The sequence below is a fragment of the Phaenicophaeus curvirostris genome, chromosome Z (assembly GCF_032191515.1).
Source record: "Phaenicophaeus curvirostris isolate KB17595 chromosome Z, BPBGC_Pcur_1.0, whole genome shotgun sequence".
Taxonomy (NCBI): domain Eukaryota; kingdom Metazoa; phylum Chordata; class Aves; order Cuculiformes; family Cuculidae; genus Phaenicophaeus; species Phaenicophaeus curvirostris.
In genome coordinates, this window is record NC_091431.1 from 11,053,021 (window position 1) to 11,124,406 (window position 71,386).

A 71,386-nucleotide genomic window follows, 5' to 3' on the forward strand; every position below is an offset into this window, starting at 1 on the left:
AGGATGAGGAAAAAGCTGAGGTAGTTAGTGCCTTGTTCACCTCAGTCTTTAATAAGGGGATCAATTGTTCTTGGGGTACCCTGCCCTCTGAGCTGAAAGACAGGGATAGGGAGCAGAATGAAAGCCCCATAATCCAGGGGGAAATGCTTAGCAACTTGCTACTTCACCTAGACACACACAAGTCTAAGGGGCCAGATGAGATCCACCCAAGAGTACTGAAGGAACCAGTGGAAGTGCTCACCAAGCCACTTCCTATCATTTACCAGCAGTCCTGGCTAACCAGGGAGGTCCCAGTTGACTGGACGTTGGTAAATATGGTGCTGATCTACAAGAAGGGCTGAGAGGAGGATCCAGAGAACTACAGGGCTGTCAGCCTGAGCTCAGTGCAAGGGAATGTTATGGAACTGATCATCTTGAGTGCCATCATGCAGCACGTACAGGATAACCAGATGATCAGGCCCAGTTAGCATGGGTTTAGGTCCTGCTTGACCTGATCTTCTTCTGTAACAAGTTGACCCACTTAGTTGATAAGGGAAAGCCTATTGATGTTGTCTACCTAGACTTCAGTAAAGTGTTTGACACCATTTCCCACAGCATTCTCCTGGAGGAACTGGCTGCTTAGGAATTGGAGGGGTTTTTTGGCAAAACAAATGACTGAGTGGTTGGGCTCAAAAAAATTGAGGTGAATGTACTTAGATCCGTTTGGTGGCTGGTCACAAGCAGTGTTCCCCAGGGCTCAGTTCTGGGGCTGGTTCTGTTTAATATATTGAACCATGACCTGGAGAGGGGATCAAGAGCTCCCTCAAGTCATTTTGCAGACAACACTACGTTGTGTAGGGGTGTTGGGCTGCTTGAGGGAAGAAAGGCTCCACAGAGGGATCTGGACAGGCTGGATCAGTGGGCTAAAGCATACTGTATGGTTTTCAACAAAGCCAAGTGCTGAGTCCTGCACCTGGGCCACAACAACCCTGTGCAGCACTACGGACTAGCAGAAGAGTGGCTGGAAAGTTGCCCAGTGGAAAAGGACGTGGAGGTGTTGGTTGACGGGCGGCTAAACATGAGCCAGCAGTGTGCCCAGGTGGCCAAGAAGGCCAATGGCATCTTGGCCTGTGACAGAAACAGTGTGGCCAGCAGGACCAGGGAAGGGATAGTCCCCTTGTACTTAGCACTGGCGAGGCCAAACCTCAAATCCTGTGTACCGTTCTGGGCCCCTCACCACAAGAAGGATGTTGAGGCTCTGGAGTGAATCCAGAGAAGAGCAACGGAGCTGGTGGAGGGTCTGTAGAACAAGTCTTACAAGGAGCAGCTGAGAGAGCTGGGGCTGTTTAGCCTGAAGCAGAGGAGGCTGAGGGGAGACCTCATTGCTCTCTACAACTACCTGAAAGGAGGTTGTAGCAAGGTGAGTGCTGGCCTCTTCTCTTAGGTATTGAATGATATGGATCAGAGGAAATGGCCTCAAGTTGTGCCAGGCAAGGTACTGGAATAGGAAACATTTCTTCACTGAAAGAGTTATCAAGCACTGGAACAGTCTGCCTGTGGAAGTGGTTAACTTGCTATCCCTGGAAGTATTTAAAAGATGTGCAGACATGGTGATTAGGGAAATGGTTCAATAGTGGGCTTGGCAATATTAGGTTTACAGTGGGACTTGATCTTAAAGTTCTTTTCCATCTTGAATGATTCTGTTATTCTGTGATTACTGCTCTTGCAGTTACCACTGAACTCATAACCTGCTTTCAGAAAGCTTAGACAGCTGTGCATGACACTATGAATGTTCTGACTAGTTTTTCTACTCAGGGCAGACCAACATGAATGGCTATCATCTTAGCAAAAATAGCAGAAAACAAAATCATTTAAATTCATGTGGAATAGGTCTGAGTAGAATCAAGAAGTTTTTCCATTTTAAATTAACATAATCTGTTTTTTTTCCATGGCTGTATAGGCTGGGATATTGCAGAAATTACTGCTGACTGACATGAAATGCAAAAGTAACTTCTGCATGTAATTTTTGTGATTGAGCTTGCTGGGCTTGCATTAAGTTCTTTCTGGACGCATACACCTCTTGGTATTTTCAAGTGTCCTGCATTAGGGCAAGCATTCCTCGTTGGAAAAGATTTCTTCTGCACATTATTTAGCATTAAGTTATTTAGCTTGACATTTGGTGAAACAGTTTGTGTTGCTACTAGTGAACGGAAGTGCGTGAAACTTTGTTGAAAACAACCACAGAAGGAGCATATATGCAAATGAGGTACATTCATAAATCCTAGTAGCTTGTATGCTTCTATACACTTGTAGTTAAGAAATGCATTACGCAAATCTGTAGAATGTCTTGATGACCACAGTGTTGCATAGCATTGGTTAAGGGAACAATATCAGTTAAAAAAAAAAAAAAGTGCTCTCTATGTACACCTTGAAAAAGGAGAAAAAATATTAAATTCAGGCACAATGTTCAGTCCTCAGATTTAGCGATATACAAAACCAAGTGTGATGTCTGTAGTAAGTGAAGTGTATCCTAGTGGACATGTGAAGTCTGTCCAGTTGTTTGGTTTCCTACAGCATGGTTCTTCTGGCACAAGAAGAAAGATATTTGATCTCATGGAAATCTTTTAATTTGACCTTAATCTATGTTTTGCTTAGTGCATTGTAGGAAGCAGCTTTTGTATGGGCTTGTACCCATGGTGTAAGAACATTCTGAAACACATTTTTTTTATTTTCATACCACGGTCAAACATTTAAAATCATTCTTTCAAGTCTGCCTGAAAATAAGGCAGCAAAATGAGCCAGTAGAACAAAGGTGACTGTATGAGTTTCTTTCCCCTAAAGTGCATGTGAGGGCTATGGTGGAATTAGCTCTGTACTTGGACCTTGGATGCAAGTTCTCCACTCTGTGGTGTTATGAGTACCTTCGCTTGACTCTCAATTCCTCCTTTGGACCTTGAGCTGCTCTAGGCCTGGGGCAAAAACAGGTGTAAAGAAGCCTATGGAACACTAGCAGTGTTCTAATGCTTGATCTCCAGAGGCAAGGAATGCCCTCTCTCCTGTGATTTCCACCAGACAGAGTCCATTGTCTCATTTGAAGAGCCACTGCTCCTGGTCATCAGCCATGGGCACTGGATGTCTGCAGGGATGAGCTTCATTTCAGAAGCCACACGAAACCATTGACCCAGCTTGGCATGGGGTAGGGTGGAGGCAAATGACTGTTGTGCATCCTTTCAGGCAAAGGTAGACTCTGCTGTGCTTGTCTCTCTTTCTCCAGGCACTACTTCCCTGAGCTTCTTTTTCCCCTGTTCTGGGCACCCTGTGTCTCTGCCCCATCCTCCCAGCTCTCAACATGCTTGTTTTCTTACCTTTCTGCTGAGGCCATGCTGTCAACCACTGGCACCACTTAAAGAAAAGAATTTATTATCTTAGGGACTTCTGCCACCTGGGAGGTCAAACTCTTTTTCTAGATTACCACTCTCACCTTCTCAGGCTGCTTCCTGAGGAAAATGACATCAGCAGCGGCGTGAGTTACTTAGTTTGGTGGTGGGAGGTAGGATATTTGAGTACTGGAGATCTGCATTCAGTTCTGGAGTCCTCAGCAGAGGAAGGACATGGACCTGTTAGAGTGAGTCCAGAGGCGCCACAAAAATTATCTGGGAGCTGGAGCACGTCCTGTATGAGAACCGGCTGAAAGAGCTGGGGTTGTTTAGCCTAGGGAAGAGAAGGCTTCACAGAGACATTATAGCAGCCTCCCAGTACTTAATGAGGATCTCAGGAAAGACAGGAAGGGGCTTTTAATCAGGGAGTGTAGTCATAGGATGAGGTGTAAAGGTTTTAGGGTCAAAGATGGTAGATTTAAATCAGATCTTAGGAAGAAATGTTTTACTGTGAGGGTGATGAAGCCCTGGCACAGGTTCCCCAGAGACGCTATGGAAGCTCCATCCCTGAAGGTGTTCAAGGACAGGTTGGATGAGTCTTTGAGCAACCTGATCCAGTGGGAGGTGTCCCTTCCTATGGCAGCGCGGCTAGAACTGGATGGGCTTTAAGATCCCTTCTAACTCAAACCATTCTGTGATTCTAATACTATTGACCTCTGCTGGCAGCTTAAGCTACACACTAAATGTCTTGTCCCCTTGGTCCTTTGTGGAAACCTTTCCCTGTCTGGAGGTGCAAACAGGACTTCTTAGAGCCCAACTCTCAGTCCTGAACCTACACTCGGAATCAAGAGTGATGCTGGGCCCAGTATCAAATATCTGTATACCTTTCTGTTGTGTAGCCTGAAGCCTCTAGTTGCAAAGTTTTTCAGCTCCTAAGGATGACCTTTCATTTCACCTTCTTGGGCTTTCTGCAACACAGACACTTTCTTAGCAAGTGTTTCTACCAGAAGCACACAGGTACTTATGAGTACATGGTAACATAGAGAAAAATATGGAGGAATTTGTCCTCTGAATCATAGAATCATAGAATCATAGAATCATAGAATCATAGAATAACTAGGTTGGAAGAGACCCACTGGATCATTGAGTCCAACCATTTCCATCAAACACTAAACCATGTCCCTCAGCGCCTCATCCACCCATGCCTTAGACACCTCCAGGGAAGGTGAATCAACCACCTCCCTGGGCAGCCTCTGCCAGTGCCCAATGATCATTTCTGTGAAAAACTTTTTCCTAATGTCCAGCCTAAACCTCCCTTGGCGGAGCTTGAGGCCATTTCCTCTTGTCCTGTACCCTGTCACTTGGGAGAAGAGGCCAGCACCCTCCTCTCTACAACCTCCTTTTAGGTAGTTGTAGAGAGCAATGAGGTCTCCCCTCAGCCTCCTCTTCTCCAGGCTAAACAACCCCAGCTCTCTCAGCCATTCCTAATAAGGCCTGTTCTCCAGCCCCTTCACCAGCTTCATTGCTCTTAGAGAAGAGGGACACGGTCCAGAGCCTCAACATCCTTCTTGTGGTGAGGGGCCCAGAACTGAACACAGAATTTGAGGTTTGGCCTTGCCAGTGCTGAGTACAAGAGGACTATCCCTTCCCTGGTCCTGCTGGTCACGCCGTTTCTGATACAAGCCAAGATGCCATTGGCCTTCTTGGCCACCTGGGCACACTGCTGGCTCATATTCAGTCGGCTGTCAACCAACACCCCCAGGTCCCTCTCCTCCAGGCAGCTTTCTAGACAGACTTCTCCTAGTCTGTAGCACTGCATAGGGTTGTTGTGCCCCAAGTGCAGGACCAGGCATTTGACCTTGTTAAACCTCGTGCCACTGGACTCTGCCCAGCGGTCCAGCCTGTTCAGATCCCTTTGCAGAGCCTCCCTACCCTCCAGCAGATCGACACTTCCACCCAGCTTAGTGTCATCCGCAAACCTGCTAAGGGTGCACTCGATGCCTTCATCCAGGTCATTGATAAAGACATTGAACAGGGCTGGACACAGCACTGAGCCCTGGGGAACCCCACTTGTCACTGGCCTCTGGATTTCACACCCTTTCCCACCACTCTCTGGGCCCGGCCATCCAACCAGTTTTCCACCCAGGAGAGTGTGCGCCTGTCCAGGCCAGAGGCTGACAGTTTCTCAAGCAGAATGCTGTGAGAAACTGTGTCAAAGGCTTTGCTGAAGTCCAGGAAGACCACATCCACAGCCTTTCCCTCATCCAGCAGCCGAGTCACTTTGTCATAGAAGGCGATCAGGTTAGTCTGGCAAGACCTGCCTTTTGTGAACCCATGTTGACTGGGCCTGATCACCCGGTTCTCTTGCATGTGCTTCATGATAGCACTCAAGATCACCTGCTCCATGACTTTCCCTGGCACTGAGGTCAGACTGACAGGCCTGTAGTTTCCTGGGTCCTCCCTGCGGCCCTTCTTGTAGATGGGCACAACATCAGCCAGCCTCCAGTCCAGTGGGACTTCCTCAGTCTTCCAGGACTGTTGGAAGATGATGGAAAGGGGTTTGGCCAGCACATCCGCCAGCTCCTTCAATACCCTTGGATGAATCCCATCTGGCCCCATAGACTTGTGGGTGTCTAGTTGGGCAAGCAAGGCTCTGACCACCTCCTCTTGGACCATGGGAGCCTCATTTTGCTCCTCTAGCTGCTGGGTTTGTACACAGACGGAACGACTTTCTTTATAATCAAAGACTGAGGCAAAGAAGGCATTAAGTACCTCAGCCTTTGCCTCATCCCCTGTCACTGTTGTTCCTTCTGCGTCCAATAGGGACTGTATGGTCTCCCTAGTCCTCCTTTTATTATTTATATATTCATAGAAGGATTTTTTGTTATCTTTCACAGACTTTGCCAATCTGATTTCTAGTTGAGCCTTAGCCCTTCTGATTTTTTCTCTACACAATCTCACTTCCCTCTTGCAGTCCACCCAAGAGGCCTGTCCCCTCTTCCAGAGCCCATAAACATTTCTCTTCTTCTTGATATCCCTCAAGATCTCTCTGTTCAACCAAGCTGTTTTTTCCCCTGCCAGCTTTTTTTCCGGAACATGGGGATGGCTTTCTCCTGAGCTGCTAGGATTTCCTTTTTGAAGAGCTCCCAGCCGTCATGGGCTCCCTTGTCCTTAAGTACTGTCATCCATGAGACTTTGCCAACCAGCCTTCTGAAGAGTTCAAAGTCTGCCCTCTGGAAATTTAATGCTACTGTCCTACTAACCACCCTCTTCACTTCACCTAGAACAGAAAACCCTATCATCTCATGATCACTTTGTCCTAGGCGTCCACCTACTGCCACATCCCCCACAAGGCCTTCTCTGTTCACAAACAGCAGGTCCAGGAGGGCACCTTCCCTTGTTGGTTCATTCACCAGCTGTGCAAGGAAGTTGTCTTCCACGCACTCCAGGAACCACCTAGACTGCTTCCTTTCTGCTGTATTGTACTTCTAGCAGATATCAGGAAGATTGAAGTCTCCCACAAGAATGAGAGACATTGATCTAGAGATTAACCACAGCTGCTTATAGAAGAGCTCATCAGCTGCTTCTCCTTGGCTGGGTGGTCTGTAACAGACTCCCATCACAAAATCTACCTTCTGGTGGGCTCCTCTGATTTTAACCCACAGGCACTCAATCTCCTCATCGCCACAATCCATCTCAACGGTGTCCAAGTCCTCCCTTACAAAGAGGGCTACCCCGCCTCCTCTCCTGCCCTTCCTGTCCCGCCTGAGGAGTTTGTACCCCACCATAGCTGCACTCCAGTTATATGAGTCATCCCACCACGTTTCCGTGATGGCAGAGACATCATAGGCCCCTTGCCCTAAGACAGCTTCCAGCTCTTCCTTCTTATCCCCATGCTGTGTGCATTGGTGTAAATGCACTTCAGCTGAGCTGCCGAGCCTTCAGCCCTCATAGAGGGAATAGAGTTTATTCCCAATTGCCTGGTCACTGGAGTAGCTAGCACCAGAGTGTCCGTATCTTCCTTACCACCCCCAGGTGTAATCACCCCCATGTGCTGTGTGGCGATGCACTGGTGGTCCTCACCAGCACACTTTCTCCGAGTCAATGGTGCCCCACGTCCAGGCTCGCTCCTGTCTAATCTGGTCTCAACACCCTTCCCCTTCACATCTAGTTTAAAGGTCGATTTATGAGCTTAGCTAGGTTTTTAGCAAGGGCTTTAGTCCCCCTAGGAGACACACGTGTCCCATCCTTAGCAACAAAGCCTGGGGGTGCATGAGCCACCCCATGATCAAAGAAGCCAAAGCCCCTCTCCTCACACCAGGCTCGGAGCCAGGCATTAATTGAATTCTTCTTCCTGACTTCCCCCTCCTCTCTGTTTAGCATTGGGATGGAGCAGAATACTATTTGTGCCCCAGAGCCCTCCATCATTTTCCCAATGGCCCTGAAGTCTTTCTTGATGGCTTTGGTCTTTCAGTTTACTAAATCATCGTTACCAGTTTGGACTGCTATCAGGGGATAGTAGTCTGTCTCGGGGACCAGGGCAGGAAGTTTTCTAGCTACCTCCTTCACTGATGCCCCCGGCAAGCAGCAGACCTCTCTGTGGAGCGGGTCAGATCTGCAAGTGGGTCCCTCCATTCCTTTTAGGAGCGAGTCCCCTACAACAATCACCCTCCTCTTCTTCTTAATGGAGGATGGTTTTGTCTTTTTCTGAGGATGGTGCAGCCCAGGGAAAGATTCTAGGCTGTGGGAGCCATCATCCTCATCCTCAGGGTTGGATTCCATCTGCAGCACATGGTACTTGTTCACCACGGGGATCTGGGGTTTTGCTGTCTGGGTGAGGGGAGCAGGTTTCCTTCATCTGGCAGGAACTTGCTGCCATTCCCCATTTCTTGTTCCCCCAACCGTGCAGTTTGCAGGTGGATGATGTTCAGACACTCCAGCCCCAGCAGGCTGCTGAGTTAGTGAGAGGGCACTACTCCACTGGTCTATCTCCCTCTCACACTCCCTCATGGTCCTCAGCCTCTTTACCTCCTCCCTTAACTCCTCCACCATGTGAAGGAGTTCCCCCACTCGAGTGCAACTTTCACAAGTGGAGCCGGTAACAGAGGCACAATTTAAAGGGCTTTTAAATAAAAAAACCAACTATTTTTAAAGCTCTAAACCCAAATCTGGACATTTTCAGGGGGACCCCAAACGAGCTCCATGTTTTCCTGGTAGGAAAATCCGCTCAGACCTGGCCCCAGAGCAGCCGGTAGACGTGCTTTCCCTAGTCCTGCAGCAGTCAGAGGGACCCATCGGAGTGAGACGCGAACATCCCGGCCCCGGGAAACTTTGGTTCAGACAGTATATTCCTACTGAAAGAAAGAGAGAGAGAGAGGGAGAGAGAGAGAGAAATTGAGACCTGATTAATAAAAAAATATCTAGAACTACTAAGCAGATTGTCCTTCATCTCTGCTGGTGGGGGTGATTGACCCACCAGAGCTCTTGTGAGATAGGAATGTCTTCAGAGGTACCTCTTTCCAGGTCCTGTGGCTTACCTGTCCCATCTTCAAATTCCTCACTTCTGTACATGAAGGCTCAGGGCTCATTTTCCTCTCGAGATTCACAGTGCTTGAGGCTTATGTTCTATCTAAGTAGGCGGTGAGGTTAATGTATTTCCACACCCATAACCCAGGCAAGGTTAGGTGATAACTTTCTTTCCTAAAATACATTTTGTTTTTCACTTCTCTGAAGCTTAAACACAACAAACTATGGTAAATGTAGGTGAATTTAAAGGTGATGATGCCTGTTGTAAAGCTTGGGAGTCACGTTCTCTAAGAGTATATTTCCAAAATGTGTAATAGGAAATACTTTGTTTTTCTAGGTGTCATTATACCTGAAGGTATTTTTATTTAAAAAATAAAAGCTTGGCAGAGGACAGCACAGTGGAAAATATCTAGTCAAATTATTTGGATGCTGGGGTTCACACACAACTAAACTGTGCTTTATGACACACAGTGCTGCTGGCTCCTTGTCCAGATAGTGAATATTTGTGACAGGAAAGCAAAGCTGCACCAACTTGCTGCCTCTGTGTCTTGAACTATCTTTTTAATGACATTCTATAGAGACAAAAAAAGAGTTGTGGATATTTTTTCACAGAGGTTGGGCTGGTCATTTGAAGGGAAAAACTCTTCTTTTCTGCACTTTCCTAAGCAGTGTGAATTCTTCCTTTGCTTCCCTGTTGATGGTGGCAGCAGTAGAAGGGTGGTTGCCCAGTCCAGTGAATTCCTTGAGTTTTCAGTCACGTACCTCGCCTACACCACCTGTGAAATCACAGTGTGTAACTACACCCCGAAAACGCTTCATCCTCTTCTCTTCAGGGGACTTCCTAAGGAACTTCTGGGCTTCCGCAGCTCCAAGGCGAAAGCCACGTTCCTTGGGTACAGCTTTCCCACCTGGGGAGAGGCTGCATGGGAACACCGTGGGCATCCCAATGTGGATGCTGCTCCCACGACACCTTTCGGAAGGGGCTCCCCAGGGCTCTGGCTCTGCTTCCCACGGGGAAGGGGATTCCTTTGGTGGGCAAGGAGGAGGCTGGGCTGCAGCGGGGACCCGAGAAGGCAGGGATGCTCTGAGAAGGCAGGGATGCTCCGAGGAGGCAGGGATGCTCCGAGGAGGCAGGGATGTGGACCCAAGCACCACAAGGCTGAGCTGGGCTCCTGGCTGCGTGCAAGCTGGCTGGAGTCGAGGGTCAAAAAACCCCACACATTTGCCCCACCCACCCTGCCTCTGGCCCAGATCAATTTTCCCACGCTTCTCCCACCAGGCGCTGGACACCCTCTGCGAGGGGCTCATTCTCGATTTGGTCCCCAAAGTGCTAGGAAATAACTTTTTGTTTTCGGGGGGAAGAGTGATATTTTTCCCTCCCCCTTCTATTTCAAAGCAATTAGCTGCAGAAAGCCTTTTCTTGGTAAACTAGAGCTGGAATGAAGGGCATTGGAGCCTTTCTTCTTCCTGATCTGTACACTGGGCAAAGCTGGCATGGGCAACGAAAACACTGGAATCGGGAAAAAATAGCCTTTAGGCACAGTATGGTGCCTTATACTGCAGGAAAAGAAAAAAAAAAAATCTGCTTTTAAAGGGATCGTAAAGTTATGCAGAGGAATGGAGAGCAGTTGATCTTCCCTGTTGCCTGTAAACGTTGTTCTGAATAGAGAAATGGACTTTCCGTGGTGTTTTTGACTGAAATATGTAAGCCACGAACAAAGCCAAAATAAATAACACCGCCCGACACCGATTAGCGCTGCAAGCAGAACTATTTAATAGATGGACACAAGGGCTGTTTATTTTGAAGCTCATTCTCTTCGATATTCTGCTGTTGAATGGTAGCCGCGGGGAAGTAGCGCAAATATTGGGTAGATGGATGGAATCTCGCAGGGGAAAAATGGAGGCAATGAATGTTAAAGGATTCAAATTCACAATCGGGCTAATTAATTTGGTTTTGGTTTTTTTTGTTTTGTTTTCAAATGGCTGGCTCAAAGACCCGGAAAGCCGTTTGAAAAATACGATTACCGATTGGCTCCTGACTCGAGCAGCCTTCCCATCCGCGCAAAACGTTCACAGCAGCCCCCAAATCGTGAGCTCGATCGGTATGGAAGGTTTTAAGGCTTTCTAAACGGGTGGCAGGGGGAGAGGATCGGAAGGCGGGTTACACTTGTAAAGGGGAGGGGTGAAAGCGCGAGGTAAAATAATCGCAAACTACTACTAAAACGCGACGATGAATAGAAGAAGAAAAAAACAAGCATCTGGTGGAAAGATCGGGGCGGCGAGCGTTCTTACTCCTCAGAACCTCATCGATTCTCATCGTTCTTTCGCGAATCGATGAGTTTGTGAGGAGTAAGAACGAATTCTTTTCACTGGAGGTTCTTTCGCTCCCGTTCTCTCCTCCGGGGGGTGTCAGCGCTCAGCCGCGTCTCCGGTGTCGGGTGCCGGGGGCGGCGGGTGCCGCAGGTAGCGGGCGACGGCTCCGCGGGGGCCGCCCGCCGCCACGTCGAGGGGGAGGCGGCCGCGGGCGTCGGGCAGGTCGAGGCGAGCCCCGGCCCGGTGCAGCGCCGAGAGCGTCTCCAGGAACCCTGCGCGGGCTGCGTCGTGGGCCGGGAGGCAGCCGGTGAGCGGGTCGGGGCGGTTCGGGTCGGCTCCGCGCTGCAGCAGCAACTCGGCCACCCGCAGGCTGCCCAGCATCATCACCTGCGGGGAGAGACAGCGTCAGCGCCGCCCCCGGGGGCTTCTCAGGCCGGGGATGCGCTGCGATAAATCAAACCATCGCCCGGAGCCGCTTCCACGCCGTGCGCCCCGTCGAGCGCTTCGTATCGCCCATACCCGCCGTGGCGTGTGTGGTGGGTGCGCAGCGTGTCCCGCGTGACAAACACGCATATTACTTAAATACATTATCTGCGTCATTTACATACACAATATGTATGCCTTTCGTATGCTTTTATGTACATACTTTTATGTACTGTGTATATAGAGTACATACTATATATATAGTCCATGTACTGTGTATTATATAAGTGTGCTAGATATATATATACTAAATACTATACATAGAACGTGTACTATGTACTATATCCATGCACTAGTTCTGGCTACTGTATATAGAACTTGTACTATATCCATGCACTAGTTCTACGTACTCTATATAGAATTTGTACTATGTACTACATCCATGCACTAGTTCTATGTACTGTATATAGAACTTGTACTCTATCCATGTACTAGTTATATGTACAATATATAGAACTTGTACTATACCCATGTACTAGTTCTATTACTATATATAGAACTTATACTATGTACTACATTCATGTACTAGTTCAATATACCATATATAGTAACTGTACTATGTACTATATACATGTACTAGATATATACACTAAATACTACGTATAGTACGTGTACTATGTGCTATATACATCTACTAGATATAAATACTAAGTACCATATGTAGTAAGTGTACTATATACTATATACATGTACTAGATATATACACTAAGTACTATATGTAGTAAGTGTACTATATACTATATACATATACTATATACTATATACTATATACTATATACTATATACTATATACTATGTACTATATACTATATACTATATACTATATACATGTACTAGTTCTATGTACTATACATACATAGTACATAATATATATATACTATGTACTAAATATTAAATGCTTTTATGTGCTATTTATGCCTTTTATAGATACTGCTTTTGTGTACCAATTAAATTATGCCTTTCATATACACCACTTCTATATACCATTTATGCTCTTCTATATACTGCCTTTATATACCATTTCTGTCTTTTCTGTATACCACTTCTATGTACCATTTATGCCTTTTGTATGTACCATTTATTGTATCATTATGTGTGAGTACATACACTATATATATATACACACACGCTGTACACACACTATACGCAGGTGCACTATCTCTATACATCATTTGTATACTCTGAGGGCCCCGAGGAGCCTTGCCCTCAGCCTGTTGCTGATCTAGGGTGAGCAGAGCAGCTGACAGAACAGCAAGCACAGGCACGGCGTCTGGGCAGTGATTTTTTTGCAGGAATTTGACTCTTTTCGATGCCTCCTGTGATTTCCCCAATCCTGAAGCGCAGATCGAGCCTTTTCTCTCTCTCTCTCAGCTCTGGCTAAACCTTTGCTGCTTCTCACAGGAAGAAGGGGAGCTGTAGGGCGCCCACGTGGAAGGCACAAAACTTTCCTGCTGAACCTAACGCCGCTCTGCAGCTAAACCAAAAGCAGAAACTTCTGGCAGGGTCTCATCTCGCATGCTTGTGAAAAAACAAACAAAAAACCCGAACCGAACAGGACCAAACAAAATAAAATATCACTTGATCTTCTACTTCCCTCGTTCTCCTGGTAAGTTTCAACAGAACTTAAACCTCCATAAATAGAGACTCACCACTACCTAAAATATCTTGAGACAGTAGGGTTTTTTCATTATTTGCTTTCTCAGAAGAGTTCGCTAATGGACTACAAATATTTGTTTTTATTCATATGGAAGTGCAAAAACGTTTATAAATTAAATAATTTATGATAATTTAATAAGTTGTTATTAAATATTCTAATTACAATACTATAGTATTATAACATTATAATCAATACATTATAATTAAATATAGTAATTCATTACTAATAATTTAATAATCTATTTAATAATTAGCCTGTGAAGCCTAGGTTTTTCAGAAAGATTAAGAAAGTGCACATGTCAGAGTGGCAGCCATTTTGCAAAGTGTTGGTGAGGGAAACAGAACTTAGTCTCACTCTGAAATGAGGGGAGGAAAAGACAAAAATCACAGAAAATCTGAGCCCCTTTTCATCTGGAACTTGAACCTACAACAGAAACAAAACGAATAAATGTCTTAGTGCCTTTACAAGTAACCTCATTTAGAAAAAAATATTTCCTTTTCCATATAAAATTCTAGGACCAAAATGGCTGTTCATCTTGGCAGCAGAATCACTAAATAAGCGGCTCAAAGGACAATTCCACAACACCTAAGCTTAAATTAAGCAACTCTGAGTCACAGTTCATTAATCGTTCAATAAGCATTTGAAAACCTTCAGCTTAAGTATTTCGATTAGCATAGCTCACCTCCAGCTCTCAAAATAGCTGGGAAGCGACTCCATTACACACTGGCACTGATAATATCTATCTATTAATAGTGCCACCACCGATGAATCGTGAAAATTAAGAATACCACTAGTAATAGCGACAACTACAAATAAATACCAGCTTCCAAGCTACGATTCCTACCGGGTGACAATTTCGTTCTTTGACACGACAAGACTAGCAAGGGACGCCATTTCGATTTCTCGGGGGGTAAAGAACAATTAAGGCCGTATTTTAAACAAACAAATAAACAGGGGAAGCTGATAGGAGCGCAGCCAACTCCCCAAGAAAGCCTGGAAGCGGATTTTGCGGTCCGAATTCTCCCTTCCAGGACCCTCCGGCGTAATTCGTTTGCTGCCCCTCCAGCTCGGAGCTGCGGGAGGGCGAGCTCCCGGGGACGCGCGTCCCGGCAGCCGCGGCCGGACCCGACGGTAACGACAGAATCTCCTCCGAACCCCGCAGCCCGCCCCCCCAGCGCGGCCGCGGGACCCGCTCCGCCCGGCCCCCCGCGTACCTGGAGCGGGGTCCTCCCGAAGGCGTTGGTCCCGTTGGGATCCACGCCCGCGTCCAGCAGCCTCCGCACCTCCTCGCGGTCCCCGCGGGCGGCGGCGCTGCACAGCCGGTCGCTGGGGCTGTCGGCCGCGGGGGGCTCCGCCATCGCCCCTCGCCGCCGCCGCCGCCGCCGCCTCCCGCACGGACGCTCCGCAGCCTCCCCGGCCCGGGACCGCGGCGGCTCCTCCTCCCCGCAGGCAGCGGCCGCCCCCGGGCTCCCCACCCGCCCCGGGCCGCCCCCTCCCCATCGCCGGGCGGGGCAGAGCATCCCCCCCCAACCCCGGGCCCCGGGGGGGAGGGCAGCGGATCCCCGCTTCTCGCCGGCCCCCGCGGGGGTGCGCCCTCCCAGTGAGCCGTCGGTGCGGGAGAAGCACGGGGACGGGAGAAGGGATGCAGCCCGGCGCCCCCCACCCCTCCCCACGTCGTGGGGGGCGCTATGAGGGCGGCGCCACCGACAAACGGCTCCTCTCCGGGCTGACGGGGCGGCTCCCGGTTACCTTTCGGGAGGCAGGCGGCGTGGGGGGGGGAGGGAGGACGGACACACGGGAGCAGAGAAGGGCTCTTGTGAGAAGGCTGGATTTGTTTTCTGTCCCAACCCCCCGAGGGGGGAGACGGGGGTCTGGCCAGCCCTGAGCCCTTCGGATCCGTGGGGCTGGGGTCCGCCTCCCCGCGGGAAGCCTGTGATCCGCCCCGTGGCGCTCGGAGGGAGGGGGGCGGCTTCACCCCAGCCCTGCGGGAGCCTCTCCCGAAGAAAAAACCGCGGCGGCGCTCAGCCGGGATAAGGTACAACTCCCGCCGGGGCAGCGTCTCGCCCTGCCTCCGGGAACGTCCTCCAAACTAGGAAGCACCTGACTCCTCCCCCTGCTTTCCACCCCCCCCTTTCCATCCCTCCTGGAGGCAGCAGCTCCCGCCGCGGGCCCCGGGACACCCCGCGCCAGCGACCGCCCCGTCGAGGGGACTCAGGGACAGGCCCCGGCGCGGGGGCTGCGCGGCTCCCGGGGTTGGTTCTCCCCGCGGGGCAGGCCGAGCGGAGAGATGCGCGGGGAGGGCGGGGGAGGAGCGGGAGCCAAGGATCCCGCATTCCCGCGGAGCCGCGCGGGGAGCGGCGCGTTGCGGAGCCGCCGCCGAGCTCGGACGGCGAAGGGAGCAGATACAGAAAACAGATTTAAGGAAGCCTTTTAGGGGGTTGTTTCCCCTCCCCGCGTCAGTTCCCTAATCTCTTCTTTTTAAGCGCAGAAAACCGGTGCGGTCACGCGGCAGCGGGGCTGGCATTGCGGGTGCATCTTTATCCGCTTCGGCAACTAACCTCGGGCTCGCGAACAGCCCCGCCTGGGAGAAAGAGGGGAAAAAGGCAATTTTATGTCCACGTCTATGGAAGGCCGAAAGCCAGAGGCCTTCTTGGATAGGGAGAAACAGGCACAAACATATCGCTGCGTGGACGAGTTAGGGGTTCACTGAAATCTCCTAATTTGAAGAGTTTCTGAGCATCCCCTGCGACGTTTCTGGGGAAAGCGGTGCTCCAAGAGCAGGATGGAACATTTGAAGGGGGCTTGGGAGGCACCCGCTGTGGTGCAAGGTGCAGAGCGGAGCCCAGGGCTAGTGGGTGATAAAAATAAACCGAAAAACTAAAAAATCAACAAATAAAGTTTAGAAGTCGTGGGTGTTTTTTTTGTTGTTTCGTTTTGTTTTTTTCTTTTTGTGTTTTTTTTTTGTTTTTTTTGTTTTTTTTTTTAAGGAGTCCCTAAGGCCTAAGAAGCTAAGAGGAAAGGATCACCCACCCAGCCCGCAGAACACCCTCCAGCCCTTCATGCGCTCATTAAATAAAAGATAAAACCTCCTTGGTCACTTATGTCAGTTGTTTTAAAACTTCGGATGAACAGTGAGGCTCGGCAGGGTTGTGCCTCATCGCTGACTAATCTTACTTTCAGTGAAACATGTACTGGTAGTGGATTTTATGCATCTCTCTGTGTGTATAAATAAATGTATATGTGTCTTTTTGTGAACACATAAGCAAATATATATATATACATAAATCATACACTCGCACATCAGCATATTCGTAAGTGAAGGTGTTACTAGAGGAACCGACCTGCCTGGATCTCCACCCCTGCTGAAGTCTGTTAAGAGCTATGGAATCGCAGAATAGCATCAAACAAAAAATACAGTCCCTCACTAACGATTACTGACCCTCCAAAACGCTTATCAAGCTTCTGGACCATTAAACTGACAAGGTTTTAAGTCACACGACTCCCCACCCCACAAACGCAAACTGTGTTTTGCATAATTCTGGTACCAACACACGACCTCGAATCAATCGAGACATAAAAATACATGGGCACGTCTGAAATCTGGGAAATAACAGCCGAACCTGCGCTAAAGTGCTTTGAAAGTGGTCCTTGTATCACACTCGTACCTCGGGGAGGGGAGGAGAAATCGCCATCTCCCCCAGCAAACCTCACTGCAAAAATATTACCCTCTCCAAACAAAATCCATCCATGTTAAGTCTCCCTATCTTACATTTCTGGTCTTATTTATCTTTTTTTTTAAGTCACTGTTCAACAATACACATCTTTGACACTGAAAACAGATACATTTTAATACTACAGTGCAGCAACCCCGCAAATTGCTCTGAGATGTTAAAATAATGGCATACAGGACGGAAAAGTTCGTTTTCAGTTACCAAAAGCAGTCGTCTTACTCCCTGCTCAAAGCTCAGCAAGTACATAAATTCTAACATAAATAAATAAATAAACAATGTATAAATATTTTTAAATATTTACCTGAATTATTTTACTTCTAACAAATATTTTGGAAATATCTCTAGGGGTTAACTAATTAAAACAAAGAGATAAACAATAGACAACATAATATTAGGATATTTTCACCTCTAAATAGGTGAAAAAGGCTCACAACAGGCAGGGGTGGAGGGTGTAATGGAGAGGTTGCATGCAAGTACCCCGATTTATAATTACGGGTGAGGGAAGACAGAAGTCTGGAGTTAAGAACAATTAATAGGAATAGTTGAACAGTATCCTTCTACTCTTCAGCTCAGAATGTCTGCGTATTTGCAAATATATTTATTCTGATTACACATATTGGGTAAGAACAGGAAAATGTATCTCCTTAATTTTAGAACTCTAGATGTTGTGCCATTGGGGTTTCTTTTGAACATAAAAACGACAACAACATCAATAAAACAGAAGGAAAACAAACAACCCCCCCAACCCGGCAGCCTGCAATAATAAAGAATAAGTAGTTTGGTTTCTTTTTCCAAAATACGCATTATAAAATCGCGCAGATTGCATTTCTGAGCGTAATATGCTGCCCTTAATAGCTGTGAATATCCCTAGATATTTTATTACTTTTCTTTAAAAAACTTCCAGAAAAAAAAATGTAGTTGGATATTATTTCTCTCCCTGGCTTCGGGTTATGGAGCCGGTGGAAAGTAAAACGACCTAACGACCCTGGATACCCACCTAGAAGTTCACAAAAGGTAGTTAGTCCTCAGGCAAAATACCCCCTTCGTCGAAAACCAAATAGCAAAGTGGAGGCACACGCGCACAAAAGGTAAAACAAATAAAATCTCCCATAGGTTTAGATGCTGCCGGAGAAACGTGTCACCCCCCGGGTGGGTAGATGTCGGGCCGCCTCCATCACACAGTTTTTCAGAGTCGGCCCCGGTCTCGGACCCACTCGGGGTTTAGAAGCTGTTTCAGTGGAAGTCTCTCTCTAAAACTGCTCGAGGAGAGTTAAATTTTTCTTTGTTCATTTATTTCGTCAAGTAATTTAATTTTGAACAAAGCTTGAGAACAGAATCCATCTCTCTAAACAGGAAAAAGAGCTGTTTTCTTTTTATTTCCGTACTTATTTCGACCCCCCCTCCGCGAAACAGATTTTTATCTAGTACGACAATGAAGCCACCCTCCCCCAGCAGATTGTGCCACAAAATACCACAAATTCGCAGTTTGCTGTCTCCGAGGTGCCAAAATGTACTTTTTTTGACTGTAATGTTGCGACATCCCACTACAGAGGGGATAGAGTTAGGCAAAAGAAAAAATTTCATCCTTTTTTTTTTAAACACACACTCTTGTTTGACGTCTCACTGGCCTCTTCAGAATCAGACTTTCAGCACATTTAAGTGACTGTTCCAGACCTAACGGGCATTTTAGAACTGCATTTCCCCGATTAAAAGCTGGGGAGGGGAAATAAGGGGGGGAGTAGCAGCGTTTGCAGCAGCTCTGGAAACAAAGAGAAAAGAATTGCCACTGTCTGATTCACGAGAGTGTTTTGTCCTTGCTACAGAGAATATGCTTCAAGATAATCAACACATTCACACCTATGTTTTATACTCAAGATTTTGCATGTCAGGTCAGGGAGAATTTACAGTTTCTTTTTCCTCCATTTAGTGAAAATTAAAAAAAAAAATAGGCCTAGTAAAAATGCAAGAAAGGAGGGATTTGAGGGTAACAAGGAACCTACATTTTTTTTTCTGGGTTTTTTTTTGTGTTTGTTTTTTTTTTATATACACACACGCACACACAGTGTCTCCCCACATTCGATGATCAAAAAGTGCTGAAAGCACTCCACACCTGGAGTCCTGTAGTTTAAAGGGTTTACAGTTTTATACATATAAATATACATAAAGTTTCTATTTATGTAGATATTTTCAGGCAAATATTTACACTTTCTTTTCCTCCTGCCTCTGCTTTTCTCCAGTCTGTGCTCTGGATCAGAAGAGGTTGTGGACCCCTCTAATGATCCTTTATGAGGATTTTTCAGAACAATCCTCAAATACACATAAAACTTAATATTCGCTTTGGTTTTCATCCTCTGCTTAGTTTTGTGTAATGATTGAGGCCTAAGCTGTGCTGTGTGTGTCTACAACAATCCGAATTTGCAGTCTGCAGCCGGGGAAAATTCTAAAAGCACCTTAACCTCGATGTATTTCAAGGTTCTCTATTCGTGTGTATTTTAATCGCTCTTTCTGAGGCTGCTTGGCCACTCTGACCCTTATTGTTTATGTTTATATGACAGCGAGGGAAGGCAAAGCAGGCCACTGCACCTCGCTGACACTTAAAATAGTGGAAAGTAAAGCACAGTCAGAAAACAGTGGCCATTTTCTCTCTTCAGAGCTACAGTTCTGTTCCTTGTTCGTAAGGAACTGTCTGCAAGTATTGCTACGAGGCGGTGGGTTCATTTTTTCTACCTTAGCCACAGAGAAAACCAAAAGAAAAACTTCTTAAAGGAAAAAAAAGGGCAGACACAAGTTAAGTAAGATACAGTAATTTTTCAAGAACGTGTCGCTTCCTATTGTGTTTTAAAAGGAAAAGAAAATGTGGGGAAAGAAAAGAAAGGAATAAAGAGGAGAGAAGCAAAAATGAAGGGAGAGGAGAGGAGAGAAGCAAAAATGAAGGGAGAGGAGAGGAGCAAAAATGAAGGGAGAGGAGAGGAGAGGAGCAAAAATGAAGGGAGAGGAGAGGAGAGGAGAGGAGCAAAAATGAAGGGAGAGGAGAGGAGAGGAGCAAAAATGAAGGGAGAGGAGAGGAGCAAAAATGAAGGGAGAGGAGAGGAGAGGAGAGGAGCAAAAATGAAGGGAGCGGAGCGGAGCGGAGCGGAGCGGAGCGGAGAGGAGAGGAGAGGAGAGGAGAGGAGAGGAGAGGAGAGGAGAGGAGAGGAGAGGAGAGGAGAGGAGAGGAGAGGAGAGGAGAGGAGAGGAGAGGAGAGGAGAGGAGAGGAGAGGAGAGGAGAGGAGAGGAGAGGAGAGGAGAGGAGAGGAGAGGAGAGGAGAGGAGAGGAGAGGAGAGGAGCCCCCCATCCCGTACCTGGCGCGGGGTCCCGGGGGGCCGCTCTCCGCAGCACGAGGCGCAGCGCGAGGCGCGGGGCCGGCCCGGCGCCCGCGGCCCCGAGGAGGCGGCGCAGGACGCGGCGCGCGAGGCCCCACGCGCGGCGCAGGGAGCGGCGGCGGCGGCGGCAGCGCACGGTGCACCTGATGCGGGGGGGCATGGCGGGGAGAGGGGGGGGGCCCTCTGCGCCGCGCTACAAATACCTCCCCGCGGGGCCCCGCCGCCGAACCGGCCCTCTCACCCTCCATTCATTGGAGAACATTTTCTTTTTTTTTTTTTTTCTCTCTCTCTTTTTTTTTTGTCTTTTCCGTTTGACTAATTTCGACTCCCCGTTTCGCCCCCCCCCCCAACTAAACGCCTCCCATCATGATGGCTCCCGCCTCGAGAGCTGCCGGAGGAGGCCCGGCGGGGGATGGGATGGGATGATGGGGGGGGGGAGGAGGATCACCGCCTCCTCTCCCCTCCCACCGGGTCGCCCCGGGGAGCGCCCGCACCGAGCGGCCGCGGGGACCGGCCAATCGCAGGGCGCTCCCCGGCTTTCAAACCAAGCCTCGGCGACACGTCCGTGCCTGCCCCCCCCCCGCCCCCCCCTCCCCTGCTCCTCTGTCCCCTCCAAACACGCCGCCTCCCGCTCCGCTCGCTGGGGGCGCGGTTTTATAATTTTTTTTTTTCGCTGTGTTTTGGGTTGGTTTGCTTTTTTTTTTTCTTTTCCTTGCCGGTCGGTTTCGGGAGGCAGCTAGCGGATCCCTGCCGCTTTAAAACAACAGGCGACCCGTCACATGGTCATTTGAACGCGACGCGGGGCCGTTGTTGAGCGAAAAAAAAAAAAACACTAAAAAAAAAAAAAAAAAGCGGATCTCGTCTCTTCGCGCCGGTAACCGAAACTGGTAATTAATCGTTTCCTGCCCCCCCGACCCTCTCCCCGGCCGTGATCCGCCGTGCCGGACCGCGCTGTTTTCGGGTTGCGGGGTGAGGTTGCGGAGCGCGGGTGCGGGTGGGGGGGAAGCAGCGGGGGAGAGCGAAAAAACCGGGATCAACCCGCTCGCACCGCCTCGGGGACGGACAGAGGGGTGCAGAGCCCCCCGACAGGTGGTGCCGAGCCCCCCTCGATAGCCAGTGCCGAGCCCCCCGACAGGCGGTTCTGAGCCCCTCGATAGCCAGAGTTGAGCCCCCCGACAGCCAGTGCCGAGCCCCCCGACAGCCAGTGCCGAGCCCCCCTCGATAGCCAACGCTGAGAACCCCTCGATAGCCAGTACTGAGACCCCCCCGACAGCCAGTGCCGAGCCCCCCCCCGACAGCCAGTGCCGAGCCCCCCCCGACAGCCAGTGCTGAGGCCCCCGACAACCGGTGCTGAGACCCCCTCGATAGCCAGTACTGAGACCCCCCCCGACAGCCGGTGCTGAGACCCCCCGACAGCCGGTGCTGAGGCCCCCGACGGGCTCTCTGAGCGGCGATGGGGGGAGCCCCGCTGCCTCCCGCCCAGGGAGCCCCTCTGCCCCTCGGTACCTCGGTGCGGGGCGCGGGTCAGGGTCCCGCGGGAGCCGTGGCCGGTGCGGGGGGACCCTCCGGGCTGGGCGCGGAGCCGCGGGCGCGCAGGGACCGCAGGGAGCCGGCGGGAAGGTCTGGAGAGGGGAAGCGGAACACCGGCGACTACAGGCGCATGTAGCTCCGTAGCAAACAGCTCCTTCTCTCGGCTGGACAAACAGCCACGACGCCGGTGCAGGTTTCCTCTTTCTGCCTGGGCGCGGAGTGACCCTGACAGCCAGGCTGATAAAGAAGAGTCTGTACCGGTTTCTCCCAGACCAAGCCCGATTTCAAGCCTGGGAAACGGGTGACTGAAAACAGCCATTTCGAAATGAAAGCGGCTCTTCGAGAGACGCTTCATTCTCTTATTTTTCTTTTCGACTCCCCCCATCGCCGGCAGGCATTCCGCGGCTCCCACCGCGCTGCAGAGGGCCGGGGGGCGCCTGCCCCTGTGTCTGTGTGCGCGCACTCGATTATTCTGCGATATCACCGATAAAAACCTCTCCTTGCCTGCCGCGTTAAACCTAAAGCCTCTCTGGGCTCCCTCGCAACGCCGGGCTGCAGCTGCAGTTTGTTGCTAACAATTTACTATTCCTCTTTCCAGGGACGCCTCCAAGCCCTGGAGCCGGCGCTCCTAGTAGAAGGGAAGGCGCCCGTGGAATCTCCAAGAGCCACCGCTCCCACGGGGTGAGTGTCCCCCGCCTCGGTCCTGGCTCCGCACCCGCGGCTACTCCGCACCGACTGGGCACCCAGGGGCTGGAGGCGCGTTCTGTTCGTTCTCTGTGGTCACTCAGGAAAGCCTGATATTTCCTGGACTATTTTATCAGTGGATATCATGATTATTATAATTAATATTGTTGTGTTTGTGGTTTGGTTTTTTTTTTCATAAGCCGCAATAGAAATACTCAAAATTTTAAATCAAATTCTGGCTCTTGGAGAAAACTTTTTAAAACAGGAATTCCATTCTAACTAATTTTGGGAGCTTAGTCTATCAGAATCTTAATTCTCCTGCAAAGAGACCACTCCGGCTCCAGCCTTACCCTCCCTCCGTGTCTGGTCCCAGGTCCATGTCGATTCCCTTGGACAGGGAATACAGGCTCTAGGCTGCTGTGTGCTCAGGGCGCTTCTTGGCTTGTGGCTATGCCACGTACTAAGACAGAAAATGGTACTATTTCGTAAGGTGTTATCGTTGCGTGTTGTGATTTTATATATTTTCTATTTAAGGATACATATAAAATAGTATTGCAGGCGTTCTTATACTAAAGAAGCACTAATATAGACTAAATATAATAAGCTGTATATGTTCTAAATGTGTATAATATAGTTATTACTAAACAAAAACATATTATATAGAAAAATAATTGAAAACAAATACGTAGGCTTGGTGCATAATCATAATAGTTTATATATGCATAGTACATATTTTATATGGGTATTACATAGATGTGTTATGTACATAAATGGCATAACTACATATTGAACAGTGTACAAGCTCATATTAAGGAATTATAAAACATGCATAATATTAAATTATTTGGTAATGAAAGATACATTGTATAAAACTGTGTATATATATATGTATATATAACTTTTAATGTCTGCACATGAAATACCTAGGAGTTGGATACTCAGTAGGAGTGCAAAACGAAAGGGCAATTTTTTTTCTCCCTGAATTCCTGCGGGCATTTTTTCGCGCTGGGATTTGCGCTGGGGAAGGAGCGCAGAGCTCCCCCGCTGCTCCCGGGTGATGGATCCACGCCCCGGCAGCACAGCCGCTTGCAAACGCTTGTTTCTTCAGCAAACACGCCATCTTCGAGCAAACTGGGAAACCCTGGGGCCGAGCTTGGATGTACGATTTTTTATTTTCTTAGTTCTACGCCCCCTTCGTTTTGCAGCCCCCACGCTTTCTCGAAAATACCGGTAAACTTACAGTAACTCGAGGAGGTCACCCGCAAGCCGGTAAAACTCCTGTTACTGCAAGCGAGGGCGGCATCGGGCTTGCAGAGGCACAAACAGCTCTTCCAGCTCTTTCCCAGGTCCCGTGTTTACATCCTCCAGGAGCAGAGCGCGGACGCGCCGCGGGCCCGTGCACAGACACGCACGCGAGGGGCTGAGAAGGTATTTGCTAAGCTGCAATTGCACTAGGAAGAGTCAATCCCCCTCTGTCCCGGCCGGTTTCGCTAGGGAGCGGCAGGGATCGGCTTCTTCAGCGCCCTTGGAGCCGGATTTTAACAAACAGGGACCGGTCGGAGCCCCTCCCGCCCTCTTCAGGCGGAGCGGGGGGAACAGAGAGCGGGGAGCCTCGGGGGGAGGATAAACAGAGACCCCAGAGGCCGTCCCGTCAAAACATGAAGGGTTTTTTGTGCCATCCAAGGCACAAGAAGGATGTTGAGGCTCTGGAGCGAGTCCAGAGAAGAACAACGAAGCTGGTGACGGGGCTGGAGAACAGGTCTTAGGAGGAGCGGCTGAGAGAGCTGGGGTTGTTTAGCCTGGAGAAGAGGAGGCTGAGGGGAGATCTCATTGCTCTCTACAACTACCTGAAAGGAGGTTGTAGAGAGGAGGGTGCTGGCCTCTTCTCCCAAGTGACAGGGGACAGGACGAGAGGGAATGGCCTCAAGCTCCGCCAGGAGAGGTTCAGGCTGGACATTAGGAAAAAATTCTTCACAGAAAGGGTCATTGGGCACTGGAACAGGCTGCCCAGGGTGGTTGATTCACCTTCCCTGGAGGTGTTTAAGGCACGGGTTCATGAGGCGCTGAGGGGCATGGTTTGGTGTTTGATACGAATGGTTGGACTCGATGATCCAGTAGGTCCTTTCCAACCTAGTGATTCTATGAGTCTATGATCTGTGCGGGGGGGTGGGTGGGGTGGCGTTCCTTCGTATTTATTTCTCTTCACAGCATTTAGTGCCTTACGCGAAAAAAACAGAGCACGGCGTGGGGCTCCGAGCGGGGATCGCACACGGGCGCGGGCGGAGCGGTGCGCGTCCCGCCGGCCCCTCACGCACCGGAGCAGGGAGGCGCGATGAGGGGGTTTATCGGCGGCGGCTCCGCTTCGCCTTCCCCGCGGGCACCACGCCCGGGACGGTTTCCCCGGCGTCGGCGTCGGGTGCCGGGGGCGGCGGGTGCCGCAGGTAGCGGGCGACGGCTCCGCGGGGGCCGCCCGCCGCCACGTCGAGGGGGAGGCGGCCGCGGGCGTCGGGCAGGTCGAGGCGAGCCCCGGCCCGGTGCAGCGCCGAGAGCGTCTCCAGGAACCCTGCGCGGGCTGCGTCGTGGGCCGGGAGGCAGCCGGTGAGCGGGTCGGGGCGGTTCGGGTCGGCTCCGCGCTGCAGCAGCAGCTCGGCCACCCGCAGGCTGCCCAGCATCATCACCTGCGGGGAGAGACAGCGTCAGCGCCGCCCCCGGGGACCCGCGGGAGCGGGGATCGCCCGCGGAAAGGAGCGGAAAAAACACGCGGGAGGCCTCGAGGCCGAGCGTGGGAAACCCTCCTTTTCCGCGGGCGCCCCGTCGGGGCCGTGGATTGCGAGCCCGCACCGGGACGTGGGGGACACACCGAGGATCGGGGGTCGCCCTTCTCCCGGCGAACCCCCCGAGGGCGAGTCCCGGACCGCTCTGCGACGGCCACCGCGGAACCGCGCGGATGGGGAGTCCCCGTGTCTGCCGCCGTCCCGCTCCCACCAGGGGGAGAATTCCAGGAAGAATTTTGGCAAAGGGACACTGCTGCGCATGGATCCCGCCCTCCCTGCGGCGCGGTGCCCGCGCTTCCCGCAGGAGAGAGTGGAAACGCATTTTTTTTACCCTGACTTCCCTGCCCGACGCAGCAACAAAATCCTCGGAGACCTCCCCCTCGAGGTCACCGTTTCCTCAGCCGCTTTTCCCCCAGCGAGTTGGGCGCAGGGGCTAAATCCCGGCTGCGCAAAGGTGCAGAAACAAACACGCCGGAGGACGGCATCATATGCGTGTTTTGGGTGAAATGCTGCGCCGACATTTTGTAGGAGACAGTTTCGCAAGCACTGGCTGTAAAACTTAAGCACAGCTTCTCAGATTATACCAGTTTCGTTTTATTTTGAAAATTCAAGAAGCTAGCCAGGACTACCTCGGAAACTGACTCGGTTTTATGGCTCTAGTACTTATCGCTTCTCGGGCACTACCTCTATCTACACGTTCACGCGACCGTAAAATGTAATACAGGCGGGCTGATGTCCACGGGGAGTGCGGGCTGTGTACCTGCAGGGTCTGCCGGGCAAATCTGCCGCACCCGGGTACTTGCGCTCCTAAGGGTCCGTGAATATATCACGAGAATCAGTGAACACGCTCTTTTTTCCTCCGTGAGGGAGAGGAAAAATACCAAAAAACGTGTAAGGCAGAAGACGAGGTATGACCAAAGGGCAACCCTTTCTGAAAAGGCGACTGGTTATTTTGTATTGCGCGCTTATTGCGAGACGAGCATTAAAGCTCTCGGTTTTGAGTCATCCTACCTCAGCTGGTTCAAACAAAGTCAAGGGCTGCTAGGGTTCAGACCTCCCTCTCTCCTCTCCCGAGAGGCGAGGCGCGGCGGCCCCGGCAGCTGCCGTCGGGGGGCGACAGCGGCCGGTGGCGCGTCCGCCCCGCCGCCCCGCTCGCTCCCTACCTGGATGGGGGTCCTGCCGAAGGAGTTGACGGCGTTGGGGTCGGCGGCGCCGTCCAGCAGCTCCTCCAGGCGCCGCAGGTCCCCGCGGGCGGCGGCGTTGGCCAGTTCGTCCGCCGCATCGGTTCCCGGGGGCGCCCGGCCCATGGCGGAGCCCGGACCCGCCGCCGCCGCCCCACGGCCCCGGCCCCGCACCCCGGACCGGAGCCGCCTCGGCGGGACCGTCTCCAACACCGCAGCTCCCGGCGCCGCTTATCTCCGCACGGCCGGGGCCGCTCCGCCCCGTCCCGCCCCGTCCCGCCCCGTCCCCGCCTCGCCCTGCCGGCCGAGCCCGGCGGGTCGCCGCGTCCTGCCCTCTGCCCTCCGTTCTTTGGTCCTTTTTCATTGTTATTATTATCACTTTTTCCCTCGGTCCTCCCCTAAAGGGAGGCGGCGGCATCTTAAGTTGGGCCTGCGAGGACAAGGGGCGGGAGGAGGGGTAGGAGCGAAGGCAGCCAAAGGCTTTGTTAAACGAGAGCGGGATTTGAGGAGGGGAGTGGACCCTGGTCCTGCCTCCCTGCCCTCTCCAGACCCCTCGGGTACCCGGGGGCCGCCCTCCTTTCCCTCTCTCCCAGGGTGAACCGAGAGCTCCTCTGTGCTCCTTCAGCTGGCACAGACACCCGGGCACAGAGAGCCGGCACGGAGACGCAAGCCTCTCTCTTTTCCTTCCTTCCTCCCTCCCTCCCTTCCTTCCTTCCTTCCTTCCCTCCTTCCTTCCTTCCTTCCTTCCTTCCCTCCCTCCCTCCCTCCTTCCCTCCTTCCTTCCTTCCTTCCTTCCTTCCTTCCTTCCTTCCTTCCTTCCTTCCTTCCTTCCTTCCTTCCTTCCTTCCTTCCTTCCTTCCTTCCTTCCTTCCTTCCTTCCCTCCCTCCCTCCCTCCTTCCCTCCCTCCTTCCTTCCCTCCTTCCTTCTCTCCTTCCCTCCCTCCTTCCTTCCCTCCCTCCCTCCCTCCCTCCCTCCTTCCCTCCCTCCTTCCCTCCTTCCCTCCTTCCTTTCCCTCCTTCTTTCCTTCCTTTCCATCCTTCTTTCCCTCCATCCCTCCCTCTCTCCCTCCCCCCCGGCGGGCGGGTCCGGGGGCGCGGGGCGGTGGCAGCACCACGGACAGCTCCCCCCGGACGCTCCGCACCGTCCCGCGCCGAGCCCCGCCGGGCGGTCTCCTTGGTAAGAGAAGCGCTTATTATTACAAAAAGTGGAATATTTTTTGTTTGAGATAAAGCAAAGTTCCGTCTATGTAATCTCGTTCTCTGAGGGTTACACACAGCGTCCCTCCCGTGCCAGGTTTTCCTTCAGACAGAGTTTTTCGGGACGCTGCTCATCCCTCGGGTCGGTACCGCCTGGTGCTCGGTGCGGTCGGTGCTGAGCAGGTGTGTCTGCTGGAACCGCCTCTGTGCGCAGCCTTTGCCCGTCTCAGAGGCGAGGGCAGGCAGAGCTGCAGCCAGCTCCAAATCAGCCAGAGAGCTCACTGATGGGAAGCTCGTGGTGACACTGACATCGGTGCTTGGAAAGGAACAGAACGTGCATAACATTGCTGGGGAAATGTGTACATCTGCATGCGAGTGGGAAATACACTCTGTCTGCAGCTCTTATCTCGCTTCACGGCATCGATGGAGATCACTGCTTCGTGTTGCCCAGCCCTGATAAAGGATGCTTGCTTTCTAAAACTCCAAAATGAGTCCTAGCGAGTTTATTTGCTTGCATTTTTGTTATTGCATCCCCCCCTACCCCTGCCTCAGGCTGTCACCTGCTGCTAGTGGGGGGAAGCCTCCTGGGGCTGACAGAGGAAACATCCCACCGAATCATTGCCTTGCTGGAACGCATCGACAGGGAGTCTTCCTCTTGGTCTTCATGGCTGCTCTGTGAATCTCACTGTAACTGCCAATAAACAGAGCCCTTGGGTTGGAAAGGAAGTTAAAGGAGCCTTGGATCTTGTGCACAGACTCAGAGGAAGTAAGAGCTCCTCACTTTTTCACTCGAGTACACTTCACCATGTTGCTGCTTGAGGTTTATAAATGCCCTTGCTTCTTTCACCATGAAATGTTGTCGAAGTGACCTATGTCCTCACCTTAGCGCATGGACATGACCTTTGTCAGATACATGGGATCTCTAAGCTTATTCTATTTGAACCCATAATTCCGCTCACTGCTTTTTCATCCTTTGCAAGAGCACACTGCCCACATGTTTACCTGCACCTTTATCTAGAGCAATTGGCTAATATTATCAAAACAATGAAATAACTCTCTTGGCCTAACACTTCAGAAAACACAGCTATGCAACCAAGAAAGCTCAAAAGGTACAGACAGTTTCCACCAGCAGCAAACAGAAAAATGCTAACTGACGTGGCCAATAGAGATTGTCTGTGTAAAGGTTAGGTTTGTGGCTTTATTTGCAATGCTTTTTCCTACCATCAAATAAACCCAATGACAATTTCTGATTCTTCGCTCACACTGGCTACTATTCTATGCTCAGATATGTAGGAATGAGTGGACTGCCACTCATGATAAAGAGCTTCTTGATACAAATAGTGGCTTCTGGTTAAATAATTGAGCATTTATACACAATCTGGTGTTTTCCTGGTGTTCTGTTTTGAGTTTTGGGGGTGGGTTTTCGTTTGTTCCTCTCACCCCCACCATTAATAAATTTGCTATTCAAGCACTGGGTGCCATAAAAATGAGAAAATAAATACACTTCACTGTAGTAAAAAAAAAAAGGGAAAGAAGATGAAGTGTTAAATCTATATATCTTTGTATGTAGGCCACTATACAGCAGGAACACACAAATGGTCAAAATTATATTTAAGTCTTAAAAAGACTGCAAGCTAATTTTGACAGTAGCTAGATCAAAAAGCAATATTATAGAATCAGTTCAGTAGAGATATTATACTGATTCTGATCCTCAGCTACAATACAGACATCCATTAGTGACAGAAAAAGGGTTATGAGGGGGCTTTTGTATCGATGATGTATCTATATGGTAGCAAAAACAAGTCCATGCCTACTGGAATTATATGAAAGTTTTAAGCAGGACATGTTTTAACAAACATGAAATATGAAAATAATGTCTGAAGAAAGACAAGCTTTCTAACAATTCATTTAACTTGCTTGTTACTCCAAGGTTATGTGGTAAATAGGGTAACCAAACCTCAAAATATTCTTTCTCACTGTTTTCAGAAGAGGCTGACATATTTTACAAACTTTGAGAAGTAAAACTGTCAAACATGCACAAATGACAAAGTAAGGAGTCCTTTCTGATTTTTCCCACAGTTCAGAAAAAAACACACTGTGCTATTAGGGAAAAGAAAGCTGTCCTCAGAAAGGCTGCCTTTGCAAATTTGTAAATGCTTATTGTCCTGTCCAAGAATTGAAAACACACTCATAAGAGCAAATAAGATATTTTAGCTGAAAACTCCTTGCTTTGGAGATGGATTCTTAGCCAGTATTTTCATTTTGCTCTCCATATGCAGCTGCTGGGTGAAGGACAGTTGATGGCAGCTTTATAGAAGGTGTTACACAGTTAGAAGTGATTTCTTCTGGTTTCAATGTTAATCATACAAGAATAAGTTGTGCAGTCATGACCTTAAAACAATCATTTAGGGAGGCATCATAACTTTCATGACCGTACTACAGACACAAGCTGCAAGCATATAAAATATGCATAGAGACATTGACAAAATGCAAAATAAATACAAATCATTTTGTGAGCAGGCAGACCTTACAAGCATGGCAATAATACCAATTTCTACAGTCAAAAGGAAAAAAGAGAAATGTCAAGAGATTCAGGAAGGTAATTGTTAGTATGCATTATGTGTAATCAGCTCAATATTACTCAAAAGCAGCTTACCACAAGGGAAAATGTTACTCACAACAGGTTTTCTTAGTTTTCACTGATTTGACTGCAGAGATGTCAAAGTTCTTCCAAAACATTGTTTTAAAATTAGTGCAAACAACTCAATGCCACAACAAAATGTAATTCAGTCCATCCATCAAGTTCCTGCCTCTCCAATTTAGAGATAAGAATGTCATATGGGAAAGTGTCAAATAATTTGCACAGCTCCAGATAGATGATGTCAGTTACTCTTCTTTCATCCATCGATGCTGCAGCCCCATTGTAGAAGCCACCAAATTAATTAGTCATGATTAGCCCTTGGGGAAGCTGTGTGGGCTGTCACCAATCACCTTCTTATTTGCTCTGTGCCTTGTCATTGTTTCCAGGAGGATCTGCTTCATGATCTTGCTGGGCGCAGAGGTGAGACTGACTGGCTTGTAGCTCCTCCGGTCTTCATTTCTTCCTTTTTGAAAAATGGGAGTTTCCCCTTTTCCAGCTTGCGGAGACTTTTCAAATTTGATGGATAGTGGCTTAGCAACTTCATCTGCCAGGTCTTTCAGCACTCATGGATGCATCTTGTCAAGTCCCATGGACTTGCGCACTTTCAGGTTCCTTAATGGTCTCAAACCCGATCCCTTCCTTTAGTGGGATGTTCTTTGATCTTCCAACCACTGCCTCTGCCTTCTGTGACTTGGGACAGTCTGGCTTAACCTTTGTCAGGGAAGACTGATGCAAAAAAGTTGTTGAGTACTTCAGCCTTCTCCATATGCACATTTTCCCTAGCCTTCTTTTTATCATAGACACATCTATAGAAGCTTTTCTTGTTGTCCTTGACATCCTTGACCAGATTTAATTCCGTCAGGGCTTTAACTTCCCTATCCTGATCCCTGACTGCTCAGACAATTTCTCTGTATTCTTCCCAGGCTACCCGCCCTTGCTTCCAACCTCTCTAGGCTTCCTTTTTGAGTTTAAATTTGTCCACGATCTCCTTGTTCATCCATGCAGGCATCCTGGCATTCTTGCCTGACTTCCTCTTTGTTGGGATGCATCACTCCTCAGCTTGGAGGAGATGATTCTTGAATACTAACGAGCTTTCTTGTGTCTCACTCCCCTCCAGGGCTTTACCCCATGGTACCCTACCATGCAGGTCCCTGAAGAGGTCAAAGTCTGAAGATGGGTATAGTGAGCTTGCTGCATGCCATCCTCACTGCCCTAAGGATCTTGAACTCCCAAATTTCATGGTCACTTGCAGCCAAGGCTTCCCTCAAGCTTCACATTCCACACATACCCCTCCCTGCTGGTGAGAACAAGGTCCAGCATAGCACTTCTCCTCACTGAATATGTTATTTGGGATTTAGTTTTGTACTATGGGAAAGAGTTTCTTGATCTGCAAATAGCCTAATGGTTTGATCTTGTGGTTTGTACTATAGAAATTCTGATAAACATCAGAAAATGTGTTGTCTAGATCTGGGGTTTTGATTTTTAGATTTTTAAAAAAGTTTTATTTTAGATGCCATCTTATCTAAAGGCTTAGCTGACTACAGAGAAAGACATGAATGAAGTATCTAGGACAATACTTTGCAGTTCGCAAAGTCTGACAGCTCCGGCTTGCTTTTGTGGCATTGGTGTAGCAAAAGACTTGGAACCTGATAATTCTCATGTCCCCATCACACAACTGTTCAGTCCTGAGAGCAAATCACTGTCTCTTAAGCTCATTTACACATGTAAGGATTGTTCTCATAGGCCTGATAAACAGCAGGAGAAAGGCTAGTGAATTTAAGATGTGTTTTCACATCATAAAGTTGAATGGTAAAAGCTATTGTGCACCCTGTTCATGGGCCTTGTGATTCTCCAGTTGCAGGGAACAATCATCTTTGGAGTGTCTGAAGAAGGGGGTGAGTCAGGCAACATTCTGTCTGAGAGCTAACTGGTGATTAACATGTCAGGCAAATGTCAGGCGTCTCACACCATCAACGACTATGTTAACATGAAATTGTCAGTTTTTTAGAGAAACATGTAATCTAGTGCTTAAGTGTGTGTGCACAGATCTATATTGATAATGACAACTCTTCTACTCAAGCTGTAACCCATCTCTCAGACTGAATTGGAGAATCAGTCATATCGTGTTTGGTTTTTTCTGTTTGAACATGAGTGCAGTGGTCAAGTTTAGCTGCTAAAAGCTACTGGCTTTCTCACTACTGTTCAGTTTCATATAAAGATATGTTGAAAATCTGTAGGTTCAATTTTATCTTGCAGTAAATTGTCCTTATTGATCACTGTATCTCTACAGCTATGGATTTACATCTGCCCAGGGAACAAAGAAGAAAAAATTCCTAGTTACAATAAACTCATATTCTTAAGGATGTGAATTATGTGGGGTTGGGGGCTCGGCAGCAGTGCAGTTTAGTGCATTTCAGTGTACAGAAATCTTGGAATATGAAATTTTAATTTACCTAAACCCATGGACATTAATGACTAATTACTTTTTTAAAAAAAATATTAATTCAGGCCTCTTGTCAGCTGATTGCAAAATGAGCTTTGATAGCTAGGAGTTTAGTGAGTATTTCTGTATTTTTCACTTGGCAGCTGTGCCTGTCCTGCGTTTAAGGAAGGAACACAGGGAGTTCAAGACATTTTTTAAAAGGTGACCTGCAAAGAATTCGTATTTAATTAGTTTTGCCTTTCTTTCATAAAGCCCATATGCTTTTAAGAAAAAGAAGAGCATTAGGAGTTTTCTTTCCTTCTAGCCCACCCTCCTTTGTGAGGGTGTCTTGAAAATTAGTTGTTAGGAATATCAATCTTGATGAGCAGAATCTTGTGTACTGTTAGTCCAGCTAACGTGAAGCCCAAGCCATAACTCACCATATAAGATGCTTTAAATTATCACACTATAAATCCCAAAAGTTTTGGTCTTCTTTAGCTTATCTATTAATTACAACAGTTCCTGGGGTTCTATTTTCAAATCTCTTGCACAAAGCTAATATCTTTCTTTTGCCTACTCATATAAGAATGGAAAGTGTGATTATCAAAAACGCATGAAAGAGAATATTGTCACTCTCCGGACTGGCCAAAGTGAAACACTTAAAAATTCATCAGAATAGTGGAGCAATGATTTGTTTCTAACCACAGCATTTTTTCTTCAGAACATTATTAAATGCTGGAAGTAAGCGTTTAACTCATTTAGCTGAAAACCATAATAATATTTAAAATTCCTCAGGCAGTTTCTTTCCAAATGTTGAACTTCTATTTCCTTGTCTCTGGGCATGTCATAATTCCCCTCATTCTCTGGGGTGCATACAGCCTTCCAAAATAAAGGAGATATGCACTCTGAAAAGTCATTAGAAAGTAACTTACATTTCAACTTTACCTGATGTATTTTAAATACAAGAAATGCCTGCCTGTTGGCTCTGTCTTTCACTATCTGTCATTCGAAGACCTTTTGCAGTGGCTAGAAAATAGAAACATGGGGACGCAGCTGACGTCTGAGGCTTTGGTCAGACTGCACTGTTAGGCAGGCATAAACATAGGTTTTGCGCTGCAGAATGGATGATACAGGAGAGACAAAAGTACAGGGTGAAGTTTTAATTTCTGTCCAGCTTGCATTTCACTTTAGAACAGGAACTAAATTTCTCTTTCTTTATTAACAAATTTGTTAAAAAGTGTGTATTATAGCTGTAGGGTGTGCTGCCAAAACCAGAAGCACTCTGCTCTAGAAGCAGAGGGAAGGGCTGAGAGATGAATTTTGAGTCTGACCCTGAATCAAGGACAAATCTGTGGGGGGTGGGCATGTAGCAGATCTGATTGAAGGCATGCGGTATTTCAGTATGACGGGTAGTGGAATGATGTTTAGCATTTAGATTCCTCTACTATCTTTTTTATATGCAGTAGCCTTGACCCATTACCCAGTTACATTGTCTGCAAACTATTTACACAAGTAAAATAAGATTCATAAAATATTAAGTGCATATTATCCGTACAGTATCTGTCTGTGCAACATGTGCTTTGCAGAGCTCATACTTACTGCTGAAATACTTATGCTGTGTGAATCATGTGCTGTTAAGTCTTCCCAACATTTCTGATATGCGATTTAGTCTCTCTCTGTGCTCCACTTCAGGTCTGCTTGTGTTTCTGGCTCATGCCTCATGAAGCATATGCTTTCTACAGTTTTGGACACAGCAAATACCCTATTTTACTGGTAAGACACCTCTCTTTTTAAACAATTTTAGGTGGTGCTTGTGTTATGATTAGGTCTGCAGACACAGCTGGTATTGAAAGTTAATATCTCCCACAGTAAAACAAGACTAACTGGGCAATCAGATTTGATGTAGCACATGCACTGATATTTTAATCATGAGTGACAAAGTTTTCTACGCAAGAATCTCTAAATCCAAAATTCAGTCATAAAAACACTTCTGTTGTTCTTAGTTGTCACGATTGCAGATAAGCAAGGAGACATCATGTAGTCAGGAGTGGCCTGCCCTGATAATCTGTTGGTTTTTCAAAGCATTTGAACTTAAGATATAGTGGGTTTATTTGTAACATGAGAACATAGATGCTTTCTGTAAACAGACTAATGAAATATTTTGCCTTGTAATTGCTACTCACAGCAAAATGTGAGTAGATAGAACAATAAGTGTGATTTAGTATCAAATATTTTAAGACAAGCCCAAAAAAACTGAAGTGTCGACAAAAAAATTATTAAAATAACTTGAAATTTATAATTTGGCAGTCCTGCTGTTCTTGTAATTTAAATAATGCGTATATGATCTCATCAAACAGAATAGAATATTTTACAACACAATCTATACCTTAGGTGGTTTTAACCAATAAAACCAGGACATTATAGCATGGTTTAGAATGAAACTTTATACCTGCAGAGATCACTGCTATCTGTAGTTTTTACTTTTCTTGATATACTGGATAAGTTATTTATGTTTCTGTTATTAAAACTTCATTTTGGCATTTTTTAAAAAATGCTTATTTTATTCTATAGAATCATAGAATCATTAAGGTTGGAAAAGACCTCTAAGATCATAAAATCCTACCGTCAGCCTGACACCACCTTACCTACTAAACCATGTCCTGAAGTGCCACTAATATGCATTTTTTTGAACATCTCCAGGGATGGAGACTTGACCACTCCCCTGAGTAGCCTGTTCTAGTACTTCACCACTCTTTCATTAAAGGAGCTTTTCCTAACATCCAATCCGAACCGCCCCTGGCACAGCTGGAGTCCATTTCCTCTTGTCCTATCACTTGTTACTTGAGAGAAGAGACCAACATCTACCTCCCTGCAACCTCCCCTCAGGGGGCTGTAGAGAGCGATAAGCTTCCTCTTCTCCAGACTAAAAAATTCCAGGTCCCTCAGCTGCTCCCTGTAATGCTTGTGCTCTAGACTTTTCCCCAGCTTCATTGCCCTTCTCCGCACACCTCAGCATCTTGTAGTGAGGGGCCCAGAAAAATCCTGAACACAGGATTCAAGACACAGCCTCATCACTGCTGAGTATGTTAGGATGATCTCTTCCCTTGTCCTGCTGGCCACGCCGTTGCTAATACAAGCCAGGATGCTGTTGGCCTTCTTGGCCACCTGGGCACACTGCTGGATCATGTTCAGCTGGCTGTCAACCAACACCCCCAGGTCCTTTTCCATCAGCCAACTTCTCAGGCACTTTCCCCCAAACCTGTAGCATTACATGGGGTTGTTGTGACTGAAGAGCATGAGCCAGCACTTGGCCTTGTTAAACCTTATATGATTTATCCAGCCAGTTCAGACCCCTCTGCAGAGCCTTCCTGCCCTCAGGCAGATCAACGCTCCTGTCCAATTTGGTATCGTCTGCAAACGGACTGAGGGAGCACTAGATCCCCTCATCGAGATCATTGATAAAGATATTAAACCAAACCTTCCCCAATACTGAGCCCTGGGGAACACTGCTTGTGATCAGCTGCCAATTGGATTCAACTCTGTTCACTACAACTGTCTGGGCTTGGCCATCTAGCCAGTTTTTTATCTAGCAAAGAGTACACCTGTCTAAGCCATGAGCAGACAGTTTCTCTAGATGAATGCTGTGAGAAGTGTCAAAGGCTTTACTAAAGTCCAAGTAGACACAGCCTCTCTGTCATCCACTAGGTGGGTCACCTGGTCATAGAAGGAGATCAGGCTGGTCAGGCAGGACCTATCTTTTAGGAATGGTGGCTAACTGGGTCTGATCCCCTGGCTGTCCTGCACACGCCTGCTCTGCATACTTGATTCATCTGCGTACTCAGGATTAACCATTGCATAACTTTCCCAGGTACCAAGGCATGGCTGACAGGCTTGTGCTTCCCCAGATCCTCCTTCTGGTCCTTCTTGTAGACGGGTGTCTCCAGTCATCTGGGACCTCCCTGGCTAACTAGGACTGCTTTAGTGGTAAAGCATATTATTATATCATATTGCATTTAAAATTATTTTGTATGCAGTGTTTCCTACAAAAGCTGTGATAAGACTACTTATCAAAGAAAAACCCTGTTCAGAAACACATTTTCAGTCGTCTTTGTTTATCGACAAGTATAGTCTTCCAACAGTGGAAGAGACACTGCGACTCTGGAGATCTTATCTGTGAAGTCAGACTGGACTCCTCACTGATTGCAACCTTATGATACTCTCTTAAAAACAGAGTTACCTGAGTAACCTTGTTTCTCATGCTGCTATATTACTATATACGTCTTCATATTTCCATTTATCTTGGTTAAATACAATTGTTACTCTATAGCACTTCTCCCCTTTGTAAAATTAATCCCACTAAAGCTGTTTTTTCCTGGCTGTAAGCCATGGAGGTGCTCAAAGTGGGGAGAAGACATCAGGTTTGGCACTCTGTGTGGGTTCGTATGGATTTTTTTTTCTGTGAAAAAAAGCAGCTCAGGATGATTTGTGATGCTGAACAACCGGTTAGTGACATTCTGTTTCAGGGGCAGGGATAGCTTCTGATTCCCTCATTGCTTTCCTGCAGAGGCTCAGTGTTTAGCAGAAGCAGCTGCCTGCCTGCGTGGAGGGAGGATGCAGCTAATTCACTGCTTTTGCTGCACCTGCTGATAGAATCATAGAATCATAGAATAACCAGGTTGGAAGAGACCCACCGGATCATTGAGTCCAACCATTCCCATCAGTCACTAAACCATGTCCCTCAGCACCTCATCCACCCGTGCCTTAAACACCTTCAGGGAAGGGGACTCAACCACATCCCTGGGCAGCCTCTGCCAGTGCCTAATGACCCTTTCTGTGAAAAAATTTTTCCTAATGTCCAGCCTAAACCTCCCCTGGCGGAGCTTGATGCGGCAGTGCAAGGTGACATTTGGGCTACAATGCATTATCACAGGTTGTTCTGGGTTTTGTTTGGTTTTTTTTTGGGGGGGTGGGAGGGGCGCAGGAGCAGGCAGCCTGTGATTGCTGCTATCAAGCACATTTGGGCATGTGTTTGTTTTCAAGTTACACATTCATAAATGAGGTGATTGCCTAGGAAACACAGGTGTTCCACTTTCTTTTGCCTCTGGGATGGCACAGTGCCCACCTGTTGTAGCAGACATGCACATTAGCTGCCATTCCTACAGTCTCAGATACTTCTAAGCACATGCAGTCCCTTACAAAGCTGTATGCATTTACCTCCAGCTTTTATTTAGGAGTGAAATGCGATTGGAAATAGTTGTTTCAATCGAAAACAAACCAAGAAACAACAACATTATTTACAATAAGAGAAATCTGAGTTACTTTTTTTTCCCTTTTGTTTCAGTTACCAGTTTCTGCTGTGTTCAATACAACTTCCAGACTGTGTGTGATCCTGCAACGATCCTTAACATGTTAACGCAGCACATCTGCTTGATCAAATGCCACACGCTGGCTGCCTCCTTTTAAGTCTAACATACCAGAGCTCCAGAGCTCTCATTTTCTTATTCCCACAGCAAAATTTCGTTATGTGAGTTGCAGATCCCCCTGTGACTGCTCACAGAGGACTGACAGTATTTCTGCAGCTGGCAGCACAACCTCACTCACAGAGGCAGAGCATTAATGTCACAGCCTAAGTCTGCAGCTTGTTCATTACATCTTCTTTCATCAGGTTTGCAGCAGCCCTCTTGGTTGGACTCCTAAACAGTGACTGTACTAAATAGAGAGGTAGAAACCCTGGGCACAGGAGTGTGCCAAGTGCTGCAGCTGGTGGAGTACCAGCCTCCAAAGAGCAGCTTAGCACTGGTTGGTGGCATTTGCAGGTGTCTATAGTGCATCTCAGGCATGTGATTTCCTCCACATCTGCTGGATGTAGCTTCTCTATCTGTTCCATTGAATGACAGGGGCTTCTGACTAGAAAAGTTTTTATGTGTTTTAGAAAGCAAATTTTTGAAAGATCAAAAATGGTTACTTAACAATCATCGCTTAGCAGCTGGAGAACCTCAGAAGTCTTGAAGAATTGCTCCTTATCATCCCAACTCTATGCTTTTTCATTTTCTAGTTGTATGCATATCTATGTGGCCCACATTAAGTCATGACCTGTGACCATCTTAGGTTTAGATGTTATTAATTAAATCTGTGGTGTTTCTTAGAGGTGACAGTAAAATAGAGCATCATTACTATGAGTGCTGTGCGAGTAAGGCCTTTCATAATAAATATAATACGGCTTTTGGTTATTTGTTTTTCCCTTCCCCGCCAAAAAATGTTTTTAACAGCTTGTATTCAAGCTGCAGGAGTGAGAAACAGAATCTCCAAACATAGAGGTAAGAGTACAGCGAGGAAGCAACTAACAATACTACTGCAAGACAGCAATTCACATCAGTGGAGAAACGGGATGCATGGTGAACCTGCCATTCTTCTGTGGGTAAGGTCTCCAAGGAATGAGATAGCAGATGGATGAAGGTCATACCTGTGACAGATGGAAGCCTTGACCATGCCGGCTGCAGAAACAGACCAGGCAGGGGCAGCACATGCACAGAATCATGGAAGCATAGAATAGTTTGGGTTGGAAGGGACCTTAAAGATCATCCTGTTCCAACTGCAGTAGGCAGGGACGCCTCCCACTAGATCAGGCGGCCCAAGGCCCCATCCAATCTGGCCTTGAAGATGTTTGGCACTCTCCAGCTCCAGGAGACATTACTCCTGCTTTTGGGGCAGATGGCACATCTCTCTGTGTCTGCAGGAAGCTGCTCTGGGGCAGAACTATGCTTTTCTGTACTGTCTGAACAGTTGTTATATTTGAATATTTCTTTTTCTTTTGTAAGGCTGATTTTTATTAACAGTTTCCACAGTTTCCTTGTGCCAGCACACGTTTCAAAGCCAGGGCATTTTTTTTTTGAGAGTATCGTGCTCGATGATGACCTTTACTCTTTGCGCTGCTCACTTTTCTCGGGGACGGCAAACACGGTGCCACATCTCCCACCTACCTCGCCCTCGCCGACCCGCTCCTGCCGGGGCAGAAGGGCCACCTTTTTGAAATGGAAAAACTGCAATAACCCATGGAAACCCTGCCAAACCCAACGTGGGAGGTGGGTGCCCAGCTTGGTGTGGGGTTTGGGAACAATGCATGTGCCACCTAGGGGAAGTGCAGTCGCTCTGGAGCCAGGGGGAAGCCTGAGGGCTGGCACCTTTGGGGACCTGTGAAAAGCCCCCCACACCCTGCAATGACTGCATTCCCTTGGGAAATCTCAGTAAACGGCATGCTGCACCTCTGTACTTGCAAAGCTTTTGCATATCCCTGGAAAAGAGGCTAATGCTGTACTCTTTTCTACTCCAGTAAAAGAGATAAGACCTTTGTTTGCATAGTTTAGTAGTCCTGGCATTTGTTAATGCTGTCTAGTTCCTAAGATGCAGAAAGGAACAGCCCTGACCTGGCAAAAACAGAATTAATTAAATTTCCCCTCTTACTAGAACCTTCAGGTTTGATTTGTGTCTCTTTGTTTTTTGAACCTTGCCTGATCTGATGTTTCTGGCATGCGTCGGCTTTAGATCAGCCGACAGAAAGTTCAGGAGATATGTCCTTCAGGATGAGCCCACACAGGGAGGAACAGATGGAAATGAGAGTGGTTGCTGTGAGGAATGGGAAAAGTAAGGTAGTAGAAAAGAGGAGAAAACAGAATGAAAGAGGAAGAATGGAAATTACAAGTACAAAGCAGCAAATACTAGAGAAAGGGCAGAAAAAGCAAAAAAATCCACAGGACAAATATGTTTGCCTTTTATTCCTGCAGCAACACTGATTCTTTGCAGATCTTCCCCAAGAAAAGGCAGCTGTGATGGATGTTGTTCATGTGATTCCTTGTAGTATGTCTTATTTTATTAAAAAACAGAGCAACACTTGGACCTCAGTTACAGGCATCCAGATGGTCTCTTACATAAGTCCTCATTTACATGATAGGACCTTGCTCACAAAGAACTGAACTCTTAATAGGACTGATTTCAGTAAGCACTTTAACTTGTTCTCTCATATTTCTGTTTGCAATGCTGATTTCTCCCATGTCCCTTTGTGAAGTTGGGAATGCACGGACACCTGTCTAACCCAAAGTAATTGCCATTTGTGAGAGTGTCAGCAGCTTGGGGACAAGGTGCAAAGCCTCATCACCTCGTTTCCTGTTCCCTAGATTTTGTGATGTAGCAGAAAATCTGTGTCCCAGATTTAGACCCTTTCCATTCACTCTAGTTCCAGTATTGAGAATTTAGGAGATGGCTAAACTTTATTTTGCATGAATACAGAGCCTCAAGTGTGGCTGAACAATCCATGCCATAAATACTTTTTCAAGTAGGACCTGTGCCAGCAAGGAGATGATTCTGCATGAAGTCATGTGAGTGAAGTTTCTTGTGGGCAAGATACCCTCCCTCATCATTTGCAGGCATGAGTCTTCAAGCACTGCTGAAACCGCAAATCAGGGTTTCAGTCCAGCAGTAACTGCTCGACAAGTTCTGCTCCCTGGTTTCAGATCATGTGTTTGTTTCAGTGAACTGACCTAACTGAAGGAAACAGTCTCATCCTTGGGCCATAAGCTCTAGCTGAAGGAGTGGAGGGGAAGCTAAGTCTTATTAATTAGAACTCTACTGAGCACTCGCTCCTTGGAGACATGTACAAGGTGAAGAGCAACAAAATAGCCTGTGATTGCTGCTGCAAAACATACGGACAGTAAGGCAAACTTGTCATGTTCGTTAACTTTCCCCTGGTTTTGTTGTACTAAAAGGTGTTCAAGCATCCTTTGAAGATTTCTAAACAGAAGCTTTGGTGACGACAACATCTGAGTGACATTTGAACGACGAAGCTGGTGAGGGGGCTGGAGAACAGGCCTTAGTGAGGAGCAGCTGAGAGAGCTGGGGTTGTTCAGCCTGGAGAAGAGGAGGCTGAGGGGAGACCTCATTGCTCTCCACAACTACCTGAAAGGAGGTTGTGGAGAGGAGGGTGCTGGCCTCTTCTCCCAAGTGACAGGGGACAGAATGAGTGGGAATGGCTTCAAGCTCCGCCAGGGGAGGTTTAGGCTGAACATTAGGAAAAAATATTTCACAGAAAGGGTCATTGGGCACTGGAACAGGCTGCCCAGGGAGGTGGTTGACTCATCTTCCCTGGAGGTGTTTAAGGGATGGGTGGATGAGGTACTGAGGGACATGTTTTAGTATTAGATGGAAATGTTTGGACTCAATGATCCAGTGGGTCTTTTCCAACCTGGTGATTCTGTGATTCTATGACTCAGCGGCTTTAAAGAACTAAAAATTTTCCCCAAAGTTCATTGTCACGTTGCTTACCAAATAATTAGGATTAAAAGTTAATATGCAGTACACTCTGTCCACATTCTGAAACCTTTCATGACTTCTTTGATAAGTGACTAATATTAGGGGATGACTAACAAGGGTCACAGTATATCTGACCTGACTTTTTTCAGTGACTTCATTTGATGACATCAGCTTCTCTCACAAGGAGATTCTGTAACAGCTGTTAACTGTTTAGCACCGTGGGATCTCTAAGTGTCTACTGCAAATAACGAACCAATGAACAGCAACGGATGGGAAGTGCTTTACCTTGTAGTCACTTGTTTACTGGCAGAAGCTGAGGAAGCTGCAAACACAGTGATAGTTCAGGTGACGATTTGTGGCTTGTCTCCTACTCATGATACTGCCTAAGTGGAGTAAATGTGATGAAGCTTCCTTGTTTGTGGAAGGGGAATAAACATCCGGAACCTCTTGTTTACTCTGCACTATTTATTGAGGTTGCTGTCCATTGAGGTTGCCCAGAACTGTGACTGATCAGTAGCACACTGGGCAGCAGCAAAAGGATCTGTATCTGGGATGTTGCACAGCAGCAAGGAGCAGCTGTGCTTGTGAAAGCAGGTACCTCATGGCAGCACCAGGCCTTTTAGGACATTTCTGCACAGTGTTAGGGGACACACACAGATATACACACACTACTTTTGAGCTACCTTCCTCGGTCATTGAAGTCAGGGTGAAAAGGCTTTCAATTGCTAAATACTCAGATTTATGCTACTGCAAATTAGTAATTTCCTTACCTACATCAGATATTAACGAAAATAATCTAAACCTAGTCTGAGAGCATGTACATGCTGCAGTGGTGACTCCCTGTTGCCTCCCTGTATGCAAGCATAGAGTCTGCTGGTCTTCTGGTGTGATGAAAGTCATCAACATTTTGTGCTGTGTGTTGAGGAGAGGTAATGTTCAGATTCCCACTGCAGAGAAGAAGGGAAATACCAATATGCCATCCTAGTATAACAAGATGATGGATTCACTTCTTACAAGTGAATAGAGGATAAACTAACTTCTTAGAACATAAAGAGTGAAGTAATGAGTAAAGGATGCATAAGCAGATGATGAAGTGGCCTTAAGTTTGTTCCTTCCACCCTTTGGGTGAGATGCCTTTATTGAGGAAGTTGTCACTGGGTCAGGTATAATATGAGAATGAGATGTGTTTGGGGGGTCCCTTTCTCTTTTTGACATATGGGAGGCTTCCCACACAGGGAAACATAGTTCTTTTACCAACCCATCATGGGTTTTGCATCAGCAGGCAGAATTTTCAGTTGAGCCACTAATGATACTAGATCTGCCTGGAGAGAAGACAGTTTGGATACTGGTCAGTTAATTCCATTAGTTCCTAGTAGATTCCTGGTGACATCATGGAACTTTGCAGCCCAGAGGAAGGGCTCACAAGGGCTGAGTTTGGATTTTGTTTTCATTGTAATTTGCAGTAACAAGAGAGGCAAAGCTCAACAGAGAGGTAAGCTGGCATTACATTAATTTTCAAGTCTAAGAAATGGTTTCTATTTGTGGCATGGTTGGTTCGAGCAAGCCAGAGTGCAAGCATGATGAACAGGACACTGTATGAATGTACAAAATAAAACACTCTGTGAGAAGTATTTTTTGCAAGATCAGTGCCATAATCAGCTAGAGGTCTGTGCCCATCTCAACTACAGATTTTTTCTGTTGACTATGTGTTAAAGAAAAATGTTTCTAAGAGTATGCCTCAGCTCCCCTTTGAATACATGATGGATCACTTTTTAAAAAACATCATAAGTAAACCTTACATATAAAAAATACTATAAAGCAGTTGTACCCATATAGATATCATCATCTGACTTTTTATTTTGGGAAACAACTATTTGCATACTGAAATAAGATTAAATATAAAAACATATGCTATGGACAAAAATGTTTACTTAACCATGGTTGGTCCTTTCAGCAATGTGAGATGGTTTAAAAATGATTAAGCATTAAGAAAAAAGTTAAAAAAAAAGCGTTGCACATCAAAAACCTAAATCAAATTAGTACAGTACTAATACTGTACACAGTGAATCTGTAAACTGTGACTAAAGGAGAAACATTTTTAAAATGCCTCTGATAATGAAAAGATTTATTGTAAAATATGTCTTAAAGGGCTTGAATAAAATGCTTATTGTGTGTGGAGAAAATGGCTTTATTCAGCAGTCATTCTTGGATTTAGCCCTTGGTGGGGTTCAAATGCAGAAGGAGCAAAGGATTTGACAGCAGGAGAGCTGGAATCCATAAACCCCACCTTTTTAATTTATGGCAATTACAGTGATGTGGTTTGGTATGGGAGAGCTGAATTTGATTATTTTTTTCTGAGTGCCTGGAGCTACCACCTCGTGTGCTGATATTCTCGTAAAAATGTCTTTAGTGTGCAAGATTTGGGGTCAGATACTGTTTACCACAAAACTAGATAGCAGGTTCCACTTCTAGATTTGTGAGCTCCTTTCTTGTAAAGTGGTCACACAGCACTGCGTGTTATTTTCTCTCTTTCTATCAATGGTTATAGCCTACTGTGTTTCCTCATTCTTTGCTGACTTGTACATGCCCAATGCTCCTGCAAGATCAGGTCTTGTGAGTACGCAGAAATGTGCCCAAATTCACCAGCTGCTTTTGAAACTTGCATACATACAATTTTTGCTTCTGATTTGCCAGTGTGAAAGTCTCCTTCATTTCTGCTCATTTCTGCTCTGTAAAACACCCCAAACCAAAGAACTGTAGAATTTGTGAGAATGTGTGGCAAACAAGAAAGAAGATGCTCTTTGCATGATTGCTTTGAATGGCATCCTTTCACATAAGAGAAAATGTGTTTCTGAGCAACGTAGTAAAGCCTTTTTCCTTTTTTTAAAGCTTTCTAGTCACAGTCTTTTTCTGAATCTCTGTGTTTTTCACTCTCTCTCTTATAACTTCTTATCCTTCTTCGCTTTGCTGTTATTATTTCATTTTGTGGGGCAATGGTGGTACAGGAAGGAAAGGAAATTTAAAAACAAGAAACCAGATTATAGACCTAATTAGCCCTAAAAAATTGATTGCAATAACAAGTTTTGGCTCTTCTCTCCAGCTAAACAACTTTACTAGCTGCTGTGAAAATCTTTCAATACAACTTAAACTCCATGTTTTTCCACCCATTTTCATTGATTTTGTGATGGGAGTCTGTTACAGACCACCCAACCAAGGAGAAGCAGCTGATGAGCTCTTCTATAAGCAGCTGTGGTTAATCTCTAGCTCAATGCCTCTCGTTCTTGTGAGAGACTTCAATCTGCCTGATATCTGCTGGGTGTACAACACAGCAGATAGGAAGCAGTCTAGGAGGTTCCTGGAGTGCGTGGGAGACAACTTCCTCGCACAGCTGGTGAATGAACCAACAAGGGAGGGTGCCTTCCTGGACCTGCTGTTGGTGAACAGAGAAGGCCTTGTAGGGGATGTGGCGGTAGGTGGACGCCTAGGACAAAGCGACCATGAGATGATAGGGTTTTCTGTTCTAGGTGAAGTGAAGAGGGTGGTTAGCAGGACAGTAGCACTAAATTTCCAGAGGGCAGGCTTTGAACTCTTCAGAAGGCTGGTTGGTGAAGTCTCATGGGAGACAGTACTCAAGGGCAAGGGAGCCCAGGAGGGCTGGGAGCTCTTCAAAAGGGTGGTCCTAGCAGCTCAGGAGAAAGCCATCCCCGTGGTCCGGAAAAAAAGCCGGCAGGGGAGAAAGCCAGTTTGGTTGAATAGAGAGATCTTGAGGGATATCAAGAAGAAAAGAAATGTTTATGGGCTCTGGAAGAGGGGACAGGCCTCTTGGGTGGACTACAGGAGGGAAGTGAGATTGTGTAGGGAAAAAATCAGAAGGGCTAAGGCTCAGCTAGAAATCAGATTGGCCAAGTCAGTGAAAGATAACAAAAAATCTTTCTACAAATATATAAATAATAAAAGGAGGACTAGGGAGACCATACAGTCCCTATTGGACACAGAAGGAACAACAGTAACAGGGGATGAGGAAAAGGCTGAGGTACTTAATGCCTTCTTTGCCTCAGTCTTTAGTGGTAAGGAGGGTCGTTCCGTCTGTGTACTAACCCAGGAGCTAGAGGAGCATAATGAGGCTCCTGTGATCCAAGAGGAGGTGGTCAGAGCCTTGCTTGCCCAACTAGACACCCACAAGTCTATGGGGCCGGACGGGATTCACCCTAGGGTACTGAAGGAGCTGGCGGATGTGCTGGCCAAACCCCTTCCCATCATCTTCCAACAGTCCTGGAAGACTGGGGAAGTCCCACTGGACTGGAGGCTGGCTGATGTTGTGCCCATCTCCAAGAAGGGTCGCAGGGAGGACCCAGGAAACTACAGGCCTGTCAGTCTGACCTCAGTGCCAGGGAAAGTCATGGAGCAGGTGATCTTGGGTGCTATCATGAAGCACATGCAAGAGAACTGGGTGATCAGGCCCAGTCAACATGAGTTCACAAAAGGCAGGTCTTGCCAAACTAACCTATGACAAAGTGACTCGGCTGCTGGATGAGGGAAAGGCTGTGGATGTGGTCTTCCTGGACTTCAGCAAAGCCTTTGACACAGTTTCTCACAGCATTCTGCTTAGGAAACTGTCAGCCTCTGGCCTGGACAGGCGCACACTCTCCTGGGTGGAAAACTGGTTGGATGGCCGGGCCCAGAGAGTGGTGGGAAATGGTGTGAAATCCAGCTGGAGGCCAGTGACAAGTGGGGTTCCCCAGGGCTCAGTGCTGGGTCCAGCCCTGTTCAATGTCTTCATCAATGATCTGGATGAAGGCATCGAGTGCACCCTTAGCAAGCTTGCGGACCACACTAAGCTGGGTGGAAGTGTCGATCTGCTGGAGGGTAGGGAGGCTCTGCAAAGGGATCTGAACAGGCTGGACCGCTGGGCAGAGTCCAATGGCATGAGGTTTAACAAGGCCAAATGCCGGGTCCTGCACTTGGGGCACAACAACCCTGTGCAGTGCTACAGACTAGGAGAAGCCTGTCTAGAAAGCTGCCTGGAGGAGAGGGACCTGGGGGTGTTGGTTGACAACCGACTGAATATGAGCCAGCAGTGTGCCCAGGTGGCCAAGAAGGCCAATGGCATCTTGGCTTGTATCAGAAACGGCGTGACCAGCAGGTCCAGGGAGGTTATCCTCCCTCTGTACTCGGCACTGGTGAGACCGCTCCTCGAATCCTGTGTTCAGTTCTGGGCCCCTCACCATAAGAAGGAGGCTCTGGAACGAGTCCAGAGAAGGGCAACAAAGCTGGTGAAGGGGCTGGAGAACAGGCCTTATGAGGAGCGGCTGAGAGAGCTGGGGTTGTTTAGCCTGGAGAAGAGGAGGCTGAGGGGTGACCTCATTGCTCTCTACAACTACCTGAAAGGAGGTTGTAGAGAGGAGGGTGCTGGCCTCTTCTCCCAAGTGACAGGGGACAGGACAAGAGGGAATGGCCTCAAGCTCCGCCAGGGGAGGTTTAGGCTAGACGTTAGGAAAAAATTCTTTACAGAAAGGGTCATTGTGCACTGGAACAGGCTGCCCAGGGAGGTGGTTGATTCACCTTCCCTGGAGGTGTTTAAGGCACGGGTGGATGAGGTGCTGAGGGATATGGTTTAGTGTTTGATGGGAACGGTTGGACTCGATGATCCGGTGGGTCTCTTCCAACCTGGTTATTCTGTGATTCTGTGATTCTGTGATTCTGTGATTCATAGAATCATAGAATGGTTTGGGTTGGAAGGGACCTTAAAGATCATCTAGTTCCAACCCCCTGCTGTGGGCAGGAACACCCCACTGGGTCAGGGCACTGATAGCATAGTCAGGACCATTAGAATCTGCATCACTCAATGAGCAGAGGACAATAAGCCTTGGGCTAGAATCATGTTCCCTTTGGGTCGCTCCAGAGAGAGGAATGCTACTTTATTTTTGGCTGTGTCTCCCTTACTGGCTCCAGTACCCATACCAGAGAGAGGGGAATTAGTACCTCTTCTTGACTCTGTTGGCAGCTGGGCTTACAACCACAGCTGAGCAAATACTGTGACAATCTTGTTTTGAATGATAAATTTTGAGGTATCTACATGCCAAGAAAAATTACTCACAATGGTTAGTTAGATGTGTCAAGGCTGTGCTCATGGCACAGCAGAAGTGGCTGTGTCACCACAGAACACTGCATGGATGCCTGCTTGCTGTAAACTGCAGTGAAGTTTAACACAGAAGCTAATGGGTCCTAGGTATACATCCAGCCTATTCTTTCCCACTTAAACTTACATCTCACCTACTAATGCATGAAGGCCAGGATTCTATACAGCTTGTATTTCCATTTCTGTGTTTGTTTTGTTTATTTTTAAAGTGCCATTGGCACATTTCTACATGTCTTAAAAGGCAACTTGAATAAAATAAGAAGAAATGTTCAAAAGAAATCTTTAGATCACTTAGGTCATTACTGCTTGTGGGTCATTCTGCTTGATTCTGCCATAAAAGGAGATAGCAATTAGATAACAATGAAACAAAGTCCACCAGTTGCTGGTTGAAGTCCAGCTCTTGCAGGCTTGTCATTAGTCTTCTGCAACCTGATGAAAGCTGCAGTTCTGTGAATCTGGAAATACTATCAGACTTCCTTAAGCAATAACACACACGCTGGAGGGAGATGTAGGTCATCTTGACACAGCCCACTGTGTTCCTCTTTCCATGTTTCCCACCAGCTGGGTGTCGTTTGGAAATGACCACAGTAAGATGGCACGGTTATGTAACTGACAAATTTGTGTTCTGGAGATGCTTACTTAGTCAGTCTTAGAGATATTGGAGGAACCTCAATGCATAAATTTGCATTTCTGAAGATTTTTAGGTACATTACCAGAATAATCTGTATCTTAAAGACAAACATCAGCAGTGCCTGATCACTGCTGGAATAACCTAAGCATTTCTGTGCTACTTAGACGCAGGAATTATCACAGCATTGCTTGTAAAGTAGGAGTTTCACAGAAAAATAGCGTGCATGGTGTGATGGAGTTGGAGACCTTCTGTTTATTAACATGAACTTCAATCCTTTCTTTTCCCTTTGCAGATGAGTACTCTGTCCACTGGGCAATGGCATGATCTAGAGTTGCTCTCTCTCTGCCCCTAGCTTCAATGACAGTGGAGCAAACACCTCCGAAGCCGAAAGGAAAGGTACCATTGGGAAGGGAGACAGGGCTTAGGTTCCTGCCGGTCTTCACAAAGTGGAGAAGTTTCAATGGGAGAGATTAAAATGATTCAGGCTCTAAATCTGGCTATGATTTGTGAAAAAAAATGTAGCATTTTTTACATGTTTTAAGGATCATTGTATGCTTAAAACTAGGATTATTATTTGAAACAAGGTGAAGCTGACATGAGGTATTTGACAGAAGGAGACACCAATGCCCTGTAGGAGGGATGTGAACAGCACGAGGCTCAGCATAGTTCTGCTTGGGTTAAAATAGCTTCTCTGATAACCCTACAACCTAAAGAATTCTCTTCCAGAAAAGAAAGTTTAATGCATGTTAGGACAATAGAAAAGAACATAAACCAAATAAAGTTGAACTTGAAATGGGGATTAAAGGAAATTCTATAGAAAAAATTCTGAAAATTACAAGAACTGATAATAAGGGTTTCTGGTACAGTAGAAACAGAGGGACTGAAAGAGAATTAGAGAATTTTTTGGTTTATTAAAAGCTAGAGAATCCATGAAAAAAGGTTTGTAGGGAGGGATTATGTCTTTTATTAACTTGGCTGATAAGTTGCTTTGTTGTTTTTCCAACTCCTATTTGTTGGCCTAATAAAAGCTACTACCTCACCTCAGACTTTATTTTGTGGTGTGCTTATCTGAAAAATATAAATCAATGAAGCTGGCCTAGTGCCAATGGTCATGTTTCCAGACTGCAAACGATGAAACAAACAAATTCAAAACTAATTTCTATGAATCTAGATTATTTATTGCCTTACATACGTAGTTTTTGTTCTCTAATTTGTGACCACTGAGGAAAAAAAGTTATTTAATTTATACAGAGTAATTTCTTGAAAATACATCATTTCTTCAATAACATGTCTACAAACAAATAAGAATAAAGCAGTAACTGACTGAGAATGACAAGTAAACAAAAAGCAGAGCCAGGGCCTAGCATGACTGCAATTCCAAATGTGATATTTTGGACTTAATAGGTAGCAAATGGGCAGATTAAACTAAAACTGTAGGCAGGAGAACATTGTTTAGCTATGCTTCCATAACCTGAGTTTTCCAGGGTCTGCCTGGTCCATGAACAGTCACCCAGTGGTGTTTCATGGTAAAAAACAATGCATAAAAATCACTTTTCCAGACTGCAGTCTTGTCTGTAATTCCAGTGTGTGTAGTGTAGCAAACCAAGAAGTTTCATTGCTTGAAATGTAAATATTACAAATCGTACATACATTTTCCCTAGCTTATTTGACTGTGTAAGGTGAGGCCTGTTTGAAGTTCATCCTACTTACTATATTTATGCATGGAAAGCACTTAAGGACTACTCCTTATAAAAAGCACACAGTCTGTAGACTTTCTGGGTTCATTTTGCAGCAGTTTTTCCTGGGTAATTTTGTACACAGATGCTCCATGCTCACTATCTTCAAGCAACAAAGAAATTGTGATCAGCAGTTCCTAACAAATAAACAAACACTGTTAGTTGAACTGTATGTGTCAAGTAAGGAGACAAAAAGGATAGCTGAGGGATCAAAATCTATTATTGTTTGGCTATTCTTCGTTCTGTGGCATTGAACAAATTACTAAATTTTGAGTTATTGTATTAGCTGTATGTGCTTGTTCTCATTTCAGATGACTTGTTAGAGGGATCAACAAGGAATTTATACGTATATTTGCTCTCTCTTTGTGTTGAAAAACATAATTCTGCTCAGAGACAAAGAGGTCCTATTGCAAGATATCATTTCTGTAGACTTCCATTGACCAGGAGGAAATCACAGCCTTTCCTAGTTTTCTGGTCTATTGGAAAGTCTCCAAATACTACTGGAGAAGTAATCAAAACATTAACAGTTTCTGACTAGGTTCCTGCAGTTCATCAATTTATTAGTACTGTGGCTTGTTTCATAAGATAACTGGGTCACCATAGTTAGTGGGTCATCATTTTTCATGCAATTTCTTATGAAATTCTTATGACAACACAGGAAATAGTTTGTTAGGTAGCAGGACAATAGGTTTTTCTGTCAGAAGACCTGGAGATGTTTGTGGAAAACTTGCCTGCTGAGATCAGGTGCTCATACCTGATGAGTGCTGAGGGATGGATACCTGACCATGTTTTCTGTGAACAGCAGCATTTAGTGTGTGCATCTGGGTGGTTTTATTCCTGTGTTCCTAGAAATACTAGCTTGGCTTGGCAGTATGGTGTGCTAAGTGTGACTTTTTAGGGCTGCTTGTAGAATTGATAAGGTTGGAAAAGACCTCTAAGATTATCCAGTCCAACTGTCAGCCCAATACCACCATGACTACTAAACCATGTCCTGAAGTGCCATGCCTACACATTTTTTGAACACCTCCAGGGATGGAGACTCCACTACTTCCCTGGGCAGCCAGTTGTGGTGCATCACCACTCTTTCAGGAAAGAAATTTTTCCTACTGTCCAATCTAAACCTCCCCTGGTACAACTTGAGGCCATTTCCTCTTGTCCTATCACATGTTATTTAGGAGAAGAGACCAACACCTACCTCACTACAGCCTTCTTTCAGGGAGTTGTAGAACCCAAGAGGATCTTCCCTCAGCCTCCTCTTCTCCAAACTGAACAACCCCAGGCGCCTCATCTGCTCCCCATAACACTTGTGCTACAGAACTTTCCCCTGGGCTTCTTTGCCCTTCTCTGCACATGCTCCAGCAACTCGGTGTCATTCTTTTAGTGAGGGGCCCAAAACTGAACACAGAATTCAAGACACAGCCTCACCATTGCTGAGTAGAGTGGGATGATCCCTTCCCTTGTCCTGTGGCCACCCCACTGCTGACAAAAGCCAGGATGCTGTTGGCCTTTTTGGCCACCTGGGCACACTGCTGTCTTATTTTCAGCCAGCTGTCAACCAACCCTCTTCCCCAAGCCTGTAGTGCTGCATGGGTTGTTGTGACTGAAGTGCAGCACCTGGAACTTGACCTTGTTCAGTTTTATACAGATGGCCAAGGCCCATCCATCCAACGTGTCAGGGTCCTTCTGCAGAGCCTTCCTGTCCTCAAGCAGCTCAATACTCCCACAAAACTTGGTATCATCTGCAAACTGATGGAGGGAGCACTCAATCCCCTCACTCAGACCCTTGATAAAGATATTAAACAAGGCTGGCTGCAACACTGAGCCCTGGAGAATGCTGCTTGTGACTGGCTGCCATCCAGACAGTTTTTTACCCAATGAAGAGCATACTTGTCTAAGCCACAAGCAGCCAGCTTCTCCAGGAGAATGCCGTGAGAAATAGTGTCAAAGGCTTTCCTGAAGTCCAGGTAGATAACATCCATAGCCTTTCCTTCATCCACTAGGTGGGTCATCTGGTCACAGAAAAAGACCAGGCTTGTCAAGCAGGACATACCTTTCATGAATCCTTGCTGACTGGGTCTGATCCCCTGGTTGTCTTGTGCTTGCCTAGTGAGTGCATCAAAGATGAACCACTCCACGATACTTCCTGGCACTGTGGACAGGCTGACAGGCCTATAGTTCCCCAGAATATCTTTCCAGCCCTTCTTGTAGGTAAGTGTCACATTTGGAAGCCCCCAGTCCTCTGCGAGATGTCCTGTGAACCAGGAATGCTGATAAATTATCCATTTGTAGCAGCCTGTCAAGCACTGAGGTCACCCAAATCCAAGGGCATCTCTTCCAAGATCTTCCCCTGTTTGGGCCATCAAATAAGAGAGAAGGGTAGAAAAAGAAGAACTTCTACATTTTCTTTTTGTGTCCCAAACCAGAGTGTCTCTAGAAGAGAGTATGAGAAGATCCTGAGACATGCCTTATCATCCTCCAAGGCAGAGTTGGGATTTTTCTTCCCTGTGGCCAGTGGATTTCAAAGGGACAGGCTCCATTGATTAAGGGGATATAACCTCAATCCTTATTCTTATATCTTTTCCAAAGCCTGTTATCCATGGTCATGAAAGTACTCAAAAATTTTGGTATTGCAAGCTCTTGATACCCAAGGGTTTAGCATAGGGAGAGTTTTTATTATCTTCTTCTGTCAGAGAACAGGCTGTGCAGACGAGCCATGCTGCGGTGTTGATTAACCCAGGAAGTCAGAATGGATTGTCAGTGTTTCTTACACATCCTGCAGCAAAGACAAAAGAAAAGGAGAGGGGTACCTGTCAGGTGGTGCTACTGAAGAGGTGCAGAAACATAGTACATCTTAGAAGAAGCTATCATTGATTAGCACGTGCCAGTGTGAAATCTTGCATTTTCTTTCCTACTGCCATATAGATATTTCTGTTACTGTTTTTAACTCCAGAGGACTTTACACTACCACATCTCTCCTTCTCCTTCTTACCTGGAACCCTATCTTCACTCCCATATGCCTTCATACCTGAAATAACTAGCATATGAAATACTGAGCTTCCTCTCCTCATATTGGTAGGCAGATATAGATGAGATCCAAAAATACTGAGCCATATGTTGAGGCTTAGCTGAGTAAACCTGAGATGGATTAGGGTTTCAGGTTTGTTTCCCTTATTTATACTGATTTAAAAATTTGTTGAAGCAGTTAATCAGGGTAGTAGATTCTGAACTTGAAACAGTAGTACAAGCTACAAAGGAGAAGGCCCAAGTGTAAAAGGCTTTCTTTTACGTTTTAAGGGATAAAGTGGTGACAACAGTTGTATTTTACATGTATACAAGACAGGAGGTCTTTTCTCTCTCAGGATTTTATTTGCAATGTTATCTAACTTCAGTTCTGAGTTTCACATATGCTAATGTAGTTATAACTTGCCTCAGGGTCAAAATGACTAAGATTTGCACCTGAAAAAATAAGAAGCCAATACAAGACTGATATGAAAATCAAAGAAACCAACACAAAACCAGGTCAACCATTTAAACGAAAATATATTTGAATTGCGAAATTCAGCATTACTGAAAGACTTGCTTTCAGAGTGATGTATGGGAAATTTCTGTTAATTTTTTCCTGTTGTGTATCTGTCTATTCCTTTTTCCTTTCAGCTCCCATGCTAAGCTCATTTACAAAAACTGTGTTGGGTGAATACCTCCAGAAGGGAAAAAAAAAGTATCCCTTCCTTCAAAAACAACTGAATGTGCTCAAGGAGATCTAGTCCTAGACACTGAGAGATCCCCTGACACGTTTGTAGACCCAGGGGTAAGAGCAGGGACCTTGCAGCAGAGAAGCGAGCAGGATATATCCAAGTCCATAAGTATGGTCTTATAGTGATGGACAGAGAAATCCCTAAGGGACCAGAGGGTTTTGATACCCCCTGAGGTGGCTGGAGTCAGGCATAGAAACAGGGATGGCATACCAGGAAAGAATTAGTTATAAACTTCTTTACATTTCTGCTGACCTCTCTGCTTTATTTTTTTCTTTTCCCAATTCTAAAACAAATCGGCTTTGGAGAGTTTGAAATCTCTTCGGATTTCTTTGGGAAGATCATTATAAGAAAAGGCTTCAGCAAGTCCATTTCAAAGCTTTGGTGATCTTGAGGTTCCGTTGCAGAAAGGGCTGCTGAGGCTAGTAGGCTGCATGGTTTCAGATCTCCTCCAGTGCTGCTGCTGGAGTCTTTGACTTCTCATGTTTATGAAAGAAATATTAAAGTTTTTTTCACAGAAGAAAACCTAGTCATTACCAGTCATTGCTGGACTGGTACTTTTAGTGGTCATTCATTACTGGATCTCAGAGCCACCTAAACTACTGATGAAAGCTTCGCAGAGCCAGATAGAGAAGATTCACAAAAGCTAGCAAGCCAAAGCCCAGGAAACACTCTGGAGAGGAGGAGAATTTTTGAGGTAGCAGACTCTAAAGGGTACCAAGCAGCTGGAAAAGTAAATCTATTCAGGATTCACAGCCATAGATTTTTCTTGGAGTTAGACAAAGAAACCAGGTTGTTTTGTGCTTTCTTGTCTCTGTCTCTCTTCCACTTTCCTCCAAATTCTCACTAGAAGTGTGAAAGACCACAGTTCAGCCCTTTACCTTCCTTCACCTGATTTTGACCAAATCTTGAAACAGCTCTCCCCTACCCTCAGGAGGGTGGATCGCCCCCAACCGTAAGGAGGTTGTCAGGGATTTGTCTTTCTACGTATCTCCTGCTTCACGTCCTTTGTTTTGTCCACATGTGGAGAATCTTGAGGCAGTCCCAACAAGGACCTGTGCTCTTATTACTGCTTCTGACACATAATTGTGCTTCTCCAAGAAGAGGGGGAAGAATTGGAAAATATTGGCTGGCCAATCTTCTTTTTTCTTCCTTTAACGCTGTTGTGAAATTTATATTTCAGTAATAAATATGGACTGACATTTTTGTTTAAGCTGTGGTTTTGTTTTCCGGCATAAATATTCACAGTTTGTGTGCCTCTTGTAGCACTGACTTGGATATAAAGATTCAGCTTCCTCCGTTTTCCAGTGCCACAATGACAGCTGTTACATGACTGTGGAAGGGAATTTTTGAAATATTCCTGAATACGTATGATAAAATCTGCTTACCACAAAAGAGTTAACTTCCTCTCAGTGCATACCCTGCTTCTGAGTCTTCTGGGAACTTCCAGAATATTAAGTACACAACCTACTTCACAAGTGCTTCTAAAGGTTCATTTTATCTAATCTGATTTTTGTGTGCCCTGTCTGGGAAATATCAAGATCAAAAGCTTTGCTGACAGCAAAATATCAGAAAGGCGGAAATATTATGCACCTATGAAAAACCATAATTCTAAAGCCAGAAGTACTCACAAGTCAGTGGCCTCCCTAAAATACATTTCCCTAAATAACTTGAGTAAAGCTGTAGAGTTTAATAGCAACAGGAACAAGAATTCATGGATATTGTAAACCTCCAGTGTTGGCCCATGGCGCCTGATGAGGAGGCTGTTCTGAGAATAAACTGTGAGTTAGTCTTTTTTGTTTGTCTTTCTTCTGTGAGAACAACAGATGAAGCATTTCTCATTTGTTTGCTTTCTGGGTATGTCTGCCACTGGAGGAGTATTTACCACTCCTCTTCTTGCACAGCAAAACATGTAAAAGGAAGTTGCAGAGGTGCGTTGTTTTAAAGTAATTTGCTCTTTAAAACATCGAATTGGAGAATTAATAATCTATTTCGCTCATCCAGGTGAAGCTATGCCTATTCACTTCACAGCAACGAGACGACCATTCTGTTTTGCACTTCAGCTACTCCTTTCTCTTTCTGATCTCTGCCCTTCAACTAACACCATCAATGTGGGAGAAATCTGCAGTGCCAATTACTATTTCCTCAACGAGATCTTCATGTAAGATGCTCTTCCTAAGCACAAAACATTAAATACAACAGCCACGCTGCTCTTGGCAGACAGCCGTAAAAATGTCATTAACACTGAACCACATGCCATCCACCTGTCAGGCTGAGGATGCATTTGCAGTAGAAGGGTCACATGTCCCCAGACTCCCAGGCAGGAGTCAGTCCTGGGAGACATTGTGGGTTTGCACCTCCTTATTTGAGGATCCATGTGATCACAGATGTTGTTCAGATTAACTGTTTGGGCAGAACAACAGGAGTTATCACTAGGAAGGGACGACATGGGTAACAGAGGCTGGGAACCATGGTGGGAGCATAGACATGGAGGGCAGGGGGCAGCTCTTCCTAACGATCATATACTCTATTTAAGCAAGTATGTCAATCAGCCCCAGATCTCTGACGCTTTAGCAAAGCACTTAAAATTTCCCCTCTGTTCTTTGGGGTTGTAAGATAAAAGACTATTCTTACCTCCTGTCCCCAGAAGCCAATTTGCCTGAGCTCCGAGGTGCTATTCTTCTTTTTAGGAAATCCCCCATGCACCCACATTTACCCCACGAGAGCAGAATAAGAATATTCCTGATTCTAGTCCCTCCTTTGCACTAGATACCACTGTTTTGTCTAATTTCCTCTGTCCTTGTTGAGAAGATGCTGGTGGGCTTGCCTTCTCGCTGACAGACCTTAAAACTCTGTAGCATGCTGCCTTGTAGCTGGTGGCCGTACCACTTCATGTCACTGTTGACATTACTCATATAAATAGGTGGAAGACCACACCAGAGTGTTGTGCTCGTGTACAGATTCCACGTTCTTCATGGGGCAAAAAGATGAATCACTTAAAATCTGGATAGTCTCCAAGGAAGAATACATGACATAACTGGACTCCCTCTAAGGAAACATGCAGAGACTTGCAGAAGTAATTTCCCAGAAGTATCTGGTCTGTCTGGGCTAGAGATGTAAAGCTATTTCTGTCAAGACAAAATATAGGCAAGCCTATATTTTAACTGCTTAGAATGGTAGCACATGAAGAAGGGAGGTGGCTTTGATTGTGTAAGTTGTGTTCCCTTGGGCCAGTTAAAATGCATGTAAATCAATATTTATGATGCTCACTGTTTCGCTGTAAACACGTAAAAGTTCTCCCTGTTTTCTGCTTTTGGTCAGTACACCTTGCTTTGGCTTTCCAAAAAGCTTACCTCGGGGCTTCACAGTCACCTTAATCTCTCTCAGTTTTTACTAGGCTGGGGTTTTGCAGATAGTTCCCAGGATAAGGATATCAATGGTGTTTACTTCCTTGGCAAGATTGTCTTCATTTGGTAAATACTACTGCTTCTCCTAAGCTTGGAAAATTCATGAGTTTGAGGCATATCAGGGGAGACAGAAGCAAAGATGGACACAGTGCTTAACAGTGACAACAGTGACATCTTCCTGTTTACACTGAACATACTGAAAGCTGTTTCTCAAAAAGACTGAAGGATTTATCAAGAGATTCCGTGTCACAGAATTTGGGTCTCCAAGTATACTGCATTAGAAATCTCATGAGGAAATCAATGAAATGCAGTCTATTCCTTGGGTCCAGTTCACTTGTAAAATAGGATTCAGGGTTTGGAGTTAGTTGTCTGCACACCAGACTGCAGTCATCCAGTGTATGGGTCAAGCACTTTATTTTCCAGTACTTGTTTACAAGATCAAAAGCATTAGGTCTGAAATAACCTATCAGAGAACTGTCGAAGTTGGAAGGGACCTTGGAAGTCTCCAGTCCAATCTAATGGACCATCAGGCCATTCTGGCCTAAGCTATGAGACAGTGCACCCACCCTGTCTCCTGCTATTTGTGGCTTGGTGAACCCCAGGACTGACTTGTTACCTTATCCTGTTTGGGGCTGCAGATAGAACCGGTCACTGTTAACAACCTGACAGCACTATGGGCTGTCTCTGTGCTGGGGGCACCCTGTTTGTGGCCAGCCCCATTCTTGCTGTGCCCTCCTGTCCACAGATATCTATGGAGGTGTTACTGAGAAGAAAAAGATGCTCTTCAGAGTAGCAAACAGCAGGAGGATGAGAGACAATGGTCAGAGTCTGAAACAAATAGGAGATGTTCAGCCTGATGATAAGGAAAAAGCATTTCCTCGTGAAGGCAGCCCAGCAGTGCAGCAGAAGCTCACAGAGGTTGTGCCAACTCTGTCCTTGGAGTATTGCCAGCCCCAACAGGATAAAAAGCCCCGTGTGACCTGGTGTGACCCCATGGCTGAGCCTGTTGTGGCAGGGGGGTGAACTGGAGTTGTCCCAAGGTCCCTAATGGGCTGCATGAGTCTGGGGTCCTCAGTCATGTAGGCAGAACATCTTGAAACTCTCTGCTGTACTTCAGTTTGGAACAGGAGTGTTTTATGTTCCTGCTGAAGCAGTCAGTCCCCGCGGTCATGAAAGCCGTGCTGTGGTCTCAGCTGACAGCCTCAAGGGTAAAGGGGATGTGGAGTAGGTCTTCTCCTTGTGGTGGTGAGGGACTGCCTACCCAACATGGATTAGATGCTGCAAGCCCAATTAAACATGTAATGTTGTGCTTGAGTTATTTAGTAGGGGTGACAGAATTATTTACCTGAAATCATGGGAGGATGATGCCTACTGCATTTTAATTCCGTGTTATCCTTTTCACTCTTGCTGTCTGGTTAGTTTTTGCAAGCAGTTTGGACACAATGCGAATAAAGAAAGGTCTTCCAGTATTCTCATATGCACCTGAATACCAGGTCACATGTTTTTGTAAAGTGATCTGGTAGAATGAGGCTTTTGCAAAGTGCACGAAACCATATTTTAGATTTTCAAGCCTTGGCACAACTGAACTAATGACAGGAAACCTCAAGCACTGTATTACTAAGCAATATATAGCGAGTGACTTTCAGTAATTCCTAGAACTCATTCAACAGTATTACAACATGATATTTCTCAGTAATTTGTGAAGGTATTTCCCTCTGGCTGGCTTAAATTCTTCGTACTGGTGAAATCTGAAAAACAAAACTGTTTACTAGAAGCAAATTTGAACAAAGCAAAGGAAATGGAATAGAAGGGGCCTGAGCCTCTTGAAGTAGAATTTTTAAATGCAAAAATTGTTGAGTTTTCTGAGGAAGCCTTCAGATATGATCCAGCCTAATTAAAATGATTTTCAAAATAATCATAAAATGGGATACTCACAGACTTGCAATATTTCTTCAGAGCATGGGGGGTGAAGGTCTAAAATGGAAAGCTTGGCTGCAAGGCTGCACTGCTCTTTTTTGATGTTGTGTAAGAGGTGTAACTGCTTGCAATCTTGAATGCAAGTCATGGAGCTCAATGACTGACATGAAACTTCGAGCACTCACAGCATGCAGATATTATTTCCAGTTGTCAGCATGAAAGACTGGAAGATGTTTACCTGCCTGAAGCCACAGCTAAATGCACGTGGCATATCCAGGATTAAGAGAACGCCAAGCTCTTTCCCAGTTGGTAACCACTCACAATATCTCACAGCTTCTCATGTCAAGGAATAAGAAGGAAAACAGTGCATTAGCTGTGTAAAATTGGTTCTTGGAGAGGTTCCTACGAACTTGTAAGGGTATGATTTAATGGCAGAGCCTTGTTGTCAGTTAAAAGTAGGGCACTCATGTCACATTTGTTAGAGAATATCCTCCTCCATCTGAAATGGACTTGTCTGGTAGCTGGCTCTGCTTGGCATGAGACTGGTCTTTATTCTTAGATCTAGTGGTTGTACAGGCAAATTGCCAAGAGATTTTATTTGTGCCTGAGACTTTGTAGGTAAATCATTTAACCTCTGTTGCTTCTTTTACACATTTCACTATGAACACAGTGCAAAAAATACACACACACACACACACACACACTGTTCTCAGGAGCCATACCAGGCAAAACATAGTTTCAGACTTCAGAGAAGTCTTGATTTTTTGATTCAAACCTAAATTGCCTGAAAAGGGTAGGTTCCCCTGACTGTTGAAAAGAGCCTAGAGGAAAGTTGGGATTCCAGGCAAGGTGAGAGATGTAATTGCAATATTTTAAATTCACTACTTCAAGCTTCAAGGCATTGTTCTTTACTGATGAACAGGTGCTTTCTTCTCCTTCTTATTATTTGTACTGAGCTGGTTGTTTTCAAGGTGTATTTCAATTGTATATTTCCTTATTTAAAATGAAATATTAAAGGGTGTGTGTTCAATACCAAAGCCAGCAAAGGAGATTTCAGTGAAATTCTACAGCCTTTTCAAGTGAATATTGGAAAAATGCTTCTGGCTGGAGTAATAAAGTTTATGTGCACACGTACAAATAACTTGGGTACCATGTATAAAAGCTGCTTTCTATATTTTACATTTGGAATGTTGAGGCATATGGAGGTAAATGACTTGTCCAAAATATATAAAGAAGTACTGGGACACAACTGGGAATGGTACCCAGATGCCTTGAGTCTCAGAGTGATACTGCAACTGCCAGATGACCGATGGTCTTGCCAGCTTTTATGAGCAGGGGTCAGGAAACTATCTGTTCAGGTTTATGTTCACAGTTTGCTTTAAGTTCATTGTCCCGTGGAAAAGCTAATGTTCTAAGATTGGAAGAAGATTTTGAATCGGAAGTTAGGTGCTCTAAGCTTTTTTAAAAAAATCACGTAACTAAAATCCGAATGTCTTTAGCACTCTCAATGCAGGGAACTATGAATGGTGCCTTCCTAAAAGAACTGTGGAGTTATAAATTATTCTCATCCCCTTTTCTAGAAAAAATGATCTTATAAGCAATAATAGAAGGATATGTCCATGGGAAAACAACATAATTCCCCCCCCGCCCCCGTTTATGTTTTAGGTCCTTTTCTCACTTTTAAGTGCTTTGATTTTTGATTTTTCTCCACTTCCTCCCTGTAATTTAGGTTTTTCTTTCACATAAAAATTCTCCTTCTCCTACTCCAAGATGTTACTATGTTCCATGCACTTGGCTTCAGACTTGAATCTTGGCAAAGAAGCTCTCGATTATTAGGCAATTTTTGAAAACAAACACAGTTTCAGCTGTTTTATGCAGGGGAATGTAAAATGCTAGCTGTTTCCCAAGACACTCTGTAATGCCCTGAAGGGTAACAGCTGAGAGCAAGGGGCAAAAGTATATGAGTATTTAAAATCTGACAGTTCCAAATTCAATTAAAAGAATCCCATTCTGATGTGGACAGAGTTTGCTCTGGGCAAATGAATATCTATACAAAATGTGATACGTATAACACTTGCATCCGGCCTCTAGTATAGTTGCATGTGAAATAACCAAAAGTAAATTTACCCTATTTGTCAGTTATAATCTGGGGCTGTGTCTGTTGCAAGATTTCACCGCTTACTGCTGCAACAAGAGTAGTAACAGAACAGGAGCACTGCTGCACTGCACTCGAGGGCTAATGACTTTCAGTTTTATTTTGAGCGTAAGTGGAATATTCAAGATAATTCTGATAATGGAAAACCCTTTTAAGGACTTTCTTTTGTCTTCTTTGCTCCTCTGCAGAGGAACAAAGTGAAGCATGCTTGGGAATGGAAAGCAGTTGACAAAAAAAACCTGAAGAAGAAAGAGAAAAGCAGTGAGGGGCATAAGCTGCTGTTGTAACTTCAAGAGCTGGGAGAACGAGTGGGGCAAGCAGAGGCTTGCAGGGAAGGTAGAGATGGGTCATCTGAAAGAAATCCAAGGCTCTTATTGCATGGAGCCAATAGGGGCTGAGCAAGTTTTGTTAGATGAAGGTTGGTCTGGTGGACCCATGGATAGCTCTCTGTAGCATGTTTGAGAGACTGCTTCCACCCTGCTGCATTTCAGGTCTCAGACTTTGCTGAAGAAATAAAGTAGAAAATCAAAACAGCGACATTTTTCAAGGACAGACTGCTCAGAGGGCTTTAGTTTCAAAGTTCTGTAACGGAAACTGAAGCCACTTGATTAGTTGAAAAACATCCTGTTTAAATAGTGATTGAATATTAAAGATTTTCTAGAACAAATTTCCCCTCAAAATACCACTGCCATTTAATTTTTAACAAAGAACATCAATTTCACACAACTCTGCATTTCAGGAAGAAGTATTTTGGTCTACAGTTTATGCCTGGCTCCTGAGCTCAAGGCTATTACTTCATAGACAGTGTTGGACTTGTACTCATGTAGCCACAAAATAATTGCTATGGCTGTGGTAGAAACAGGCCTGGTGGGTTTTATTTTTGTCACCACAGTATCTTGAGAGAGGTAGCTGGAAATTTCTTTACAGTTTACCACTGAGCAAAATGAAAGCTGAGGAGCTGCTATTCTCCTACAAGAAAGAAGCCAAAGAAACGCAGAAAGACGGTGTTTAAGCAGAAAACAGCTTGTCTTGATAGTTCTGTGGCACTTCCCTTTCAGCTGCCTCAGTCCCACCAATATCTGATTTTGGGAAAGAGAGATCACACACCTCATGTACTAACAGCGAAAGGCAGCATGGATATGTTGGTGGCAATGAAGACCTTTGTCTAGCCATGGAGAAATCCAGGCAGAAGGGGACAGATGAAGAAAGCCCTGAATACTTTTAGGGCCAAAGTTTGCTTTGTGGGATTCAATCTCTGCTTTACTTCTTGCTGTATCTGGTTTCCATTATCGTGCAAACATTACAGATACCCTTTTTGATGCCAAAAAGGTGAAAGGTCCTTGGGAAGAGTAGCTCTATACTCACTGAGTGTCTCAAAACAGGCATCTGTGAAACCCAGAAGATGAGATATATACAAAAAAGATCTGCTAATGCCAGGGATAAAATGACGATACAGGAGTCCTTAACTTAAAAAATATCAAACCATAAGATTATAGTTACTCTACTATATGTTGCTAAAAAGTTAGTGTTATTTTGTTGTAATATTGTTTCAGGTTGCTATGTTGAAGTCAGTGAACTTTCCTGTACTTGTGTGTATTTCGGACAAACATCCTCAAGAAAGGATCTGCAGAAGTGGAAGTTTCTGTTTTCTCATCAGCCTCAGAACCTGCATGTGCGGGGCACCCCACTTTTTATTATAATAACTTCACCTCTTTAATGATCTTCTCTGTACAATTTTTAAATGAATGGAGGCAAAACAAAAACAGATGAAGATCTACATTTTTACATATTAAGTGATTTATGTTTCAATGCACCTGAAGAAGTGGTATGATTATTCTGAGATAAATGTGAAGTTCACATTACTCAGAAATCTCCCTTTCAGAAGAAAAGTAAATGCACTGACTTACACCAACTCTATCTTGGCTCTGAAGTCAGGGTGGAGCTTGTGTTTGTTTATCTGTTAAAGTAAACAAAGAATCTGTTGGACTGGTGGAACACACAGTCTCAGAGCTTGTGGACTCTGAATCAATGCTACAGAAAATGCCTGTTTGCTCAAGAAAATGGCAATTAAAACCCATAATATCTGGAGCTAGCAATACTAAAGAACATTAGCGCATCTCTCCATTGCTTTCAAGCATACATATACTTTAGGCTATTTTTGTCAAAATACTGTTGTTCCTAAAGGGATTCTTAGACCAAATTTAACCTTATGTAAGACTTCTTTTTAACAAGGGGGTTTGTTGAACTGCTTTGGTATGATGCTGGGAAAGCTTTAGAGATCAAAGCCAGCATGTTAAAGACTATGTTCAGCTTAAAAATCGTCTTGTCCTTAAACCATAAACGCAAGCAAAGGTGCCATTTTCAGTATCATTGTCCTTAACTATTACCTGCAGGAGTTCACACATTATCTGGGGTGAAATCCTTACTCCACTGACACAGCTGACAGTTCTGGCATTGTTTTCAAAAGGATCAGCAATACATTTAGAAATTAAAAAAAGAAATCAAATTGAAATCTTTTAATTGAAATGTCATTATTTTATGGTTGCTCTCAGGAAATTCAGTTTAGAGAGGATGAGTGACTATGATTTTGAAAATAAACATTGCAATTTTTTATTTGAATTTTTGAGAAATGTAATTAAATGTCTCAAATACACGTGTTTATATGGACACGGGGGGGGTTATGTTTTAGATTTTCAAATAAGGAAAAGGAGTACTCTTGAGACTCTTGACAACAACCTGCCTTCTTGCAGCATTTTCTTGGTGTCTGCCAGTGTCCCAATTTGCAGGTGTTGGGCTGTCAGCAGAAGTTACCAGAACTGCAATGACTTCCTCTGCTATCAACTCTGCCCTGACATGTTTCATAGTCCTAGCAACCAATTTAACATCCTTAGATATATCATTAGCTGGAGTAAATTGTCATAGTGCCATCTAAGCCATTAACACTGGCAGTGAGGCTCTGCCTCTCTATGCCTTGTGATGAAATGAGCAGAACTGACTGCGTTTGCCAAGTGCATTGCACTGGGTAAATAAAGAACAGATGTCAGATGGTCTGGGTTTCTCCAGTGGGGGAAAACCTAACCACCCACCAACAGAAAGAGGCAGAAATCTTCACAGAGCTGGTAGGTGAATTATTAGGAAAATGAGCTGTTTTAAAGACTGGTTACTCTTAATTTCTCTTTAAAGTATTTGCTTACAGACCTAAGTTCTTTGAGAGTTTGTTTTGAAGTCGTGGTAATGGGTACATTTGACTCACATAATGTTTAACTTGAAGTTTTCTATTTGCTCAAGGTTTCGAAAGTGTTATAAGATCAAATGTGTGTTGTGGAAGAGAAAAAGTCAAACAATACCTGAATACCAGTCAGGCTCTGGGAAGACACAAGGCTCTTGCTTATCTATCGAAAAGCAAACATTTGAAGCTATATTTTGTTTGCTACCAGTAGCCACCAGCTACCCTTACACTGCATAATCTAAATTATATTTTTTCCTTAGGAAGCTATCAAGTCTCTGAAAATCAGTACTATGGATACAAATCTAGCTATACATAACAAGAGTTACTTCTGCAAATATGCTTCTTGAAGCACAGACTTTTTGTTGTTAATATTTTTTTTTGTATTTAGTGTGGTAGTGTATTTTTTTTTATTTGGCTGAGCTAAGAAAGATAATGCTGTACAAGCTTTAATGAAGAGTTGCTACGCAAATGATAATTAAAAATATACCAAAATTAGTCGATTATGATGGTTTCCATGGCTGCTTAGGTGCTTAATCCCTCATACTGCAGCAAACTGAAAAGCAGAAGGCATCTGAGACAAGGTGGGTAAAAAAGACAACAAAACTGCTTGGGAGCATGGGCTGTTCTGAGCTCATAGGGAGCTGGGGTTTTGCTGTGGTAGGAAGGGGAGGGTGAGAGAGAACAAACATGCCTGGAGAAAGAGGATGGTCTCGGAGGAAACCTGGGAGGACACCATCAGTCCTGGACTCCTGGTGGCTCTGTGGACTACGGTTTTAAGCCTAGTAACAAAAACACAGTGTAGGCTTGCAAGTGCTCAATTTTAGTCATCAGAGATAAAATTATCATTAAGGGAACGGTGGTTATGGGAGGGCGGGGTCAACTCTTCCTATTTCTTAGAAGGCCAGACATGTTCAGCAGGCAGTGCCTTTCTCTGAAGTCACCCAGAAGCCACCGCAAAAACCAATAACTGCATCTGTGGGGTGAATCCATGGAGGAGTGGGGCTGTTTCATGCTCTCCAAGTGAACACCTGCAGCTCCAAAGTATGAGTCAGGGAACCCAACATGCTACATTCCGAATGGGTGGCAGCAGCCTTCAGCAGCTCTTCTTTTCACCCATGCCCTGCATTTCACCCGCTTCCTCTTCTGGCTGCGGCACTGCTGATGCTGCAGGCTGCCCTTAGGTTGCTGTAAGCTCTGCAAGAGTAGCTTTCTCCTGCACTAAGAATTAAGTTGTGGGGCTGCAGCTTGTCAAAATACTTTGTGTGGCTCATTCCTACTTGCTTCCCCTCACTTTTCTTAAATTTAAATTTTATGAGTCCTTTGTGCCACTTTTACTGTGTGTGAGCAATATTGTGGCGCTTAACAGGGACTGTTGAGAGGACAAACTGTCTCCATAGTTCATAGTGCTTAAATGTTTGTTTAGCTACATCTTCATTAATTTCTTGTCAGAATCTTGGGAAAAAAAATAACATTTTAGGCAAAACCATGTTTCCTTGCAGCCTGATACATGCCAGATGTATACTTTTCTCATAAACCCAAAGCAACAGTCTTTGGTATGCTGATGTATCTCCTCCCCAATATTTTAAACAAACCTGCTGGAACAAAAGCTTAGAAAAAGAGGACGGAGAGAATAAGTTTCTTAATTTAATTAAGATATTTTAGAAAGACTTGAATGAAATTAGATTTCAGCTCAAGAAAAAAAAACAGGTATTTGGAACAGTAACTGAAGAACAGTATATCCGCCTTGATGAACTGTACAGGGCACATGAAGGGTTTACTGTACAGCAGTACTTCTGTAAGAAAAGCAGGATTCTAACCCTTGGAGGCTAAATTTCCAAGTACAAACCAGACAAATAGGAGACTTATGGTTGAGGAGGGGTCCTTTTTCTGTCTGAATGTATCCATAAAACCATTGGCACACTGGAGGAAAGGTGTTTTCCACATGTAGACAATTTCAGCCTTGTTTTCTTGTTTTTTTTCTTTACTTGCCAGCCAAGGCCCATGTTCTAAAAGCTTCAGAGGGTCCTATGGGGCTGCAGGAGTGCACACCCCGGAGAGGGTATCTGTGCAATCCCCCTGTGGTGTGGGCACCATGGCTGAGCAACCATGGTGATCCGCTGCCAGGGGCGGTGTGAGTCAAAAGCACTCCCTTGTCTCCACTGAGTTACTGGGAAAGGTCTTTTCCTTTCCAAGAAATCATTTCATTCAGTTTCCCCCTGGTGTGCTGTGTTTACCCAGGCATTCTGGAGGACCTGCATCCCTTCCCAATCAGTGTTTCTTGCTCTGAACTGTCATTTCTCATGTTGCTCCAGAAATATCAACAGTGCAGAGAAATGAGCCTGTGGGGAGCGGTTACCCATGAACATTTGATCACAAAAATGATGGCAGATAGATAAGATAAACCAGGGGACACTGTGACCTGCTCCCACTCCACAGGGACCCTGGCTGAGTCTTTTCACCCCTCTGTGTCCCTCCTCCCCTGTCCTTTCTCCATTATCCTTAGACAATGAACAACTTAGGGCAGAGCCCGTCTTTTCTTGACAGTGTGTACATGTACAGTGACTAAGGCAATAGATTTGTGATTTCATCTGGGACTGCTGCCCCAGTACAAGCAGTACGCAAAATACATGTTTCAGCTCCAAGTAATCAAGTGGTATCTGCTGGTGGAAGGTGGAAGTCCCCTGTGTTATGCAGAAATCACAATTCCTGCTCTGAGTTAGCACTTCCATGTGAAACCAAATATTTAAGGATCTTTGAGAAATTTGGTTTCAAGTGCAAAAGGTGTGTGGAAATGGGTTTATGCTGTGAACATGTTGCTATGAACCTACCATGCTCAAGCCTGCAGTCCTGTGCACGCATAGCATGCTTCCCTGGTACTTGGCAAATTCTTACAGTCTCTTCATAGGGATTTTTTGATAAGACTTTGCATTCCCATAATGTTTACTGCAATTCCTCTTAACTTTCCAGGAGCACTGGACAAGGAAGAGGTATTTAAAACAACCACCAGTCGGTTTTGGGTTTCTCGCTCTATGCCATAGCTGCATCTTGTGCTTGTGCAGAACCCTGGTGACTTCTCAGAGGCCAGTATATCCTGTGTGCTTTCTCCGTGGGCTCCCCTTGGGGTGGATATTTAAAGACATTTTCTTCACATTACTGTTGGCAAACTGCTGGCCTTGCTGCGAGCATTGGCACCGTTTCCATTTAGCTGAAATGGAAATGGCCTCAGTTATTCAGTCCCTGCATTTAGTTTATCTCCGTTTTAGTAAGGAATGACACCACCCATTGGGTGCTGGAAGTTTTGAGGCATTGGTTTTATAGTAGGCCATCCAGAAGCCAGGCAGCAAGAACAGAAATGCTGCTGCAATGCAGCTGTCCTCCTTATGCTCTGTGCTGCCTTATGGCACATGTAACACAGTGCCTCCCAGAAAGACTCCTAATCTTCCCACCAGGAGGGAAATGTTGTCTTGATTTTAGCATGGGAAATTAGAGCACAGGAAAGGGAAAGGAGCTAATAACGAAAGGTAGCTGCAGACACACTCATCACCAGATACACAGTTGTCACACTTTCCCCCTGCTAGTGTATACGCTTGGAAGACAAAGTTTTTACCTGTCTTGGTGGAAGATAAATGTAATTTTCTCCATCCTTCAGTTAAAAGTAGAAAACTGAGGGCAAGAATAGGTGTCCTGCTGCCAGCATATCTAGCTGCTGAAGTGAAGATTCCTTCAAAAAAATCTTTTCAATTTTGCATGGACTAACAGAAAAGTCTGTCTGTACAAGGCAGGAGATCATCCTAGATGTGTTACTCATTGCAAATTCATTGTGTGAGATAGTTTTGATACTACAGGCACACAGAGAGTTTGGACTGGGAATTAACCATGCATCAGATGCCTGACCTGACTTGCCATTATCCCCAAACCTTGCAATGTTTAGCTTGTCAGCCAAGCATGCAAAATGAGACTGCTGACATCAGGGTACAGTACGAAGACGGACGGTGAGACGGGGAGAGCAAGAGGAAAGCAAGAGGGATGTCTTGCGTTTTTATGGGCTGACATCACAGCTGGAAAGCTGCTGCCCTCTGGTGAGTCAGCACTCAAAAGGCAATCATACGAGTCTGATCATCCAATCACTTGGATGGAAGAAAACGCGCTGTTTCTGCCAGTAGGCTCATTATAACTAAGCCTTGTTCTTTATCAGGGAATTCTGAGAACACTGCAAAGAGTCCATCAATAAACGTCCACTTGTTTTCCTTGACTGTAACCTCATTTGCCACCTCCAGGTTTTCTAACCTACATAGATACATGTTGCTTGATCAGCCGTGCTTTTACCTGATTGGGGCAGGAATGTCTTTTTTTTTTTTTTTTGACTGCTGACCCTGTGTAGTCTTGTTCATCCTTAAAACACTGGAGCTACACGCTCCACTATGAAGCATGGTGGTGGGAATGGTGCACTTGGCATGCCTCTTTCTTGGACAGTCTGAACATAGTTCTCTAATTTCCTTCATTGGTGGGAAAACCCAGAAGTTCAGAGAAAGAGGATAAAAACTACTTTTTTCTCTCCTCTGTGGTTTGGAGTCCAGAATGCTTTCTTGGTTCTCTTCTACTGCTGGCTGTCATAGCTTTTGAGAAGCCAACCAAGATATATTCCTTTTTGAGGACCTGTTCTCACTATGGATTTTACAAGTAGGCAAAAAAAAAGAGATATTGCAATGTCAAAATGATTGTAAATGTTGACTTCTTGTTGTTCTTGTGACATCAGAGAGGTAGAGTATCCTTTTGTCATTCGCATAAAGCACCCTGTTGCTTTCCGCTGCAAACACACCACAGAATTACTCATTCTTCGGTTACCTACCACTGTCTTAAATATTCTGTAATACCTCCTCATGTTCCTTTCTCTTCCTTTCTGTATTTTGAGATGCATGGAGAACTCCTGAGGAAGGCCCTAAAGATAAAGTCAAAGAGACTATTGTGCATCTGGGGAGAAAAGTGGGTAACTGCTACCATTTCCAAACAGCATGGACTATCAAATTTGCTTAGTAAATTCTGTACTGACCCCACAGTTGCACACCAGTATATCTATGAAAAGATCAGTCTTATTTGTCAAAAAGCTTTCACTGGCAGAGAACCAGAAACACCTTACTGGCCAACCCTCTGCTTTTTAAATGATCTGCTTCTTTATTGTAGGCCTGATTCTGTTCAGTTTTATCTTCCAGATGTTGAATGAAATCATGCCTTATTACTTGCTAGATTGAAATAAATATATAGTATTGGAAATGTCCCCAAATGTTGGTACTGACAGGGTGTGACTAAATCACTGTTTACGTTTTTGTTATATTAATCCGCAAGATTTCTCAAGTATCTCTGATTACACAGGCAATTTTCAAAACTAAATCCTGTTCTCGTAACTTTTTTTTGTCAGAAAGCACTCTGAAGAGTAGACATCAGGACTGGAAGGATCTCCAGGGTCAGTCTGCAACTGTGGTAATATTCACAACAGTAGCATAGAGCCCTGACTCTGGCTGACAGAGCTCGCTGAATTCTGGTGCAGCTTATGCTGTATATTATTTTAGATATACTTTTATTAGTAATAGTTGCCACCACAATTTTATTGTGGCTGTAACTTTATGAGTAATACATGCCTAGTTCACAGGAAGGTCTTGAATACCTCTGTTCAGACAGGTGAGTCTCACAGATAGGAAATGCCAGCTGCTGGAGACTGGGATTTGTGTTAACCTAGTTTTAGGGAAAAATTAGAATCACCCTAAAATGAGTGTTTAAGGCAAATGGGATCATCTGCCTCCTGAAAGGGAAGGTTTCTGAATGCACAGGGACCCTAAACAGCTGTGGTAGCCTCATTTCCTGATTTTTAGATGGCTGAAGATGAGGAAAATCCCACATAACATTACTGTGTTGTGCTGTTCGTGATTTGAATGGGATTATAGCTTTATGTCTGATGGTGGTGTTTGTCATCCGCGAAAACAGCATTAGCACAAAGCATCCCACTACCCTGAAGTACTCTGGGGAACTGTTATACAAGCAAGAGAAATTGAGACTCTTGTGGGAGCTGGTGAAGCACTCTGCTGTAAGTAGGGAGCACCCTGATGCTAGTGAAGATATCCAGGAAGCTGCCTTTGCCTGAAGTGGCAAGACTAGCATAGAGATTTCTCAGATAAATCCTTCTCCTCCCTTTCTGCTTCATCCCTCTTCCTGCATTAAAAAAAACCCCTGCCCAGCTGAAGCCTGTCCAGAGAATTGCAGGGA

General features: G+C 45.6%; 2 protein-coding genes across 2 annotated transcripts; both read right to left on the bottom strand.

The window, feature by feature from the left end:
- Positions 1-10,632: 10,632 nt before the first annotated feature.
- LOC138733218 (cyclin-dependent kinase 4 inhibitor B-like) lies at positions 10,633-14,693 on the bottom strand. The gene is made up of 2 exons (XM_069880238.1): positions 14,550-14,693; positions 10,633-11,582 (listed from the first exon to the last, which is right to left on the bottom strand). The coding sequence occupies exons 1-2, from the start codon at positions 14,691-14,693 to the stop codon at positions 11,292-11,294; spliced, it is 435 nt and encodes a 144-aa protein (XP_069736339.1). The 3' UTR covers positions 10,633-11,291.
- Positions 14,694-24,986: 10,293 nt separating this feature from the next.
- Positions 24,987-26,734, bottom strand: LOC138733489 (cyclin-dependent kinase 4 inhibitor B-like). Its single transcript, XM_069880682.1, has 2 exons — positions 26,582-26,734; positions 24,987-25,322 (listed from the first exon to the last, which is right to left on the bottom strand). The coding sequence occupies exons 1-2, from the start codon at positions 26,723-26,725 to the stop codon at positions 24,987-24,989; spliced, it is 480 nt and encodes a 159-aa protein (XP_069736783.1). The 5' UTR covers positions 26,726-26,734.
- Between the last annotated feature and the right edge of the window lie 44,652 nt (positions 26,735-71,386).

Excerpts from the sequence above, each read along its gene's own strand:
- LOC138733489 (XM_069880682.1), bottom strand. The coding sequence starts at position 26,725 with ATGGGCCGGGCGCCCCCGGGAACCGATGCGGCGGACGAACTGGCCAAC. Across the intron at positions 25,323-26,581 it reads TCGGCAGGACCCCCATCCAG|GTGATGATGCTGGGCAGCCT; the intron begins GTAGGGAGCGAG and ends CTCTCCCCGCAG.
- LOC138733218 (XM_069880238.1), bottom strand. The coding sequence starts at position 14,693 with ATGGCGGAGCCCCCCGCGGCCGACAGCCCCAGCGACCGGCTGTGCAGC. Across the intron at positions 11,583-14,549 it reads TCGGGAGGACCCCGCTCCAG|GTGATGATGCTGGGCAGCCT; the intron begins GTACGCGGGGGG and ends CTCTCCCCGCAG.